This window comes from Saccopteryx bilineata, chromosome 11, assembly GCF_036850765.1.
Source record: "Saccopteryx bilineata isolate mSacBil1 chromosome 11, mSacBil1_pri_phased_curated, whole genome shotgun sequence".
NCBI lineage: Eukaryota > Metazoa > Chordata > Mammalia > Chiroptera > Emballonuridae > Saccopteryx > Saccopteryx bilineata.
Genome location: NC_089500.1, coordinates 70,041,594 through 70,113,371, shown reverse-complemented (window position 1 = coordinate 70,113,371; position 71,778 = coordinate 70,041,594). Strand labels below are relative to the sequence as shown.

The 71,778-nt window shown below is 43.8% G+C and overlaps 2 protein-coding genes across 2 annotated transcripts; both read left to right on the top strand.

Annotated features, from left to right (window-relative positions):
* Positions 1-33,793: 33,793 nt before the first annotated feature.
* Positions 33,794-34,744, top strand: LOC136315717 (olfactory receptor 11A1-like). Its single transcript, XM_066247572.1, has one exon. It carries the CDS (start codon positions 33,794-33,796, stop codon positions 34,742-34,744), a length of 951 nt encoding a protein of 316 aa, XP_066103669.1.
* Positions 34,745-42,725: 7,981 nt separating this feature from the next.
* Positions 42,726-68,113, top strand: CD53 (CD53 molecule). The gene is made up of 8 exons (XM_066246505.1): positions 42,726-42,852; positions 54,554-54,633; positions 55,510-55,698; positions 57,236-57,310; positions 57,867-57,962; positions 65,253-65,336; positions 66,401-66,484; positions 67,277-68,113. The coding sequence occupies exons 2-8, from the start codon at positions 54,571-54,573 to the stop codon at positions 67,346-67,348; spliced, it is 663 nt and encodes a 220-aa protein (XP_066102602.1). The 5' UTR covers positions 42,726-42,852; positions 54,554-54,570; the 3' UTR covers positions 67,349-68,113.
* Positions 68,114-71,778: the final 3,665 nt, after the last annotated feature.

Genomic DNA, 71,778 nt, shown 5'->3' with positions numbered 1-71,778 from the left:
AAGTGGTCGTTTCTTCTTTAAAAAAAAAAAAAAAAAAAAAAAAAAAAAGATGATGATGATACCAACCTGTCAACATCCTTTTGCTGCTGTTTTCATGAAATACAAAGCACAAGCTTGCTGGAGTAAGAAATCATTTTCAGCACCCGGTTTTTACATCTTGGTGATACCCTTCTCAAACTAATCTGAATATGTTATTGAAAGGGCTCTGTTATTGAAGATTACTTTTGTTTTCTAAGTTATATTAATTATTTCCAAGGCCCTTGGGAAGATGTTTTTCTTTTAAACTTGACGGGGGGGGGGGGGAGGGAGGTTAGCCTTCACTTCCTTGAAGCTGCAGCTGGGGTTTCTGAGGCTCTTGGAGAAGCTGGAAGTCCCTTGGCTCCGAGGAGCAGCTGCAGGAGACTGGCAGGCTCTTGCCAGACAGGTGAGGCAGCCCCTTCCTGCTGCACGGCTCTGGCTAAGAGATGGGCTTCCCTTCCCCGGGAGCAGGTACAGAACAGAAACGTTAAACGGTGCTGTCTCAACTCGGGCCAGGCCTGGCTTTCAGAGAATGCAAATTGGATCCTGAGCCTGGAGGCGTCTAGCATAGAGCATGAACCCACGAAGGAGTGAGGAATGCCTGGGAGGGGAGAAATCTAGTGTGGAGTGCTGTTCCCAGTTCACCAAAATCCCTACCGCCTTGTAGCTTCTGGAAGGAGGCCCCTTTCCAGTGATCAGACCTTTAAAACCACACAGAGGTGTTGGAGGGAGCCCCTGTCTGACTCCCTCATGGCATCTCTCAGCCCCAAGAGGATGCCTCTTGCTTCACTTGCTGTTTGGCTTCATGGACCTTGACAACAACTACAGCAACAATAATTTTATGGAGTGTACTATATGCTGGGTACTGTTTTCAGCACTTTACTTACATTAACTTTTATACAAATGAGGAAAATGAGGCACAAGAAGGTTAAGCACTTGCCTAATATTACAGACAGACCAAGTATTAGAGGTATGTTCTGAATGGTCACTCCATCTGTATCTAAAAATAACAGAACCTTGACTTTTGGATGGACACATTATTGACTATCTAAAAGACTCTTTGATCGGCCCTGGCCAGTTGGCTCAGCGGTAGAGCGTCGACCTGGCGCGCGGGGGACCCAGGTTCGATTCCTGGCCAGGGCACATAGGAGAAGCACCCATTTGCTTCTCCATCCCCCCCTCCTTCCTCTCTGTCTCTCTCTTCCCCTCCCGCAGCCAAGGCTCCATTGGAGCAAAGATGGCCCGGGCGCTGGGGATGGCTCCTTGGCCTCTGCCCCAGGCGCTAGAGTGGCTCTGGTCGCGGCAGAGTGACCCCCCGGAGGGGCAGAGCATCGCCCCCTGGTGGGCGTGCCGGGTGGATCCCGGTCGGGCGCATGTGGGAGTCTGTCTGACTGTCTCTCCCCGTTTCCAGCTTCAGAAAAATACAAAAAAAAAAAAAAAGACTCTTCGATCGTGTGACTAAATTTTAGCCAATGATAGACAGGTGAAAATATTGTGTGGGTTTTCCAGAAGTTTTCTTATATGGGAAATATCCTTTCTTCCTTCATCCTCCATGCCGCTCTTTAGTGTTTAGATATGATATCTGGAGCTCCCGCAGCCATCTTGCACCACAGAGATGAGGGCCACATACCAAGGATGATGGAGCAGAAAGCCCAAAAAATCCTGGGTCTCTTGTGACCATGCAATTGCCACATCAACCCTGAATTACCTGCCTTTGAACTTCTATCTCATTTAAGCTTCTATTTTTTCCGGTCATTGTCAATCTTACCCTTAGCTTGCAACACTGAGAATATCACTTACCATTTGGGGTCTGAGCAATAAAATGGAGATAATTATACCTCTCCCACTTGGGAATGGTGGGAAATAAATGAGTTAACATGAAAAGAATGCTATCTATATTCTCTGGCAAGCTACAGAGAGAGAGAGTTTTGGGAAGGGGCACATTTCAGGATTGAATAAATCATGTCACACCTGTGCCGACCCACTTTCCTGAGCCAAGCCTGCTGAGTCGCACTTCACTCAATCCCTGGGTGGCTTCATTTTTGAGTAAAGAATCAGTAAACTAGGTGACTTTGGGGCCCATCTGGAATTTAAATAAACAGAAGGTTCTCTTGCTCATGTCAGTGGACGATGCTGGTGGAGTAGGGCTCCCTTTCTTTAGATGCTATCTGAAGACCGTGGCTTTTTTCTCCAGGAAAATTCCAGCTCTCGTGGGTCTGCATACCCACAGCTTCTCTCTGTGTCTCTTTCTCTTTCTTTTTCTCTGTGTTTCTGTCGTTGTCTCTCTTTCTCTCTGTATGGGACTACGAGAGGAATGTAGGGGACAGTGAAGAAACGAAGAGTGAGTCTTTTAGAGATGGTGTGCTCAGGAACTTTGAAACAGACTCCATCTCAACCAGTTAAAGTGACCTCCCTCTAGGTTCAACCACAGTGGATTACTTACTCTTTTGAAAGCTTCCAAGCACTTTCAGAATTCATTGTCTTGTGTCCTTCCTTTGACTGAAGTGCCCCCCTTTTTCCTGATTTGTTTGGCAAACGTTCGCCCTTTCCTTCAAGGCTCAGTTTAAATGTCACCTTCTCTGAGAAGCCGTTTCTGGCCCCGTTAGACAACCAACCATGTAGAGGCTAGATAGGCATCCCGTTGTGAAAGTGAGTAGTTTTCCCGGGTGTGTGCCTGGAGGGAAGGCTGCTCTGTATTAGCTAGAAGATGAGCCAGGGGCACATCTGCGGGATGGCTGCAACCCCCACCCCACTCCTAACAAGAAGCCGTTGGGAGTCCACCTGAGCCACCGCCTGGATGATCAAGGACTTGATGCCATTGAGCATGGCCATAATGAAGTTAGCAGAGAAAAATATGAAGCAGGTGAAACCTCAGCCATAACAGTTCTCAGTGGGGTATTTATAGACCACTTAACCTTCAGTGAACCCTCTCGATGCATCCTTCGAGATAAGCTGATTATGACATACATGCTCCAGGAACTGAAGAACCAATGTGCTGCATGTAGCCATTAGTACATGCAGTTAAATGCTGGAGGATTCCTTGCCCAAACCAGTGACTTTCATGGTAGAAATGGTGATCTTTTATATTATAATTAGATACTAGAGACAATGATCAATTAAGGGTGTTTCTAATTTATGACACTAACGCTACTTACATTTATTAAATTGTGGCAAATATGCATAACATAAACGTACACCTTAACTGTTTATAAGTGTCCAGCTCAGTGGCATTAAGCACATTCACATTGTTGTGCCAACATCACCACTGTCCATCCCCAGAACTATTTTATCTTGCAAAACTGAAATTCTACCCAGTCAACAAAAATCCACTTCCCCTCTCCCCAGCCGCTGGCCGTCAGTCACCCTTCTACTCGCTGTCTCTAGGAATTCGATTACTCCCAATACCTCATATAAATGGAATTATCCAGTCTATGTCTCTATATAACTGGCTTATTTCATTTAGTATAATGTCTTCAAAGTTCATCCATGCCTCAGAATTCCCTTCATTTTTGTTTAACATGAAGGTTTATTTTAAAATAAAACTTTCATAAATTATGTAGTATGGAGTTATACTATGTATTATGAGCTCTGTGGGCTTGAACTATCTTTTAGAAGTTTATAGTTTAATAAGTAGGATGTAAATTACACATGCATGTTCTTTGTTGGATAGATTTATTGCAAACCTTTCCCATCGTATGAATTGTCTATTACTCTGTTGAGACTTGTTAGGAGGAATAGTACTTAATTTTAATGAAGTTCAATTTAAAAAAAATTTTTTTTTATGGTTGGTGCTTTTTGTGACCACAGTTCTTCATTTGTCTCAAAGATAACTTCTCATGTTTGGTTCTTTGAGTCCGGATCTGTATTATTTTCCTAAGGCTGCCATACAGAATATCACACACTGGGTGGCTTAAATAACAACTTTATTATCTCACAGTTTAGAAGCTAAAAGTCTGATATCAAGGTGTCAGCAGGATTGATTTCTTTTGAGGGCTTTGTGATAGAAGGATCTGTTCCATTCCTTTCTCTGGCTTGTAGAGGGTTGCCTTCTTTTTATGTCCGTCATATTATTATATATTTCTTCTATACTATTTCAGGATCAAAATCCCCCCCTTTTTTTATAAGGACACAAGTCATAATGGATCAGGGCCCCTAGCTTACTGATTTCATTTTAACTTGATTACTTTTGTAAGGACCGTGTCTTCAAATAAGGTTACATTTTGAGGTACTAGGGGTTAGAACTTCAGTAAATGAATTCTGAGGGAATACAGTTCAACCAAACTATCCATATAAGGTCTACACCAGGGGTCCCCAAACTTTTTACACAGGGGCCAGTTCACTGTCCCTCAGACCATTGGAGGACCAGACTATAAAAAAGAACTATGAACAAATCCCTATGCACACTGCACTTATCTTATTTTAAAGTTAAAAAACAAAACGGGAACAAACACAATATTTAAAATAAAGAACACGTAAATTTAAATCAACAAACTGACCAGTATTTCAACGGGAACTATGGGCCTACTTTTGGCTAATGAGATGGTCAATGCCCGGTTCCATATTTGTCACTGCTAGCTATAACAAGTGATATGACGCACTTCCGGAGCCGTGATGCGTGTGTCCCGCGCTTTGCAGCACCGCCACATACAGTACTCCAGTACAGTACTCACTGGAGTACTCCTCATACAGTACTCACTGACCACCGTGAAAGAGGTGCCCCTTTCGGAAGTGCTGTGGGGCCGGATAAATCGCCTCAGGGGGCCGCCTGCGGCCCGTGGGCAATAGTTTGGGGACCCCTGGTCTACACATTGCTTTAGGTTGTAGATCTCCTTTGTCCTCTTTTGTTCTATAAAAATTTTCCATTATTCCTGACTCTTCAGTTTTGGTAAATTCCCTTTATTTTTAAGGCTGGATAGTATTCCATTGTCACGCATGCACATGTGCCCGCACGCACACACATTTTGTTTATCCATTTATTAATTGACGGACCTTTGGGCTGCTTCCGTGTTTCAGCAGTTGTGAGCAAGGCTGCTATGAACATGGGTGTCAGTATCTCTTTGAGATCCTGCTCTCAGTTCTTCTGGGCACACACCCAGAAGTGCAATGTCTAGAAGATCATATGCTAGCTCTATTTTTAGTTTTTTGAGGAACCACCATACTGTTTTCTATAGCGCCTGCACCATTTTACATTCTCACCAACAGTGCACAAGGCTTCCAGTTTCTTCAAATCTCACCAACACTTGTTACTTTCTTTTTCTTTTCTTTTTTTATCACAGCCATCATAATGGGTGTGAGGTGGTATCTCATTGCGATTTTGACTTTCATTTCCCTAAAGATTAGTGATGTTCAGTATCCTTTTACCATTTTAATATAAAAGACTATTATGTTTGTATTCTCTTTGTTGTGATTGGAGTGTATGCGTATCACATAGCATTGTTGGTTATTTGTCAAGCTATTTTTTATTTTTTTATTTTTATTCATTTTAGAGAGGAGAGGGAGAGACAGAGAGAGAGAAGGGGGGAGGAGCTGGAAGCATCAACTCCCATATGTGCCTTGACCAGGCAAGCCCAGGGTTTCGAACCGGCGACCTCAGCATTTCCAGGTCGACGCTTTATCCACTGCGCCACCACAGGTCAGGCAAGCTATTTTTTTTTAAGTCCGTAATGCAACCTTGTTTATCTCCCTTCATTCGGATGGTGCTTAGAGCCATAAAAATCATACTGTAACTCCTTCAACACTTACAGCAGTGAAAGTCTTGTTCTTCACAAGCATCAATGCCCAGAGGTCAACACCCAGGTCGGGTAGCTTTTCTCACAACCAGCTCCTGTCTGCAGAAGCTATAGAAGGCACCCTTAGGTCTTCTCCTGTGGCTTTGGGTTTTTTTCTGACAGCGACAAGTCTGTGATGAATTCATCTGAAAAATTCCTGGATGGCCTCTTCTGATTCCTGCCTTACGTTTCTCCCTTGTCAAGTGCGGTACCGGGATGATAAGCTCCGTATCTGCTGGAACACAGAATGAATACAATTATTTTCAAGTAATAGCAATTTATTCAGAGGAGATAAGAGGAGAAACCTCTCCTTTGAAGCACCGGAGGTTTAAAAGATTCTTCAATAGTAACAGCTCAAATGGAGCTAGAAAAACCCTGGTGCGTTCCGGCTAGTACCCTGACCTCCCAGCAGCGTTGTAAGTGCATATGGGCTCCAGAAAAGCCAGGCAAAGATAAGTGAAGGGGAAAATGTATATGTTTTACTCAGACTGCAGCAAGAAAAAGGGGGGGGGGCGGGTGGAGGGCTAGTTACATTACATAATATGCAATATAGATAGAAATAGAAGAAATTCCCCTGAAGATTCTTCCATGTGCTACCTAGCATTCAGTACCATTGTGTTTCAAGGATAATAAGTTTGGCAAGGATTTTTTTTTTTTCATTTAGATTAATCTATCTCTGAAAAGAATTAGCAACAGGGAACACGCGTCCTGCGGTGGACACTCCTCCCCCTGTGAACTCAGGCACCCACCGTAATCCGATGAGATCCCACCTCACACACCAGGCTCCTCAGCCTGGAAATGGGAAGGGAGGAGTCAAAGCCAAGGTGGATACTTGCGACTCGCCCACTTACGTTAACCAGCACATTTGGGGACAGTGGTTATTTTGAGCGGCGCAGAAGTCGCTCCCATGGGTCGGAACGAAAGCTTTGGCAGCTATCCCAGTGGCTTCCTGACAATTGTTCCCTTTTCCTGACATTCTTCCCGGCCCCATAGTTCTAGCCCTTGGACTCCTTCTCACTGGGAAACTTGGCTTATGAAAATACTCTCAAGGAGGAAGCTGCTTTTCCGAGTATGGAGGAAGCGGGGAGGCAAACGTGATGGGGATGTACCCGGTTCTGTTCCCATGGGAACCACCGCCGAGGGTTCCCACCGGCTGCAGCCAGTGCAGGTGTTTCTTTTCACCCCACCCACCCCACCCCCACCCCCGCCAAACTCTCGAGTTTCCAGGAGACCGTCCTAAATTAATTCAATTTAGAATGTTCCCTTAAGATTCAGTAATTTATATGTTCATTTTTTTTACTGTAAAATCCTATTTATTATTTTTAAAATTTTATTGGGGGATACTGATTAACAATTATACAGACTTCCGGTGCCCAGTTCTACAACACATCTCTGTGCACCGTGTTGTGTGTTCACACCTGCCCCCAAGTCAGTTCTTCAGCCATCACAGTTTACCCCCCCTCCCCCCTTATCTACTCTCCCCCCACCCCCAGCAATCTCCACACTACTGTCCATATTCATGAGCGGTTCTTTTGTCCTTTTTCGCTCTATCCTTCATCGTCCTCACCCAGTCCCTCCTGCCTGACCACTGTCAGCCCACTCTCTGTGTATGAATCTGTTTCTGTTTTTGCTTGTTCGTTCCTTTTGTTCATTTCTTTATTCATTTGCTACTTTTAATTCTAAAAATACCTATTTAACAAGTATTTGTTGAGTGTCTCATAGGTGCGACCATGCTAAGAATTATGGCGGGGGCTTAGAAAGATTGATTCTAGCATGGACACTGTATTTTATTGGTGAAGGTGGAGGCCTAGAACTGCTTTATTTAATACAATAGCCACTTAGGGACACGTGGCTACTTAAAGTTACATTCATCGGAATGAAAACAGTGCAGATCTAAAACATTTCCAAAAGTTCTATTGGACCATGAAGGGCTAGAGAGCTAAGTGAATTGCCCTGGATCACGCAGCCATTCAATAGTTCAGATCAAACTCAGAACATTCATAATTTTCTAGTGTCTTATGTTTCTGCTAAAAAATAAAAATGAGACTAAGAATTAGTCCAGCTGTAAACACCAAAACATTTGGAAGAAAACAGAACAACAACTATATATATATATATATATATATATATATATATATATATATTAAAGTAGATAGTTAACTCCACCTAGAGTGAACTATCCTAGTGTCTGACTAAAGCATAGCTTGAATGATCACCCTGGGGGCCTGAGGACCACACCCCTGCTATGACAGTGGAACGCCCCTTTGGCTGGGACAGACTCAGACGCATCCCTGATGGAGCCAGGAGGACCCACAGCTGCTGGATCCTCGAGGATTTCTCCCGTGGAGGACAGCAGGTGGGAACAGAGGCAGGTTTGAGTCCTGCCTGCAGCGCTTGGACCAGTTTCTCTTTCTGAGCCTCAGAACCCTCATCTACGGACCCGGCATGGCCATCTGAGAGGTGAAATGAGATGATTTGTGGGAAAGTGCTCCAAAAGCTCTGAAGCATTCATTAGATGTTCTTGGTCCAATGCCGTTCCTGCCACCTTGGACCGGGCACACCTGCCTGCCTTCTCACTAAATGATAGTTAAAAACCCCAACATCCCGTTTCGAGCCTTGGCTCCCAAAGTAAAAGTAAAAAGTGCCCTAGTTTTTGTTATTATGGTGGCGGTTGTTATTTTTGAGTTTCAAAAGCAACACCACAGACATACAAAATAACGACTCAGCTGAAATTACTTCAAGAGGCCAGATCACGTCAGCCTCCCACCCTCTGTGCCTGACCAGCTGAGCCCACTCAGGAATGACCGAAATTACCTCTTTCCTTATTACAGCTCTGACTTCTTCCTACACGTGGAGGTCCAGCTGAGAGGGCATCAACCTAATTGTCTGGCTCGACAATTTTCTTGAGGAATGATTCTCTGAGTAGGGATGGGGCCATGCCATCACACAGATACAGAAGCTGGAGCTGGTAACAAGCATCCCCTAGCTCTGCGTGGTGGATTATTGTGTCACAGAGCAGAACGGTACTTCTCACACAAAACGCTGAACTATTTATTCCCTTTGGCATCTGTGTTACATCCAGAAAACTCACAATAACAATCACCACTACTGGCTCTGGCCAGTTGGCTCAGCGGTAGAGCATTGGCCTGGCGTGCGGGGGACCCGAGTTCGATTCCCGGCCAGGGCACATAGGAGAAGCGCCCATTTGCTTCTCCACCCCACCTTCCTCTCTGTCTCTCTCTTCCCCTCCCGCAGCCAAGGCTTCATTGGAGCAAAAATGGCCCGGGCGCTGGGGATGGCTCCTTGGCCTCTGCCCCAGGTGCTAGAGTGGCTCTGGTTGCAGCAGAGCGATGCCCCGGAGGGGCAGAGCATCGCCCCCTGGTGGGCAGAGCATCGCCCCTGGTGGGCGTGCCGGGTGGATCCCGGTCAGGCGCATGCGGGAGTCTGTCTGACTGTCTCTCCCCGTTTCCAGCTTCAGAAAAATACAAAAAACAAAAACAATCACCACTACTATGCATTCAGCACTCCCAGGATGCCCGTCACATACACGATCTCATCTAATCTTGCCGAATGACCTAATGAGGGAGGAACTGTTATTTTTATTTTTACAGAAGAATAACCTGTGTCCTTTAGAAAACTGTCTTCCTTAAAAAGTTCATTGATTAGGTTCTCCTACATTGACTCATTTAAAAAAAATATCTGAAGACGTGTTATTGTCAAACAAAGTTTCTGATGATCACATGATAGCAGTGTTACCGGTTAATGCCAATCTAGTCCAAGCAGAAAAATCTGAGGTTGTGATTTGCATATACATCTTTATGTAGGTAAATATATCATTTCAATCAAGCTTTTTCTTTTTTGTAGTTATTTAAAGTGTTTGTGAGATTATCTAGAGGTCTGTCTGTATTCACTGAGTTAGGGACCACTGGGATCCTGAAGGGGCGACTGATCTGACCAAAATTAATCATCAGAATCTCCTTGTACAATTATGAAAGGCTTCAGAACATTTAAAAATATTTTTCCAAGCTGCAAGTAAACTTGCTAAATCTTGAGACTGAACTACCCACTAGACAGCATTTATTTCCCCCTTTCTAATGTGAAAGCTCAGTGCAGGCAGGTATTGGTTTCACCAACAACAATCACAGGGCTCTGTCTTGGGTCCTGTTCTCTGTCTGTCTATCCCGTGTAGCTCCATGCCATCCCTGGGCTTTCAAATCCATCTATAGGCTAATGATTTCCAAATCCATATCTCTGTCCAGGCCTGACATCCTCCCTGAGATCTGGATGACTTAGACTTCCCACCTGGATGCCTAGCAGGCAGCTCCAGTTGACTTATCCAAACCTGGTTCTTGATTTCATCCTGCACTCCCACCCACCTTGCCATCTTCTCTATTTCAACAAATGGTATCACCCTTCAATAAGAAACAAGTAAAAACTTATAGATCAGCCTGGCCTGGGTGGCGCAGTGGATAGAGCATCGGACTGGGATGCGGAGGCTTGAGACCCCGAGGTCGCCAGCTTCAGCGTGGGCTCATATGATTTGAGCAAAAGCTCACCAGCTTGAGCCCAAAGTTGCTGGCTCGAGCAAGGGGTTACTCGGTCTGCTGAAGGCTCGTGGTCAAGGCACATATGAGAAAGCAATCAATGAACAATTAAGGTGTTGCAACGCACAACGAAAAACCAATGATTGATGCTTCTCATCTCTCTCCATTCCTGTCTGTCTGTCCCTGTCTATCCCTCTCTCTGACTCTCTCTCTGTCTCTGTAAAAAACAAACAAACAAACAAGACCTTTAGATCATGCCTGGTTCTAGCTTTTCCCTCACTGTCACATTCAATCCTGTCACCTTTACCTCCAAAACACGTCCCACAAGTCTCTCCTCCATGTTCCCTCTGACTACTCCAGACCCAGCCAGCACTGTCTCTGCCCAGACTTCCCTAAGAGTCACTTGTTTCCACTCTAGTAACCTCCAAATCCATGGGCAATATATTATTACTTGGCCTTTGCCTTTAAATTATAAAGAGAGAGAGAGAGAAAGAGAGAGACAATAAACTGAAATGACAGAAGGAAGGCTCTAAGTTAGACTTAAAGATAAAAACAATTTCGTGTAAAAATAGTGATTTCTTGTGTGCGGTGGCAGTGAAGGTGTTATTGACTAAGAAGCAGGAGAGAAGCTTCTGGCTGCTAGAAATGTTCTACACCTGATCTGAGTGGTGATTATGGGGGTGCATATATACGTGCATAGCAGTTAGACCTCAGATTTCAGAAGTTTAAAAAAAAGGAAAGAAGAAGAAAAGAACTTCCTGCCAAGATTCTGGGGATGGCTTGGCAGCACACAAAGGGTGCTGTGGAATCTACTTCCTGGCTCCCTTCCAGAATGGGACGGAGTCCTGGCTGCCAGGGGCGTGCGGTGCCTAGAATTAAAGAGATGTAATCAGACATCACATTTGTTCTGCTTAATTCTACCCTTAGCCCTGTGCTAGGTGCATTGTGATGAATATTTAATATGTCACTTAGCATTTTGTCACAGAAGAGTATTTAAGGACATGATGAATAATGCATACGCTGAGGGGAGAGATTTTGAGAGCCTCCAGCCCGGGGCCATCCTCACTGTGGCACCAAATGACAGGGGCCTCTGTGAGGTCAGAGACAGCCATCTGTCCGTCAAGCCTTTCCTGCATATGCCCAGATGCCACCGTCCTTCAGCGTCAGACATACACCAATCCAAAGCAAGGCAGGTGATCAAAGAATGTCTTGGAAATGCACGTTTATGGAGAAGCAAGGTCTGTGGCACCCCAAAGGAGCCCGGTTGACTGTTTTTCCTTTCCTTTCTTTTTTTTTTTTTTTTTTGTATTTTTCTGAAGCTAGAAACAGGGAGAGACAATCAGACAGACTCCCACATGCGCCCGACCGGGATCCACCCGGCACGCCCACCAGGGGCGATGCTCTGCCCCTCCGGGGCGTCGCTCTGCTGCCACCAGAGCCACTCTAGCGCCTGGGGCAGAGGCCAAGGAGCCATCCCCAGCACCCGGAAGGAGGGGGGGTGGAGAAGCAAATGGGCGCTTCTCCTATGTGCCCTGGCCGGGAATCGAACCTGGGTCCCCAGCACACCAGGCCAACGCTCTACTGCTGAGCCAACCGGCCAGGGCTTGTTTTTCCTTTTCTTAACAGCAGGACAAACAGACCGACTCGCTGGCTGAGTAGACATGACCTGGGTGTGCCGTCCCGGCAGGCGGGGGCTGTGTTTGCCGGATGGGGTGGGATGGGCACGCAGGAGTGGCGGTTACACTATGGCAACATGGTAGGTAAAGCATGTGCTCCGCAGATCAAGGCACGCGGGGGCCACTTCTCAGATGTGTAACTCTGGGCAAGCTTCTAAATCTGTGTGTGTCAAAGACCCAATCTCATGGGACTCTTTAACTGTTTTACATGTTAATACATGTAATTAAAACAGTCCCTGGCCCATGATGCGATTTTTACCTATATGGGAACTATAGGTAAGTTAAATTATCTTCTGGTAGGAACAGGTCACAACCCGATCCCATCCTGGGTACATGTGATCCCAAGCTTGCATTTGTAACCACTGCTCTACACTCCCTCTGTGATGGCATAGGATCCTGATACAGGGGCGCTGGGCATCAGGGTCAGTGGCAGGCTGACGAGTTGTCTGTGGGGAAGGAAAAAAGACCCCTTGCCATTGATCAGACGTGCGTAATGTGACCCAGGTTTGGGGGCATCGAAACGCCGTCCAGAGACCTGAATTCGTATCCTGGCTCTGTCACCTCCCAGCTGGGCAACCTTGAACAGGACACGTATGTTTTGGCCTTGGACTCCTCAAGCGTGCCATGGGGAGATGGACCAGGCCCTCTAAGACCCCCGACCCTGCATTTCACGGTCCTGAGTGCCCACATGAGGCTTTGCCTGTGGCAGGGCTCCTGCTGTGAGTAAATGGCTGTGATGGGGAAACAGAGGCTGTGTGAGCATGTCTGAAGGCACTTTGAATGACAAACGTGCCTGGGCAAATCCTCCTGTCCTTGCAAACATTGATTTTTCCCAAGTATGGGATCGATGCGCTGCTGAGATGCGCAGGCGCAGAGCACGCAGTGCTCTTCCCTGAGACTGGAGGGCAGGCCCTGGCAGCGCTGTCCGCTGCTGCAGCCGCCTGTGTGACACTCCTCCCGGGGCTTCTGAGGCTCCACCCCATCACCACTGTCTGCAGGTGGGTGGGGGTGGGGAGAGAATGAGGCGCACTATTTTCCCTGGCTTAGAGTTTCCGGACAGATGCCACATGACTTCTAGTCACAGCTTCACCACTTCTTGTCCCTGGAACCCTGAGTCAGTTCCTCTCAGGACCTCGGTTTCCTAATCTGTCAAAGAAGTTAATCATGTCTAAAGCTAGTTTGGAACATCAAAGGGTGTGATTTTCCTCTTAGGAAGTGTCCAGTGCCCAACAGAAATCACTTACAAATACCTCCAGGTTTGGGATGGAGACTAAAAGCTTTGGTTTCTCAAGAGCACAGTTCTGCCAGAGGAGCAGGAGAATGGCCATGACTTTCTGCTTGACATTCAAGGCAGGGTCCAGGTGGAGAGCATGTCAATCTACACTAACACCTGAACCCAGCGGGAAGGGCAGTGTGAGGACCAGAGTCTGAACTGGCTACTTCCTGCTGGCTAGGGGCGTGGTTGGGAAGGGGAGGTCAGAAGGTGGTGGTTCTGAGAGGAGTTCCGTATATGGGTGTAGGAGCATCTGGTTGGCCCTGACTCAAGAAACCTCACAGATGCGGCCCTGTAAGAATCTAAAAAAGAGGCCCTGGCCGGTTGGCTCAGCAGTAGAGTGTCGGCCTGGTGTGCGGGGGACCTGGGTTCGATTCCCGGCCAGGGCACATAGGAGAGGCGCCCATTTGCTTCTCCACTTCCCCCCCTTCCTCTCTGTCTCTCTCTTCCCCTCCCGCAGCCAAGGCTCCATTGGAGCAAAGATGGCCCGAGCGCTGGGGATGGCTCCTTGGCCTCTGCCCCAGGCGCTAGAGTGGCTCTGGTCTCAGCAGAGCGACGCCCCGGAGGGGCAGAGCATCGTCCCCTGGTGGGCAGAGCGTGGCCCCTGGTGGGCTTGCCGGGTGGATCCCTGTCGGGCGCATGCGGGAGTCTGTCTGACTGTCTCTCCCCGTTTCCAGTTTCAGAAAAAAAAAAAAAAGAATCTAAAAAAGAGAAAAGAGGAGCAAATATGAGTAATATGCTGATAATTAGAAGAGGACATAGGGTAGGGGCAGCTCAGGTGAGGATGGGTGGCTGCCACCAAGAGTTAAGCGGGTTGTAGGAGGAGAGATTCTTGCGCTATTTCTCTTGTAGACAGTTCAGGACATTGATGTTTTCTTCCACCAGGCCAGTCTCATTGAACAGCATTGCTTTCTGCTTTAACTCACCCTGGTGGCAGGTTCTCGACACTGGATGTGCTAAGATATGCGGATGGTCCAGAAGGGAAGACAAACTGTTCAGGCAGTGGCAGTCCGTGCTAGAGGGTGGGCAGGTGCCGTGGGCATGTAGAACAGGAACATCACACCCAGGGGGGCGTGGCAGGGAGCGAGCCGGGGGCTCTCCCTGGACAAAGAAGTCTTGAAGGATCGGTAGGAGTTTGTGGGGAAATGCACATTTTAAGAAAAGGCTTTCAAAGCAGGAATCAAGGGCAGGAAGGAATGGCTACACGTGTTAAGACAAGTAGTTGAGAATGGCTGGAATATTGGGAGGTTACAGGGGAAGGAGCAGGGAGAAGAGGGGAGGGGAAAGAAGCACTCAGAGAAGAAGCAGGGAGAACACAACTTCCTTCTGACCTCCAATTTAGAAATACTATAAACACCGATTGGGTAAGTAATTTGCCCAAGATGGTATTGGGGAAAAATGACCCAAACATGTGTTGGGGGTGAGGTGGGTGTAAGATATTTTCCTCGCGGAGGAAGAAAGAAGGATGTATTTACCAAGTGTGGAATAACAAAAGCTTTATTCAGAGTGCATCCCAGAAGAGATTCCCTGGTCTGCGAGATGGGCCAGAAAAGTCATACGGATTCTCCCATTAGGGGGTAATTTATAGGGTCAGCAGGGTGAAGGCGAGTTGATATGACGTAGCAAAATTTTATTGGCTGACAGACTGTAGGTTTGTTTTTTTTTTAAAGGGCTCCTGGGAAGTTTCTTTTGGCCGCATGGGTGTAGGTGGTTCCAGCCAAAGTTCCCGGGCCTGGTTCCTCACATGATCCTTCTCCATTGACAACCGACCTCACATTCTGACCTTTTATGTTAGATAGGGGCTCCACTATTCCTCTGGCTACTTCCTGCTGGCTAGGGGTGGTCGGAAGGTGGTGGCTCTGAGGGAAGTGGTGAATATGGGTGTGGGAGCATCTGGTTGGCCGTGACTCAAGAAACCTCGTGGATGCGGCCCTGTAAGAATCTGAAAAAGAGGAGCAAATAGGAGTAATATGCTGATAATTAGAAGAGGACCTAGGATGGGGCAGCCCAGGTGAGGATGGGTGACTGCCACCAAGAGTCAAGCGGGTTGTAGGAGGAGAGATCCTTACGCAGTTTCTCTTGCAGACGGTTGAGGACATTGATGTTTTCTTCCATCAGATTGAACAGCATTGCTTTCTGCTTTAACTCACCCTGGTGGCAGGTTCTTGGTGAGAGGGACAGGAGCAACAGGAGGGTCTGCAGGGCCCAAGCTTTTAGTGAGCTGGAGATGGGTAGGGCCCAGTGGTTCCGACTGCCAGCGGTCCTGCATGGGGGCAAGCTTGAGGCGAGAGACATGGTAGCAAGGTGTTTGCCCTAGAAGCTTGGCTGCAATAGGAGTAGTCAGCATTACCGTATGGGGTCCCATCCACCCCCATAACCAAGACTCGTGAGGGAACTAGAGGTCCAGAGTGTGATGACAAAACAGAAAAGGTAACCCCGTGTCCACAAGAAGTGAGATGGACTTACCCGTTACTTGCAACATTATCCCGGGCTTGGTGAGGGCGATGGGGGGTCTCTGAATTTGGGCCGTGTCAGTCATCCATGAGGCCCAGGAGTTCGAGCAGTAGGCCTGCCTGGCTGGCTTGGCCTCCGTGTAGAGGTGCTGAGGAAGAGCCTGTTGCCCAAAAGGGGCAATCGCTCCACCAGTGACCGGCCTGCTTGCAGTTAGGGCAGGGCTTAGTGGGTGGCCTCGGGCAGGGGCACTGTAGGGCCCAGTGACCCTCCTTGCCACATTTAAAGCAAGCTCCTGGTGGGATTCCTCTTTGCGGCCCAGACTTGGATTGGGCATCTCCTGTGCCTTGCCCCTGTTGTTCTGCCAGCCTCAGGGCTGCCACAAGAGCCTGGGTTTGGAGTGTCACTTTCTGAGGCATGGGGGCCTGGCAAACAGCCTCGGCCTTTTTCTCCCGACCATTAAAAATTTTAAATGCCATGCTCATCAGGACTTGGATAGGGGTTTGGGGCTGAGAATAAGAGGAGGGGGGCTCCTGGGGAGCCCAGCACCCATATACAGCCAGAAATGCCAGAGCCAGAGGCAGGACAGGGCCAGGCCTTCTTGCAAGAAGACCAGGGTTGGGTCATGGAGTCAGGAGCCCTACAAACCCGTATGAGGGCCAGTGGCTGGCGGAGGAGGGCCTGATGGGGAGGGGGCTTAAGAACACAGAGGAGAAGGGAGGGGTTTCTGGCTGGCAGGGGAAGGGGTTTCCTGGAGGGAAATACCCGAGCAGAAGAGGTCTGCAGAGTGACCAGAGAGGGGTCCCCCCGGGGGTCGGGCAGGAGGAGGAGAGAGATGGGAGTTGGTGAAGGAGGTAAGATCAGGAGTGGAGGGTTTAGCTGAGGTTTCTCTGGCCAAAAAGGGCCTGCACCTTAGAACAGGCGGCACAGAGATTAGGACGGGAGCACAAATACTAGAAGCCCTGAATGTAAGGGATCTCCAACCAGTTCCCAGTTCTTTGGCAATAGTTAAATTGGTGAGGATGTTAAAATCGAAAGTCCCTTCAGGAGGCCACCTGGTTCGATTATCCAGTGGGTATTGTAGCCCGGCCACAGTGGAGAAGAAAATCAGTTTCCTTTTCTTCAGGGAGGGAGAGATTTTGGATAAGGCACCCCAGGTTTAGATTCCTGTGCCCCCATGGCCACCCTCAGTTCTTGGAGTGATCACAGATGAGAATTGGTGTCCTGCAACTCAAGCTCTGGCCACCGGATGGTTAGGTAGAGTGGGTGTGTCCAGGACATCTCCATGGGCACACACGCACTCAGAACGGATAAGAGGTCCCTGACACAGCTGCAATTATGGACAGGGAGTCTCGGCAGAAAGAACTGAGGGGAGGCTGGAAGCAGGGGACTTACCACACCGTGTGCCAAAGTGGGTGGAAAGTCAGAGGTCCTGGTTCTTCCTCAGAAGGGAAGGGGAGAGAAGTGGTTTCTTGCGGGCTTCAAACTCCTCCTGGGTTTTGGCACCAACTGTAAGGTATTTTTCCCGCTGAGGAAGAAAGAAGGGTATAGCCACCAAGTGTGGAATAGCAAAAGCTTTATTTAGTAGAGCGCTTCCCTGACTTGGTTCTTTGGTTTGGGAGACAGGGGCCAGAGAAGTCGCACAGATTCTCCCATTCAGGGGGATAATTTATAGTGTTGGCAGGGTGAAGGCGAGTTGATATGATGTGGCAAAATTTTATTGGCTGACAGTCGTTCTTTTTCAAAGGGCTCTGGGGCATTTCTTTTGGTGGGCATGGGTGTGGGCAGTTCCAGGCAAAGTTCCTGGGCCTGGTTCCTCATGTGACCTTCCTCCATTGCCAACCAACCTCACAGTGGGCATAAATGTTGATAAGACCCTGTTCTCAAGAACACCTGCCAGAGATTTTTCCATGAGACGTTGCTAAAGGTAATGATCACAAGAGGAGTCGCATAACAGGTGAATAACACACTAAATGTGAGTTATTTGCAGTGAGCAGTCAACAATATTCCAGATGTACCACATTTCCTGTGCCAGGAGAAACTAATTAAACCCTGGGGACGGGAAGTGTGCATGTGTGCACGTGTGTGAGAACAGAGCAAAATCAGCTAATCTGCCATTTCACACTCTTTCCGTGACCTTGGCAGATAACCAGTGAGACTTGGTTCCTCATTCCTCATTCAGATTATCTTCCTAAGATTTGAGCAGGAATCATTTAGAAATGGAATAGTAGTCAAAATCCCCGTTTTAACACCCTCCACCCCCCCCCAAAAAAAAGGACTGCCCTACAAAAGCAATTGTCACTTTCAAATGCCAGAAACAAAAGCCCAGACCAGTTCAGTAATTTCCCCAGAAGAGAAAAACAAGGCCAGGGTGAAACTGAGAGTGGAACCCGGCTCCCTGTTTCCGAGCCCAAAGGTATGGTCATTACTGCCTGTGCATGGGGAATCTAGTAAGATATGTCACGTGGGTGAGACCACAGATAACCAAACCCACCTATTAATTCGCCATAAGGGAACTGGAGTTCAAAGGCTTCTGTCGCCTTCACCTCAAACTCCACTCTGCCCTCACGATCATCCTGCCTTAAAGACAGAGCCAGCGAGGAGGAGGGGGATGTAGGGAGGCTATTGTATAATAGGAACTATGCCGCTGTATACTAGCTAATCAAGGGCTGCGCACATACGCTACAACGCATCCGTTTTTGCTGAGAGCCCTCAGCCAGAGCCGAGGCATTCGGCGCATAGGATGTGAACACGTGGCAGCCACAGCGAGGGTCAGACTAGCCCTTCATCTTGATTTCCCTTTCTCGGTATCAAACAAACATGCTCACCATTCAGGAGGCCCAGAGTGACATTCCCTGGGCTGGGCTGATGCTGGGATGATAGCATTGTCCCTCTGCCCCCCCCCTCCTCCACACTCTCCTCCTTCACCCCGTTTTCTCTTTATCAGGCACGTGGTGGCTGGGACAGAAATGTCCGGACACCTGCGTGGGCACGACCTGCGTGGGTGAGGGGCCTGAGCAGGCATAATGTCTGTACTCATAAATTGATTCCAAGATCCTGGGGCAACCCTCCACCAAACTGAATGGAGTGGAGCTGCAACTAGGCGTTCTGGAAGATTCTCCCCAGCACTTGGCCATGGCTCAGCCATTGAGACTCGAGATTTTTTGTGGTGACGCCCTGCCCTCTGGTGGTGGGTCTGTAGATGATCGCGTTTCCTTAGGTGCCTGATTCTGAGAGCAACTGTGACTTGAGCGCCAAACCAGATCTGGGTTCTTTTGGAAACCCCTAGAGAAGGGCTCGGTTTCCACAGGCTTCCTGCAGACAGGCAGGAGAGAAGGAACATGCAGGGAAAAGAATGCTGAATGGCACCTGGGCAAGCAGCTATGCTGCTTTAACCGTGGCAGGCTTTCTCTAAGGAAACGGTCTCCCGGAACTCCTATAGTGCTGCAGAGGCGGACTGAATGTTTCTAGCTAACGGAGTTATTATGGCCATTTTCTACCTTTCTCACCTCCTCAGTCCTCTAGGTTTCTCTCCTTCTGTCTCTTAGGACCAGGACTTGTCAAGACGGTGTCAGAGGAAGCCATTAAGTGGATTGGAAGAACACGATTGCGAGCCACACTAAGTGGGAATGCTCAAAGGTGGCCAGGTAGATTTCATGCTATGTTGATCCTCTTTAAAGTTTGTAGTAATCAAAATAACAACTTTTTCTATAGTGCTTACTCAAAGCCAAGCAATATTCTAGATAATTGCTATATGTTTATTTGTTTAATGCTCACAACTGTCCTAAAATGTAGGTACTGCTTTATCCCCAGTTTACAGGTAAGGAAAGAGGTCAAAAAGCTTGTCAGGTAGAAGCAGCAGAGCTGGGTTTTGAATCTGGAACATGTCTTAACTACCTACTACCATGCTTCTTTCACTTCTACTGACTCCAAAGAGTAGGTCAGTGGAGGCAGACAGCCTGGATGCACAGAGGCGATTAGAGTCAGAGACCGGAACCACCTAGGGAAACAGTAGGATTCCTGAATCTGACAAAGGGAAGAAGCCAAAGGTGAGGTGGCCTCTCTGAGACACATTCTACAAGGGAAGTGTCAGCTGAGATGGACCCCTCCGAGAGCCTGTCTTCAAGTAAAATCATAACGACAGTGGCTCCCACAAGACGAATCAAGGGTTGACAAAGTTTAACTTGGAAACTCCTAAGCATGTTGAGAACAGGGATTGCATTAATAGTGACCAGTGTCTACCAATGCTTTCCACTTGGAAGGTGGATAATAAATTTTGGGGAACATAGAATGAATAGCAATAAGAACTAACATTTAATAAGCAATTACAACATGCCAAGCAATCTTCTAAGGTCTTTACATGATTATCTCATGTAACATTCACAACATCCCTATCATTGTTATCATTACCGTTATCATTTCATAGATAAGGAACCCAGGCACCGAAAGTTAAGTAAGTTTCCTACGGTTGGTCACACAGTGAGGGTTTTAATCCAGATAATGTGTCTCCAATGTCTGTCTGGTCCTCCAACCACCATGTTTGCTGTCTTTCTGTGTTAGAAGGAAGATTATAGGTATGAAAAAGTTCTCAGGATCCCATTCCAGACCAGCAGTCTTCCTTAGAGGACCATTGATGAGAATCAAGGATTCAAAGTATTGTATATATTTTATGAAAAGACATAATAATAGCAGGTAACCTTTATGTGCTTGCCAACTGTTGAACTGAGTGTTTTTAAACCTCCGAGCTCCCTTATGTAAAAGGGCCAGATGATTGGATTAAGCCTTGTTGGGCAGATGTCACAGTAAGACTGTAAGAAAGAGAGTTAAGGATGCTGAAATGAGAGAATTGATTGTGATACGGTGGGTGTCTCTGTTGGAGAGAAGTCAAAGCAAAAATTGGAGGGCACTATTCAACTCTGAGGGCAAGGTGGAGGCAAAGTGATAGATTGTCATTATCAGAGAAGAGAGCTAGAAGTTTATTAGGCTTCAGACATCATTCATCATTTCAGAGTTGGAGAAAGTATAACGTATAAGACATGGTCAGAAATGCAGGGGCCAGAAGAAAAAGGAGTAAAATAATTGGGATGCTAGGGTGTTTTGACACTGAAGTTTTCATAAAAGTTAAAATTACATTGGTGAGTCAAGTACGAAAGCTTTGAATAGGAAATAGACCCAATCCTGACTAAGACATCAAGAGTCATCTCCTGCAAGAATTCTGGGAAGATTTTCCTTCCTGATGAAGGATGTGGAGAAACTGTGGTCTTTCCGTTTCTGCTTTTGTGGATAGCTGCTCAAGGGATTGTTTCAATATTTGATGATACTGTAGCAGTCGTGTGACCACTGGAGAAAGATCCACAGAACTGCTGGGAAAGCATTTCAGAGACCTGACATGGTTGATCTTCTGGAGAAACCCCGCAACCACTGACCTGTTCCTCATCAGGGTCTAACTCAAGCTATCATCAAAAACCTTCCTCCCCACGCTTATAAATGAGAAAGGAAAGGTTGGTCAAAGGAGCACAGAGAGGGGGAACATCTCCAGACATCTCTGGATATGGCTCGGTCAAAGAAGAGAGCAGGGTTGATAGCTCTGAACAATTAATGATCTTAGAAAATGCTAATAAGGGCCCTGGCTGGTTAGCTCAGTGGTAGAGCGTCAGCCTGGCGTGCAGGAGTCCCAGGTTTGATTCCTGGCCAGGGCACACAGGAGAAGCACCCATCTGCTTCTCCACCCCTCCCCCTCTCCTTCCTCTCTGTCTCTTTCTTCCCCTCCCACAGCCGAGGCTCTATTGGAGCAAAGATGGCTCGGGCACTGGGGATGGCTCCTTGGCCTCTGCCCCAGGCGCTAGAGTGGCTCTGGTCGCAACAGAGCGACGACCCGGAGGGGCAGAACATTGCCCCTGGTGGGCGTGCTGGGTGGATCCCTGTCGGGCGCATCCGGGAGTCTGTCTGACTGTCTCTTCCCCGTTTCCAGCTTCGGAAAAATACAAAAAAGAAAAAGAAAGAAAGAAAGAAAGAAAGAAAGAAAATGCTAATAAGGGAGTGGGGGATTAGATAATTAATTATAATAAGTTCCATGAGTCATTGTTTAAAACGTTCATTCTTTTCTCTTTGTTTAAATTGACCTTAAAACCTGAGGGACTTCGTTAAAAGTTAAAAGTGTTAAACACCAAGGGAATGTAGATTTGTTTAGACTTATGGTGGTAATGAGAAAACGGTCCAATGATTATCTATTGTAATTAAGATTTAAGAATCAGCTCCTCCCCTCCGCATGACTAGAGTTATTAAGTGTAATCCTCTCTGGGCAGGTTCTTCATATTACAAGGATATGGGCCCTGGGGAACGTGAGTGATGGAACAGTTTCAGTTAAGGACCTTTCTTTAAATAAATGGCGTGTTACTCACATTTCAAGTGGACACCCTCAGGGGTCCCTCAGTATAGAACTTAAGACACGTGGTAGCAAGCCCTGTGATTGATTCCTCTGGTACCCGTGCCTGATGGTGATGACGTCCTTGCATCATGGCTCTCGGGGTTGGACTCTCGTTCTGCAAGACACACATCACTGGCATAGCCGAGAAGTTGGCTGACGGCTAGAATGGAATGTGGCTAAACAGATTTTTGTGTAGATCCCTAAACTAAGTGATTGACAGTCATTTCAGGAGAAACTGACTTCAAATTGGCCCCACATCAGAGTGGTGCTCCTGAAATACATCTGTTCCATGAAGTCTTTCCTGATCTACCCCAGCTGTTCCCCGACCTTTAAGAACAATCTATGATTCATCTCTTCTCCTAATGCATGTAGGCAGTCACTGTATTTTTATGTTTCTATTTACACAATAATATGATAATAATACCAGATTTGAGCACTGAGCTCATGCCAGGGACTCTTGAGTGCTCTGTGAACATTAGAACATTCATCCACACAATAGCTCTGTGAGGTTGCCACTACTTTATTTCCATTTTACAGATGAAGAAACTGAGGTTTAGAAGGTCAACTTACTGACTCAAAGTCTTAAGATTCATATGGGTAGAAGCAGAATTTGAGCATTCTATTCTGATTCTGGAATCCATACTCCTAACCATTGTTATGTCAAATTCTTTTCTTAGACCTAAGAATCCGAGGGTTCCTAAGGAGTATCCTCTCTTTAAAAAATTTTCCCCAAGCTCACAGTACTCTGCTGTTAACCCTAAAAATACTGACAAAACATAAGAGAGGAATACCTATTCCAAAAGTTAAAGAGGAAAGCAAGTAACTTGGAAAACTCAGAACAACCTTCTTTGTGTTTGTAAAGGTTTCACACAGGCCTAGCATGTAGAAAGTATATAATAAATAAATATTAAGTACTTCACAAGCCCAGTCCTAAAATAATGACTACAAGAACATATTTAGCTTTGACTTAGAGACACCCCCTAAAGTACCCTTAAAAATTCTAGGTTTAGGCCTGACCTGTGGTGGCGCAGTGGATAAAGCATCGACCTGGAAATACTGAGGTCACCAGTTCAAAACCCTGGGCTTGCCTGGTCAAGGCATATATGGGAGTTGATGCTTTCAGCTCTTCCCCCTTCTCTCTCTCTGTCTCTCTCTCTCCCTCTCTCTCTCCTCTCTAAAAAGAAACAAAAAACAAAACAAAAAAAAACCCTTAAAAAATTCTAGGTTTATTTTTCTAAAATACTGAGAAGTCTAAAAGTAAGCAACCAGAGATGATACCATGGGTCAGAGTCAGCACAAGGACCCAGGCTTGTTTGTATATTTTTATACAAACTTGGCATGAAGTTTCTTTCTTCATTACAACATGGCTGGGGATGAGGGAAGGCTGTGTTAGCTATCAGTTTTTTTAGTTTTCTGGGAGAATTAATATTTCTCCCTTGTTAACTATAGTTAGCCAACTTATTTTAAAAGAAGAAACTCTTCATACGGCCCTCTGACTTCTAAAAGATTTTAAATTTAAAACTCTAATAAATATGTAACTCCACTCTTGTTTACCTTGGCCTCTTTTAGTATGATTATAACATCATATCACCATTACATTAGTTTTAGTACAAATCCATGAAAAGTTCAGTTTCCTCGCCTTCATCAGTATTATTATTATTATTATTATTTACAGTGGCCTCAGAGAGGGAAAGTAACTATAAAAAGAAAAAGAAAAGAAAGGAAGGAAGGAAAGAAGAAAAAATAGCTTTTTTTTTTTATCACAGTTGCTTTTGAAGTCTGAATATCATTCTAAGACCGTATATATCCAGGCTAGCCAATGACATCTAGAACAGTCTCTGACTAAAACAACAAATCTAAACAGTGTGTTTGAGAGATGAATTCCTGCAACAATTACCTTACTTTCCAAGACACTGGTTACCAACATCTTCCTTTGGTTTAATCTCCTTGCTTGTGACCTTTAATCTACAAAATTAGATTAAAAAGAAAAGCTTCAAAACATAAAATTTATTCCATAGCTCCAAGAGGGGAAGGCTGGCAAAAATAAATAAGTAAATTAATAAATAAACAAATAAGGCGAGAATGCGCTAATAATAAAGTTGTTTTAGTCAGATCTAGCCAACCACGTAAATCTCACCTTCTCGGGATAAAAGCCAGATTCCACACAGCCGGGACTGGACTTCCAGTGAGCTGTCCGGGGTACTGAATTCCCTCTGTCTTGAATTCTCTTTGATCCAGAGGGGAGAAACTTTGGTCTTTGTGCCTGTCCTAGTTACGCTATGAATACAGTATTGAAATTCTATTTTCAGCAAAAAACTTTAAAGATAAAGTTTATCTTCTGATTATAAGAGTAAAAAAGAAAGAATCTACATCAATTCATTACCTCCGAGCAACTATAAATATCTGGTTTAATATCCCTTTAGTCTTTTTTCCTCCATATATTTTTACATATTTAAGACCACTCTGAATATGCAATTCAGTTTTGTGCATTGCTCTTTTCATAGCGGTACATGTACCTCTTGTTACTATCAACTTTTTCACTACATCTTTTTAAGCAGATGCATAACATTTTGTTATGTTCTGTTCCATAACTGACCAAATTGTGCTTCTGTAATTGGATATTATTTTTATTTAAAATATTATTTTCAATAAATAGCTTCAGATTGTCCTCTAATGAATCTCCAGAAAACTAGTGAAAAAAATCCCAAGAGGGAAGGCATTATGTGATGCCATTTTTTATAACATTCTTAGAATTGTAAGAGTGAAGATAAAATTATAGAATTATAGACCAGGTTAGTGGTTGTCAGTGGTTAAGGATGAGGTGGAGGTAAAGCGGTGTGGGTACAGCTACAAAAAGGCAGCATTAAGAGTCCTTCTGGTGATGTAAATATTATTTATCTTGAGTATCAATGGCAATATTACAGTTCTGACATTTTGCTATAGTTTTGAAAGATGTATTAATCAGAGGACACTGGGGAAGGGGTCCATGGGCTCTCTCTACATTATTTCTTACAAATGCATGTGAATCTACAATTATCTCAAAATACATAAACTTAAAAAAAAGAAAATACAATGCAATTTGATTTGCTTCTCTGGTGAAGTGTTTGCTATCAAGTGGGGACCCTGAGGTTGAACGGCCTTGCTGGATTTCATCCACAGAGATCCAGCTCACTGAGGCAGCCATGAGCACTGTGGCCTCTTGCTTCTACCAGGGAACAGCACCCATGAGGGGAGAGCGAGCAGCGGCAAGAGTGTGTGGGGCCTTGTTGGGGCTCTGTCAGCTTCTGCTCTGCATTCCATCTCCGATTACTGAATGGGGGGGAGAGCATTTTATAAGCTCCCTTTGGCGAAGGTTTCTACAACTTCTGAGAAAGAAAAGTGAGGACAAGAGGTTTGGAAAGTAGATGATCAATTATTTGGTTATAGTCATATATCTCTTAACGATGAGTATACATTGTTAGGTGATTTCATCATTGTGCAGACATCATAGGTTTCACTTACACAAACCTAGATGGTACAGTCTACTATCTACTACACACCTAGGCTATGGTTCTAGCCTATTGCTCCTAAGCTACAAACTTGTACAGCATGTTACTGTACTGTACACTGTAGACAATTGTTACACAACAGCAACTATTTGTGTGTCCAAACATAGAAAAGGTACCAGAAAATATAGTATAGAAGATAAAGTGTCTGTGTGTGCAGACAGTGGAAGGAGGCACCCTCAGAGGGACAGATAGTAAAGGTCAAAAAGAGGAAGGAGGATAAAGGAGAAAGCAGAGAATAAAAGAGACCCAGAGAGATTAACTTGAGATAAAATATAATAAAAAGGATAGAGGGAATAGAGGGAGGAAGGAAGGGAAATAGAAAGAGATCAGAGAGAGAAGAATGGGAGGTAAGAGAGATAAACAGAGATGGTGGGAAGTGAGTTTGTGCTTATCAGGGGTGGGCAGGGGCAGGTGGAGAGTGAGATTGGAGCTCCTCTCTTCCTCACCCCTCCCTCGCTACCCTCCTCACTTCTTCACCAACCCCCATCCCGAGCCTCTGGCTGGCATGTATGATGAGTGGACAGCATGCTGCTGTGACTTCTCTTCGTGCTGATTTGCTGAGAGAGACAGAGACCACATGAACATAACTTCTATTACAGTTCATTCTTAGTCATTCTATTATTAGTTACTGTTGTTATTCTCTTACTGTGCCTAATTTATAAGTTAAGCTTTATGATAGGCACATAGGTATAGGAGCTATATCCGTACCACCCATGGTTTCAGGTGTCCACTGGGGGTCTTGAAAGGTATTCCCCGTGGATAAAGAGGGACGACTATATCCACAAAGTCCCGTTCCCAATCACATTGCATAACTGGTTAACATATTAGGCTTAGCAATGCTTTTATTTTTACCCTGTTTATTTCCTTTTTACAATTTTCCACCTTTTTTTAAGATGTGCACTTTATAGACATTGTAAATTAAATCTTTTCTGAAGTCAAAGAATCAGAGTTATAAATGTTTCTTGTGCTGTGTGTCATAGGTTAAGAGTTGAGGTATTTAGCTGAATCTCTACCAGCTGCAGAACATAGTTGAAGCTTGTATTCTTGAGTAAATTTGTATCAGTGGCTTGGTTTCCAAAAAATAGTAAATATGTTTTCTTTTTAAGAGTAGAAAATGGTCTCACAGTCGCAGGAATCGCATGGTAGCCTTGGGGCAAAATAACTTAATTGACTCAAATCCTGAAGCAAGCTTCTCTCAAATGGAGTGGCTTTCAATAAAATAATCTTTGCTGTTTTATCAGTGGTCTTTTACTTTTTTCTGTCTAATCTGCCATTTTAAAAAATTGACATCAGTAGCCACTTCAGCATATATTCAGCTTTCCTTTAACTCAACAGGTTCCCAGTCCCAGTTTGAGGATGGGAAGAAAGGGTTGGCTAAGATGGAGAGCACATTGATTTGAAGTCAGACATTGGATCACATACTTATGTATTCCTTGTTTATAAATATTTATTTAGAATATTACTATGGGCCTTGGCCAGGTGGCTCAGTGGTAGAATGTCAGCCTGGCCTGTGGAAGTCCCGGGTTCAATTCCATCTGCTTCTCTATCCCTCCCCCTCTCGCTTTTCTCTCTCCCTCTCTTTCTCTCTCTCCCTCCCTCCCTCTCCTACAGCCATGGCTCGATTGGAGTGAGTTGGCCCCGGGTGTTGAGGATGGCTCCATAGCCTCCACCTCAGACACTAAGAAGAGCTCAGTTGCTGAGCAACAGAGTAATAATGCCCCAGGTGGGCAGAGCATCGCCTCCTAGTGGGCTTGCTGGGTGGATCCCTGTCAGGGCACATACAGGAATCTGTCTCTGACTCCCTTCCTCTCACTGAATTTTTTAAAAAAAAAGATCTTACCATGTGCCGGGCTCTGAGGTAGATCGTGACTAAAGCAAACATGCTCTGTTCACATGGCACTTTCTGACCCCAGCTCCTTCTCGCTCTCCCGCATGGTGATTTTAAACAAGTCTTTTGCTCTCTCAAAGCCTGGATTTCCTCATTCGTCAGATGGGCAATGTGCAGAGGAGCTGTGAGGATTACAGATAACACAGGCTCTGCACAGTGCCCGGCACAGGGGCTACTTGGTAGATTTCAACTTTCATAGATCAGGGTATCCTATATTGAGGCCCCATGTATTCAAATAATTGTTTGTAAATTCAACAGTGGCAAGGACCAAGATCTCAGAAGTCTGGGTACCAAATCATAGAAAAAATAGTTCTGTTCTAAAGAACAAATAAAGTCGTTTGGATTCACTGGCATTTTATCATTGTTTCACTTTGTTACTCTTCACTTATTGGATAGCTATGTTAATTTGTTATTTTAAGCCACTATCTCTCCAGTTCTTTAATACCGGTCTGTGAGTAACTTTAATTCTATAACGTTGCCACTCACAAACTTACACTTCCAAGAGCAGAACTAGCCTCAGTTACTATTTTTAATCAATGACAGCAATCCAGGAGTTCCCAAGTCCTTTAGAATCCTAATAAATGGCTCTAACAATCAATGTTTACAGTCCAGCTTTTTACCAAAACTACCCAGCAAGGAAATACACAGTAATTCTACTTTCTGAGGATAGCAAAAGATTGACTACTTCCTTCAAAACATTATTCAATCCACCCTGAAACATAACATGATCAATCATTAAACATAACATTTTCAATCATTAAATTAAAGTTCTCTACAAATGTCATAGAAATACAGAGTCATCATTCAAGTGGAAGCTTAACACAAAGCGAGGAAAAAAGAGATTTCCTCTAAGGTGAAGGCAACTTGGGTCCATATAATTTGACAGTAAACAGCAATTCCCCACCAGGGTCACTTGGGAAATGCCCACAGGCACCAGTGCCACTGGAGATTATGGCTCTGCCCACAGAGGGACTCAAGTTCACACAGAGGAAGGAGGTTGAAAATTGGGGCCAAAACATAACTGGGCTCCTCGGTCCACGGATTAAGACAGACTGAACTTAGTCCTTGTCGAATGTGCGGGGAGACGTATTTCAGGGTGGAAGCAGGATTCCGGATGTCTAGCTCAACTTTCTGAATCCAGAAGAGAGGGGCATGCCATGTGCCTGAGGCCTGGCTCCCCACAGTGGCCGTGGACCCCGGGAAGGCCCTGCCAGGTAAAGCTCATTTGGTCTGCTGTGTACACTTCAGCTTTTCCCGTTTGAGGTCTTTCCTTTGTTAGGTGAAGCCAGGAAGAGACCGTTTCCTAGTTTAATACAAAAACCAAACTATTTGTCTATCTGGTCAACCAACTGTTCACCTGAATTAACCAGCAGCTGGCAGAGTCAACAGTCCTTACCCATAAGCCAAATGTTGGTTCACTGGATCAGTTCATTCACTTAGCACTTAATTCAGCTAAGAGAATGGATCCGGTTCTGATAGCACCTAAGTCCCGCCATGTCCTCCCTTGCTTTTTTTTTTTTGTTATGGAAGTCACAAAACCTGTGATTATTCACTGAGTATATGTGTTTTTACTTTGCTTTGTGATACATGTCTTCTGTTTCCTTTATTCTGATTCTGTGTTTGTGTCTTGGGGAAATAAAATGCTTCCCAATTATAAAAAAAAAAAGTTTTTTTCAAGTTTAAAAGGTTGTTAGGAACCCTCAAGCCCAATGCTTCGGTCTCCTTTAGTTGTCTTTATAAGTTGTTCTTCCTGGACATCTGCAGTGAATGGAGCAGATGCTTTCTTAAAAGCCCATCTCCCTATACTTGGGAGGAAAGGAGGGAGTTGTAGAGAGAGAGCAGGAAGGGGAGGGCGGGGAAAGCTCTACCACTCACTGAGTGAGCACTTACCCTGTGCGGACAAGAGTTACAGACACACGGTGTGGCTGCGGTCAAACAGCACAGGGCAGCAAAGTTAACGGGACAGCCCACTCGCAAAGCCCACACCTCTATCTTTTTCAATAACGTATTTTTTTTCAATTCCTCGCTTGTGCTGAGCAAACAGAGGAAGAAACAGTGGCTGCATGCCAGGGCAGGGAGGTGAGTGTCATACCTCTCTGCTGCCCTCGGAAGCCTCATTTGGACCAATCTGGAGGCAGCAGAGTCTCGCTTCCCTTCGGGTTATAAAACCCGCTGGCTTCTGTACCTCTGTAGGGGAGCAGGGGTTTGAACCCCTGGCCGGCTGCTGACTTGTAGAGCCTGTGCTCTTCACAGGTGTCACTGCCCGTCTAGTCAGTCCCCACCTCCTTCCCACCTGCTTTCAATCCAGTGTTTCCGCTCAGCCCTGGGAAGAAATGTAAGGGCCGGGGGAGGGAAAGTGGCCACTCCCTGGGTGTGTTCTCATCAAGGATTCTTAGGGTTATTTTTTTTTTAAGGGAATAGGCTGACCTGATTTTTTTAAAGATGACAAGGACACAGAAGCAGCAGCAGGAAGGCCCATGCAGGTAGGAGACAGGTAGAGAAGGCTGCCGGGCATGGCAGGCATTATGGGATGGCTCTCCCATCACCCCAGCAGGCTGGCCTCGCCTGCCCTGAAGGTAAAACCTGGGTGAGAGACTGCCCCACGGAACCGTCCTTTCCCCTTTCCACGTCTGTGGGATCCTGCGAACTAGACCGTGGACTGCCCTGGGAGGCAGTGTCCGTGGGGAGGCACCACAGGCCTACCTCTGCCACTTCCCAGCTGATGGGCACGGGAAAGTCAGTCAACCTCCTCATGACTCCCTGTGGAAAGTAAGGACAGTCAGTGTACCCACCACCGCACAGGACTGTGGTGTTAGTTAAGGGAGTTACACATTCTGAATGCCTGGGATCAAGTCATATCATCACTAGCAGTGTTGGGGTGCAGGGCAGGCAGCCCCCAATTATTCCGCAATGGCATGTTGGTTATTTTGAGTTAAAAGTACTTGATTATCAGCCAGCACAGAAAGGCACATTGACCCTCCATTGTCTCCTTGAATACAGGAAGTCGATCTCCCCCCCCCCTCCCCCCAAGGTCCTTCCCTTTGCTAGACTTGAGGAATCCGGAACCTGAAACTTGCAAACCTTATTGCTCCTTTACTAAGTAACTGTGCAAGCCCAGACTTCGTGTAGCTTTTCAGTAATGAGCACCTGGACCCAATTATTTTTGTCCTGTGATTTCTTCACAAAGTTCTCGTTTCCTGGTCTAATAAATTGCATAAAAAGCTGGTGGCTTCATCATTTTCGAATGGCATCATCCCTTACAATCTCCCGTGAGCAGTATTACATTGCTTTTTCTCCGGTTAATCTATTTGGTCTTGGGCACATTTTATTATTTATTCCAGCTTTAGGAACTCAAGGAGGTTTGGGTGGGGGAGGGGCAGGGGACCCAGCCCTCCCCCTCCCCAACAGCGACAGGAGCAGAAGCCGCCGGGGGTCAGTCTGTGTTCTGTGAGAACAGAAGCCCTCTCTCTCAGAGCACTCAGATCCTCAGTGTGCTTTGCAGGGGCCGAAGAGACTTCTCTTAGTGCCTTCCCCGCGCTCCTCCCGGTGAGCTCAGAGTCTGGGCATCCTCTGGGCGCCAAGACTGTCAGTCAGCACCGATTCCAGGTCAGTTCTGGGAGCCCCTTGGAAAGCTGAAACTGGGGCTCCATGGAATAGTACCTAGGGCACAGGATCGATTTTAAAAGGGGATCAGTGCATTGCCAACGGCTGTTAGTGTGATAAGAGAAAGCAGGAAGAGATCAATCACTCTCATAATTACACGCACACACACAGTGCAGGATGTGGCAGAAGACATTGGGATTCGTCGCCAATGCCCCCTTCAGAGTAAGGGCAATCAATCCTTGGCCAGCCGGAATAGCAGTGATTTCCCAATCCTGGTGTCCAGATGCTCTTTGCACAGTGCTAGGCACGCGTTAAATTCTTCACCCACCCTGTATCCCACTTTACGAATAAGAAACTCTGTCTCAGAGAACTTGAACAACTTGTTCAGAGTCTGACTCATAAAGCAGAAGCCCTGGCTGTGTTTGGGGTTATTAGCTACTCATGACAACGGCCCGTTATTACAGCCACAGGTGCTCTCTGTGGGCATGCGGGTGTCCCCGTCTCCGTAGTGAGGGAGGGGCGGGTCCAGCGCACAAGGGCTGCGAATAGCCAAGTGGTTTCTGCCTCAAACCTGAACAGCAGTGTGCTGGGGGCAGTTTCTCCCTCTGCCCTGAGCTTAGTGGTGACATATCTGGCCCGAACCAAGATGGAACTGAAGAGGAGACTTGGGCTTCCTTGTCTCACTTAAAAGAGGTTCTTAAGCTCAATTGGCAGGTTGCACACAATTCCTTGGGCCATCAGGTTCTAAATCTTCTTTTCCCATTTACTGAAGCTCTAGATAAAAACTTTCTAATGGACTGATTTTTTTTCCTATTAAAAATTGTGAGGTAAAGCACTCCTGCCCTTGGGTGACACCAGCTTGGGTCATGACATATGTAGTAAGAGCCCAGAGAATCTCAAATCTCAAACTTACATGCTTTTCTCTCTCTAGAATCATGGAAACCGAGACAGAAGTAATAAGTTTACCTCTCCACTCACTAAGGAGCTGAACAGAGAGGAGTGCACAATAGCTATGACAGGGACCATTTCTCTGAAGGTAAACAGCACTAAGGAGGGGGGTCCTCCTGTCTGAGAGTCCACAAACCCTCTGGAGTGTGCCCACCCTTCCTTTTAGATTTTCTTCCTTTTCTTCCATACCTCCCCAGGCTCCAGGGCAGGAGGGATTTTTTCTTCCTCTTTCCTCCCTTTTGTTTTATTTATTTATTTTTATTTACTGTTTTTATGTAGATGATTAAATTTAACAGGGTGACATTGATCAACTAGAGTACATAGATTTTGGGAAAACATCTCCGTATCATTTGGACAGTCGATGACTGTATGTTGTATACCCATCGCCCAAAGTCAGATCATCCTCTGTCACCTCATATTTGTCCCTCCTCCTCCCTAATCCTCGTTCCTCTCCCCCCTTCCTTCTCCCCTGGTAACTGCTGCACTCTTGTCCATGTCCGTGAGTCTTGGTTTTGTGTCCCACCTATGTATGGACTCATACAGTTTTTAGCTTTTTCTGATTGGCTTATTTCACTCAGTATAATGTTATCAAGGTCCATCCATATTGTCAGAAATGATACTATATCACCATTTCTTATGGCTGAGTAGTATTCCATAGTATATGTACCACATCTTCTTTATCTAATCCTCTATTGAAGGGCATTTCAGTTGTTTCCATGTCTTGGACACCGTGAACAATGCTGAGATGAACATAGGGGTGCATGTGTCTTTACATACCAATGTTTTCGAGTTTTGGGGGTATATACCCAGTAGAGAGATTGCTGGGTCATATGGTAGTTCTGTTCTTAATTTTTTGAGGAACCACCTTTCTTCCATAATGGTTGTACTAATTTATATTCCCACCAACAGTGAGTGAGGGTTCCTTTTTCTCCTCAGCCTCTCCAACATTTATTACCTGTCTTGTTGATAATAGCTAACCTAACAGGCATGAGGTGGTATCTCATTGTAGTTTTGATTTGCATTTCTCTAATAGCTAGTGAAGAAGAGCATCTTTTCATATATCTATTGGCCATTTTTTTCTTGGGAGAAGTGTCTGTTTATGTCCTCTCCTCATTTTTTTATTGTATTGTTTGCTTGTTTGTTGCTGAGTTTTGTGAGTTCTTTATCTATTTTGGATATTAACCCCTTATCTGAGCTGTTGTTTGCAAATATCATTTCTCATTTAGTTGGCTGTCTGTTTCTCTTGCTGTGCAGAAGCTTCTTAGTCTGATGTAGTACCATTCATTTAACTTGCCTTTACTTCCCTTGCCTTTGGGGTCTTTCCTCCCCTTTGTATTCCTCTTCCTACTTCTTCCATTTCCTGCTGACATTGTTCCTGATTGAAAACACACACACACACACACACACAAACAGGTGGGAGAAAAAAGTGGGGAAGTTAAAGTGGTCACAAGCTCTTAGTCCAAATTCTTTTATTTCCCATTTCAGGACTTGAAAAAAGGTGCTACTTTTCCACCCAAATAAAAAGAACTTCCAAACACCTGAGTGGGTCGTCGATATCACCAGCTGTCGGCCCATGCTGTGTGTAAGCTGGAATTCTCTGCATTTTGTGTGTTTTATCACTGGGTGTTATGTTCCTATGGAAGCAAGTCATGATGAACCTATCCTGGGAAAACCAAACAGCAATAGTGGAATTTGTGCTTGGAGGATTTTCTTCAATCCGACAGCTAAATATTTTCCTCTTCCTGATGTTTTTCATTTTCTACATCTTAACTGCTTGTGGAAACATCCTCATTGTCCTGATAGTTTTGTTCAACCATCACCTCCACATACCCATGTACTTCTTCCTGGTGAACTTGTCCTTTCTGGAGGTCTGGTATACCTCCAACATTGTTCCCAAGATGTTGCTGATTATCATAGCTGAACAGAAGACCATCTCTGTGGCTGGATGCCTGGCACAATTTTACTTCTTCGGGTCCCTGGCTGCAACAGAGTGTCTCTTGCTTGCTGTGATGTCTTATGATTGCTACCTGGCCATCTGTCAACCTCTCCGCTATCCCATCCTCATGACTGGCCCCCTCTGCATTCGGCTGGCTGCTGGCTCTTGGCTTTGCTGCTTCCTCCTGACAGCAATCACTATGGTCCTACTGTCTAGACTAACCTTCTGTGGACCCAGTGAAATTGATCACTTCTTTTGTGACTTCAGTCCTCTGGTTCATCTCTCCTGCACGGACACCTCACTGACTGAGACCATTGCTTATGCCACCTCTTCTGCAGTGACCCTGGTCCCATTTTTTCTCATCACAGCTTCTTACTCCTGCATTCTTGCTGCTATCCTAAGAATTCCATCTGGTATGGGCCGGAAAAAGGCCTTCTCCACCTGCTCCTCCCACCTCACCATGGTCACGGTGTTTTACGGGACGCTGATTGCCACGTACCTTGTGCCCTCAGCCAATTCATCCCAACTCTTGCGCAAAGGGTCCTCTCTGCTCTACACCATCCTGACTCCCATGGTCAATCCCATCATCTACAGCCTGAGAAACAGAGACATTCACACAGCCCTGAAAAACTGCGTAAGTAAAAAGCCATGTCTCCTCAGATGAAGCGAAGGGGAAGAGCCATATTTGCCCAAGGGTTGACGAGCTGGATTGAGTAATTTAGATTCTATAAAAAAAGGCAGCCACCTAAACCAGGAACTACCGAAACCAGATGACCAGTTGCCTCTGAGTATGTTGAGTATGGCTGAGGACACTGTTGAGTTTTGACTGCTCTGAGTGAACTGATATCCTGGAAATGGTCTAAGTAGGTCAGATTCTGTCCTGTCATCCTTGGTAGACCTGGATCCTTGAGTAAAAGTTTATATCCAAAATTAGCTGGTAAAGCTGGTTGCTCACTTATTCAAATATTCAGTGGAGGTGGACTGTGTCCAGGGCATTGTAGTACATCTAATATACAAAATAAACAAAACAGAGGCAGTCTTTGGTCTCACTGAACTCACAGTCTATAAGGGGAAGACCAACATAAATCAAATAACTTATTAGTGATACATAAATTTACACTTGTGACTCAAGTTTTAAAATAATAAGATGACCACTACACAAGTACTAGAATGACCAAAATCCAGAACACTGACAATACCCAATGCTGACACGGATGTGGAGCAACAGGAGCTCTCCTTCCTTGCTGGTGGGAACAAGAAATGAGGCAGCCGCTTGGAAGACAGTTTGTCATTTTCTTACAAAAATAAACACATTTTGACCATATGATTTAGCAACTGCATTCTTTTGTATTTACCCAAATGAGCTAAAAACATATGTCTACACAAAGACTACACATGGATGTTTATAATGGTTTTATTCATAATGGCCAAAAAACTTGGAAGCAATCAAGATGTCCTTCAGTAAACGAATGGAAAACAAACTGGTACATCTGGACAATGAAATATTATCTAGCACTACAAAAACAATGAACAATTAGGCCATGAAAAGGCATAGAGAAAGCTGAGGTGCATATTACTAAGTGAAAGAAGCCAATCTTAAAAGGCTTTTATACTCTATGATCCCAACTGTATGACATTCTGGAAAAGGCAAAGCTATAGAGACTGTAAAAAGGATCATTGGTCGCCAGAAGTTAGAGTGCAGGGAAGGATGAACAGGCAGATCGCAGGGGATGTTTAGGGCCGTGAAACTACTCTGTAGGATACGACAACAGTGGATACATGTCATTATGCATTTGTCAAATCCCACAGAATGTACAACACTGCCAGTGAATCCTAACGTAAGCTACGGACTTTGAGTGATGACGGTGTCTCAGCGTAAATTCGTGGATTGTAACAAATGTACCACTCCGGTGGGGGGTGTTGATAGTGGAGGAGGCCGTTTAATTGTCGGGGACAAAAAGTGTATGGAAAATCTCTCTACTCACCACTCAATTCTGCTGAGAACCTAAAAACTACTCTAAAAAAAAAAACTCATTTAAGCATAAGAACAGTAATAATAATTATAAAATATTGCTTATACAAGAAGACTATGGAGTCGATTGGGCATTTTCCAATGTTTTACACTCTAGGCTTGGCAGTGGGAAATGATTTGGAAAAAGGAGCGAGGCAAAGGGCCCACAGCGATGTCTGCAATGCTCTGTCGCCCCTGCTGCTGTGGGGACAGACTCAGCTGGCAGCTGGGACTTTGTTGTTATTGAACACCAGCTCCTTCTGCCAGGCTCTCTGCCAGGCTCTCTGCCAGGGTCTTCCTGGACTCGCTCCCCACCCTGCTGGCACGTGCTCTCGGCGGTGGGAACACAGGGCGTGGTAGGCATGTGTTTGTTCTTTGTGTAACTCCGAAGAGCTGAGCGGACTTCAGTGAGAAGCTGAGCTCAGCACTGCACACTCAGAGGCTGCCTGCCGCCTGGCCTGACTCCTAAATCTGATGTTCTCCCCAATGCCGGGGATAGGCTTATCCTTTGCAAACACTTTTCTATTGAAGCTTTCTTCTTTCTCTGAGTTAAGCAAAGAGATTATGTCCCCCATAAAACCCCTGCCTGGGGAACTGCACACACTGTCCTGAGGGCCTGCAGACATCCTCAGGCTCGGCCTTACGAGGAGAGCCCTGCCCCGGCCTTGCTTCTCTTTCTTGTATGGTAGGAAAATATTGTGAGATCACCTTATGGTACCCCAGTGGAAGGAAGCACTGGCTCTCAATTATCCGCCGGTGCCGCATCTGTGCCAAGTGTTCACGTCCAATTAGCTCTGAGGGAAGCTGGGTCACTGGAGGGGGCAGCAGGCTTTTGGGACATGGGCAAGTTTAAAATTCAGGCGCTGCCACTTCCTAGCAGTGTGCCCTGGGCGAGCTGCCCTCACTCACCGAGCTCAGCCTTTCTCGTCTGGAAAGGAGGCAGCGCCACGCTGTCTCTCGGCCACAGAGGGAGAACGCGGACGGCGCCGTCAGCCCAGAGAGGGCTCAGTAAAGAGTGGCTCTTGTAACTCCTCGTGAGTCCCACCTCCGCACTGAAGTCTAGCCAAACTATATGTTAGCAGGAATTCATTTTTATATTATACAATAATAAATAATCAGAATGTTAAAGACCCAGAAAGAATGTATGAATTTGTTAGTCTATCTTCTTTCACGGAGAGGGAAGTGATCCCCTGGTGGGTTTAGCAGACTTTCTCTCATTAATTGTATACAAAACTAGGATCTGACACCTCCGTTTCTCAGTCCAGGCCTCTCTCCCCTGTACCACACCACCTACCAACTCTGTGGCTTCTCTCCTTGCCCACAGACCCGTAAGAAACTCCCTTTGTATGTGCCAGGGTTATCTTTAGGATCACTGTTTTTGTTATACTTGGCCAAGAGGGAGTGTAGTGCGTCATGGCGCATGCCAGAGCCGTTGACATTTCCCACCAACCCCAAGGGCCACGCTGTGCCTCCTACGAGCTCAACAGCCTCCAGTCGGGTGGCAAAGCGTCAGGATGTTTGTGGCCAGCACAACTGCTGCTGGGAGAAACTCTTCCCCACTGTTCCTTCAGTTGTAAGCCACAACGGCAGCCTCCCGAGTGAAAAGAGGAGCTGTTGGGTTCACAGCTGGCTTCTTACTTCCACTTTTGACATGTCAAGGAAACACAAAGCCTGGGGGAGGTCTCTTTCCAAGTTAGTGAGTCTGCTGGACTGAAGAAGCCACAGCGCCCGTCCCACAGCTGAAAACAAACCCCAACACTGGCAATGAACCCAAGGGTTTAGCTGCCTGGACCAGTGATCTTCTATCTTTAGAGTTGGACGGAGGCGCCTAAGTAGCCACCAAAGAGGGAAGAGGGTGAACAGCCTCTGAGCCCCACCCTGCACTCCCTGAGCAGTTCTGCTTTTATCTGTCTTTTATATTTCTTGCTATTCTATTTAAAACTTTATTTGACTAAAGGCTTTTGCTGCTGTATATGTAGGCAGAAACATACCCACATATATTTTAACCAGACCTTTCATTATAGCAGGGGTCCCCAAACTACGGCCCGCGGGCAGCATGCGGCCCCTGAGGCCATTTATCCGGTCCCCACCGCACTTCCGGAAGGGGCACCTCTTTCATTGGTGGTCAGTGAGAGGAGCATAGTTCCCATTGAAATACTGGTCAGTTTGTTGATTTAAATTTACTTGTTCTTTATTTTAAATATTGTATTTGTTCCCGTTTTGTTTTGTGTTGTTTTTTTTTTACTTTAAAATAAGATATGTGCAGTGTGCATAGGGATTTGTTCATAGTTTTTTTTATAGTCCGGCCCTCCAATGGTCTGAGGGACAGTGAACTGGCCCCCTGTGTAAAAAGTTTGGGGACCCCTGCATTATAGCTTCCCTTATTTTCCTTACTGGAAAAACGTACAAAAGCAAAGAGGTCGTGTTTGGGAAAATACATGTCCTGTCAGGTCAAGGACAGTTGGTGTGGCCTATGAGGGGAAAAAGGAGAGAATATTTAGAGAGGGACACAGCTTCTGGGAGGGCCAGCTTCTGCAGGTGAGTTTGTGTCACAGTTCTTGCGCTGCCTTTTCTAAGCCTCTGAATGTCTGTAACTGACTTCTCTTCTACAGGTTCAGTCTCAAAGCAACACTTGCCAATGACTTCCCTGGGTTTATGAAGGATGCCTGTCCTTGTTGGGCACTGGGTACTCCCAGTTAGCATGGCCACACTCTGACGTATTTGTTCTTTGAGGCTCACGAGTAGGTGGCCAACAAAAGGGGCCTCATGTCATCCAGACTTAGTCAGAGATCTTCTGAGAAGAAGCCAAGGGAAGGCTGCACAGGGATCTGTGAGTTCCTGATTCTTGCCCCAGGGCTGTGTAGTCCCCTGCTGATGGACAGGAGGGGATAGGGATGTGCAGCCAAGGCTGGTTGGAGGGGTTGGGAGAGGAGACCACGGCCACTTCTGTCATCACAGAGAGGAGCTGTGTTTGCAGAGAGACCTGTCGCCCTGCCCTCTCTGAGCTGAGGCAGACTAACCCATCTAGTCTGGGCTAGCGTCATACAATCATGGTGGTTTCTCGTGGATCCATACACACTTGAGCTCAGTAAATATGGGATCTTAATAAAGTCACTTTTCAGGCGTAAACTGAGTCTTCACACAATAAGTCTGCTCCTTGTGCATCCTCCTGGGGTCTGACTGTCTCCTTAACCACTGAGTGAGCTAAGTGTCGTGTCCTGTCTGACAGGCCTGAGGCAAGGCCCTTAACTGCTTCATGATACAGGATCCAAATCTGGAAGATAAGCTAGGTGCTTTCTAAGGACTGCACTGGGGTAACAACCAATGTTCGTATCATGCTTTAAGCCTTATAAAGCTTTCCCCATAGTTTCTCATTTGGTCCGCATTGTGCCATACAGTAGAAATGATCCCCACAGCACTGATGAAGAAACCAAGATGCAAAGATGTTCTATGATTTCCTTGAAGTACCTCTGTGAGTGCCTTCTGGTTTCCAACCCTCTGTTATTTCCGTTACATAATACTCCTAGCTCTAAGATTCTGTAATGCTATTTTTTTCTGGGTATGTGCTATAGACAATGTTTGGATCCCCCATATTTGTGTGTTGACACTTAACCTCCAATGGGATGGTATTTGGGAAATAATGAGGTCATGAGGGTGGAGCCCTCATGAGTGAGATTAGTGCCCTTCTCAAAAAGACCCCATTTTGCAGCCTCCAAATGGAGACTATTCACTTCATGAAGGGTTAAATAAAGTTTGTATCACCTAGGTTGTCTTATTTAGTCATTTTAGAAGAGTAATATGCAGTGGGAAGGGAGATTAGCTTCAGAGAACACGTGGTTTCTGACGTAGGCAGCTGGGAGGTTGGTTAGGTCTTTCCCTAAGGTGGTAGTGGGGGGTGGGGGCCGGGAAAAGCAGGATGCTGTTTGCTAAGCTGGATTTTGGACACTGGGCTTCAGGTGCCTGTGTAGAGCTCAAATGAGAAATCAGTGGCACATACAGATTTGTGAATTTTGGCACAGAGTTATGGTAACCAAAACCATGGGGGTGAACAAGATAACTGAAAACGGAAGTCAAACAAGAAGTCTTTCCTCATCTCCTCCACTTCAGGGGCCTGTCAGTGTGATGTCAGAGGAGGAAAGGAGAGTCCATAACAGCATTTCCTAAGGTGTAGTTACACTGAAAAATTGTTCTGTGGGAGAAAACCACATACGCACAAGCACACACTGCACACACACACGTGCGTGCACGCTCATTGTCCCATGATCAAATACATTTAGGAAAATCTGCATATTTAGAAAATATCAACGACTGACAAGTTCTGCAATAAAGAACCTTTCCATTTTTGATGAACTCAGCTTTCCCCCCAAGCCAGCCTTGCTCAGAGGTTACTCCAGCGTCTACATGTCCCCTTAATGAAGGAAAAGAGGAAGGGCCAGCTCTCTCAGATACATGGCTCTAGGTCAAGCACCAGGAAGAGTGTCCACTCTTCATTCATCAGGTGAAACCATTGTGGCTCAGTGGTTGATTCAGAGATCACAACTAGTATCAGACATTAGGGTTATTACCTGGTCCCCTGTATCTTTCAGTTGAAGAGAGTTCCAGTTGACACAGCAGAATGAAAACTGGAAACATGGTTTTCAATATCTAGTGATCATAATGTTTCTAGAAGAGCATTCTCTGTGACCTTGAATTTGAGTTCCAGCTCTGCCATTTCTTTCTCTTTCTCTTTTTCTTCTTTCTTTTTTTTTTGCAAGAGAGAGAGAGCTTGAGAAGGACAGACAGACAGGAAGGGAGAGAGATGAGAAGCATCAACTCATATTTGTGGTACCTTAGTTGTTCATTAGTTGTTTTCTCATATGTGCCTGGATCTGGGGGCTCCAGCTGAGCCAGTGACCTTGCTCAAGCCAGCGACCATGAACTTCCAGCCAGTGACTTTTGGGCTCAAGCTAGTGACCCTTGGGCTTAAGCCAGCAACCATGGGGTCATGTTTATGATCCCACACTCAAGCCAGCGACCCCGCGCTCAAGCTGGTGAGCCTGCGCTCAAGCCAGTGACCTCAGGGTTTCAAGCCTGGGTCCTCAGCATCCCAGGCCTACACTCTGTTTACTGCACCACCGTCTGCATAGGCTGCCATAGCTCACTTCTTTGAGCCTCTGTTTTTTCTTCTGTAAAATGGGGATATAATAGTAACTATTTAGTAGGATTATAATTAGATGTTACTGTTAACCTAAAAATAAAAGATCAAAGTAAAAGGTAGCAAGCGTTTGAGATTTAAAAAAAAATTAGCTTTTTCAGAAGCACTGATTCAGGCAGAAACCCAAATAGTGTTGCAATTAGGGGGTGAAAGCAAAGAGTATTCATGAGAAAGGGAAGGGAACATTTGCACGAGTAGGAGGAAGGAATTGCTACAGGTGCAGAGAAGCCAGTAGAACAGTGGTGCTATTTCTACAGAAGGCTTTTCATTCAGTCGGGTGGTCACGTTCTCTCTCCTGTTATCACCGCAAACAGTTGTTTTGGAATGCAATGCTGCTTAGGCCCAGTCCAAAGATAATATGGAACAGTTTTCTTTTTTTTTGCCTTTCTTTATTGATATTTAAATGTTTTATTGAATTTATTGGGGTGACGTTGGTTAATAAAATTATACAGGTTTCAGATGCACAATTCCACGATGCATCACTAGTGCACTACTCCCGCTATTGCACCGTGTGTTCACCACCGCAAGTCCAGTCTCCCTCCATCACCATCTACCCCTCCCCCCCCGCAAGTCAAGTCTCCCTCCATCACCATCTACCCCTCCCCGCCCATATCGTCCAGTCCTAACATTGCAAAGGCTTGAGGAGTCGGGTGGGCAAGGCAGTTAGTTCCTCTGGGCTGGCAGCTCCCGCTCTTTCTATGGTATTTTTTACATTGCCGTTAATGAACTGAACTTGAGCGGTTCGGGTTTGCTTGGTGTCACACAGCTAACAGAGATAAAACTGAGCCGGAAAGCCAGATCTTCCGGGTCTCAATCTGGGGCTCCCTCTGTTACCCCAATCATTTCTACCCGTGCCCCTTGGATTGTGCCTTAGTGTTTACCTCCAACTATGCCCTTGCATGAGGACAGTCCACCTTCTACGACACAGAAGTCCGGGGATGGTGGCCCCGTTAAACCGGAAACTCGAGGTCTCCTGGAAGACAGCCGGAAGGAGGGTGGGGAGAAGGCGCAGTGATTCAATAGACATTCCTGAGTCTCAGTCCTAGAAAACTCTCAATACTATGGATTCTTCGATTGCACGCCGGTTGCAGTCTACCTGAATGGGAAACTGTGGGGGGTGGGGCCAGAAAAACTCCTTCTCGAACAGATCCACAGGTCATTCTCAGGTGCTGCCTTGATTGAGAAGCTCTAGACCAAACATAATGCCAACAACATCCAGGAACCTGTGCGCTCATGGACTAGTGCCTGAGCCCACATGGTCCTCGAGTTTTCCTGTGTTTCATAGAAACCGGCCTAGGTGTTTGGGCGGGTGGTGGAAACAAGCCTCTCAAAAGCCAAGGGGCAGGACAGTGCCTCTGCGCTGGAAGACAGAGGGCCCAGCCCCACTTCCTCCCTCTCCTAATTTGGACTTCCTGTCATCACAATGTAATGTGACATCTATCCCTCTTCACTTCTCCTTTCACACAAACAGTTCTCCCAGCTCTCCTTGTCACCAGCCTCATTAGCCACCACCTCAGTGATCATCATCAATTCTGCCTAAAGGACTGAGGGACAGCCCCCACGAAAGGTAAGATCGATGACATTTTCATCATCAGGGTGGAGGGCAGCGACCTGACCCATATAACGTGGGACAGGGTATCTTCTTAGGAGTCTTTTATACTACTCTCCAGCCACTCTTAAAATCTGCCCTGTTTCATACATATTGTGCAGGAAGTAAAAAGATCAGTAAGACCCTAGCAACCCTTGAAAGGCAAATTAACCAGGTTCCCAAGATCTGATACGTCTGTGGGTCAGGGCCTTGCTGTGCTTAAACCACTTCTGAACTTGAATTTTTCTGTGTGGTTATGTCTGATGGCCAGAGCCTTCTGCGCGACATGAAACCGGGGAGAGTGCCTACAAGCTCTGGTCTTTAGGAGATGGGTTTTGTGATGGTCAAGCGAGGAGGGAACCAACAGCCAGAACCGTTGCAAAAGGCAGCTGGGAGAGTAGGCCTCCTGCGCATGAGAAAATTTCAAAAGTAAAGTTAGTGGCGCCCACTACTGATTCCTCAGAGCCGCTAAATAAAAGGACTGATGATAAGATCAGAACAGCCAGCCCGCCAGGAACACGGGATGTGCTCAAACCTGCACTTCACAGGGTGACAGGCAGATGTCTCTAAGGGAGACATAGATCGTTTGTTTTCAAATGTCAGGAAGGGCATTTTGATCCTCAGAGTTCTTCCCAATAATCTCATCCTTGGTGTACAAAATATATATAAACATGAGTAAATATGACGGGCACCAACCAATGAAATGATATATTAATGATTCCTAATTCATGCCCTGTAACTAATGATTGGGGTCTGAGGGCTCAGAGAGTCATAGCCAAGGTTTGGCCCTGGCTTTCTGTGACCACCATGCTGGCTGGGGGGCAGGTCACCACAGCGAACTCTAGATCACAGCTTCCTCCTTCCAGGACCTGCAAGAATTTCTCTTGGAGGGGAGAGGAGTTCCTAGGGCCACAAGCCATCCACCCAGCAGTGTAGGGTGGGAATTCGGCAGAGGGCTCAAGGTTCCCAAAGGACCTCAGAAATTTTTGAGCCTTGAATTTAAAAATAAGTACTAGGCCTTTTAACAAAGTTATTTAATAATCAGGAGTGAAGAACCGTGTGAGGCCAGACGCTGTGCTTTGGAAGATGCTGGTGGGGAGGGGAGGGGGTGGCAAGGCAGGAGGATATTTGTCCAGCGAGTCGTCCTGCTCTTAAGGAACTTGGGTGGGAGGTAAGAGATGTTAGACACGCATGCAAGTGCTTTGGAAGAAAGTTGTGCAAAAGCAGAATCTTAGCTGCTGGCTAAACAAAGAAGTTTCGCTTTTTTAATTTCCACCAGAATCTGCACTGTTTTGAAATTGCGGTTGAATTAGAGCAGAGGTTGAGCTAAAACTTGATTTCCTGTGATGTTTCCTGTGTGGGTTGGTTAAGAGTGCTCAGTCTTTAAATGGAAGGATTGGGCACCTTTATACCGACAGAGAGCGATTCAAAGCTCATCTCTTCACAACTACCATCACCTAAGGGACTCCACTTTCGGGAACAGAGGAGAGGCACCACTTGGGAAGATCGAACTCTGTCATCCTTAGTTTCTTACACCATCTGTTTGATCTCTGACAGCTCAGAGGGCTTCAGACTTAAGACCCAAGGCCTGTTCTCCACCTCATTCCCAGTGGCTGGACATTATGCTCAGTACTGGAGACCAAGGTTAATGGATGTGGTTACCAAGTTTTAAGGTGTTCGTAGAGTCTAGCATGGAAATAGACACAAATACAACACACAAACATAACACAATGTGATCTTTTCTACAATAAATTGGAGGGTGTGAGCAAAATGTTGAAGTTTAGGAATGTGTCAAAGACTCCCTGGGAGAGGGGGTAACTGCTTGAGTTCATTTCCAAAGAAGTGTGAGCTTGCTATGGAGACTGGGATAACGGTAGTGCAGATAGAACACAGTATACGCAAACTCGAAGACATGTGAGCCCCAGGTATGCTAGAAAGGAGAGCAAGCAAGACTAGAATATGACAAGCCATGGTTGCAGGCCCACAGGAAGTGCCGATCCATTTCTCTGATTTGGTTCTAGAATGCCAGCCCTTGACAGTAAAAGGCAAGATCACTAACTGGACGGGCCCTTGGCCTAAGACAACCACATGGCAGAACTGATGGGATGGGGACTGAAATGAGGGTGAAGAGGCAGACATTTTCCTCCTCGACCTAGATTCTATACTCTATTAGAGTGAAGGGTGGAGCTTTGTACTTTATAGCCATTCTCTCTCTCAACTTCTGTTCCAGGAAATACTGTGTTGACTCAGTTACAGTGGGTGGGTTTATGTTCCTACATTAGTCAGTCCACAGCACTTCCTGTACAGCATGAACATCCGAAGTATGTGAATCACCCTGGGCCAGAGACTGAGCCCTGGTTCTCAGGAAGCTCCAGGTCCCAGTGGCCACTGCAGGTGCAGCGTGCTGACGCAAAGTCACAAAGAGAAACTAGACAGCTGTGCAGTGGGCCTCCAGGTGGCTGCTGGGACACGGGAACAGAGAAGTGCAGCTGGAGCTTGGGTGGTCAGTTTAGCAGGTGGTAAGAGAGAGGAAGATGAGGCATCTTCAAAGCCATTGGGTGAGCACCCAGGGTGGAGGCCATGCATCTCGTTGTTGGGAAACAGAGTCAAGGCCTCTGTTTATTCCCCATTTTACCAGCACACCGTAGACTTCCTCCTCCGAGCACTAGCACCAACACATTATATGTATTGGCCAAGAACTGTAAAGAAAAGATGCCATAAGGATACATTTCTAGAATCCTTTAAAATAAAAGTTTATAGTCCAAGTGTTAGAATGTTGTTGCTTAAAGAGAACTTGGAGATTGTTTACATTCAAATAAAGCATCCAACTCATAGTGAGAGCCCAGTACATATGCTATGAAAACATTTCATTCGCCTGACTTTTCAGGTAAGGTGACTTGTCCAAAGTCACGAACTTACTTAACTATTTAAAATATTTCCTCCCTAGCAGGATAGTTCAGTTGGTTAGAGCATTGTCCTGAAGCACAGAGGTTGCTGATTTGATCCCAGACAGGGCACATACAGGAACAAATAAATAAATAAAATATTTCCTGATTGTCTGTGGAATGCTCTTTCCTCCACACTATACTATACTCCCTTTCTTCATAGACTTCTTACTAAAGAGCCATCCTTAGACTGTGTTCCTTGTTCATGTAAAGAAATTTCCAGAGAATTAGAGGGGAGAAGTGATTCTGACACCTCACCTCTTTTGAAATTTGTTCAAGTAATTTGGATTCATGGCTTTATGACTTAACATTCATTCTACATTAGGAACGAACAGAGTCATTAAAGAATTATCCCATGGTTTGTTCTTCGAAAAGAAGATTCTATGGTAGAATCTCAGCCTCTTTATACCCTCGGGAACTTAAGTTGTCATGATTTTGAGATCAGAATCTCTTAGATCATTTATTCATGTTCAACTCTTTTTTTTTTCACCTTTTATTTTGACAAAAATTCAGACTTACAGAAAAGTTGTAAAATATACCATGAGTTTCTGAACCCCCTTCACCTAGATTTCCCAAATATTAACATTTTACCACATTTTCCTTATTTTTATTTGAGATTAATTGCTGACATATTCTTCCCCCCTAAGTGATTTGGTGTGTGTTTTCTACAAACAAAAATATTCTCTTTTATAACCACTTTACAATGATCAAAACCAACAGGTTAACACCGACCCGGTACTATTAACAAGCTACAGATTTTATTCAGATTCTACCAATTGCCCCATTAAACTTCTTTAAGGCAAAAGAAATTGCTGATCCTACATTGCTTTAGACTGTCATGACTCTTTAGTTTCCCACTATCTGGAATAGTTCCTGAGTCTTTCTTGGTATTTCACGACATTGATATTCTTGCAGAGTACGAGCAAGTTATCTTCTAGAATGTTCCTCTGTTTGGGTTTGTCTGATGTTTCCTCATGTCTAGATTCAGGTTAGTGAGTGTTTTATATCAGTGGTCCCCAACCTTTTTTGGGCCACGGACCAGTTTAATGTCAGAAAAATATTTTCACGGACCGGCCTTTAGGGTGGGATAGATAAATGTATCACGTGACCCAGACAAATGTCAAGAGTGAGTCTTAGACGGATATTGCAGAGGGAATCTGGTCATTTTTAAAAAATAAAACATCGTTCAGACTTAAATATAAATAAAACAGAAATAATGTAAGTTATTTATTCTTTTTCTGCGGACCGGTACCAAATGGCCCACAGATAGGTACCGGTCCACGACCCGGGGGTTGGGGACCACTGTTTTATATAAATAGCACAAGCGTGGTTTCCATTATTCCACAGAGAGCCTGGCCCACACTGGACACAGCCTGTGTGCATGCATGACTGGCCTCTCAGACAGGAACTTTCCACCACAAGGCTCTACATATTTTTAGGGTGAGGAAAGAGAACCTCTAGTCTGCAGCCTCGGTAACAGTGGTAACTGTTCCTGATTTAGAGTGGCCTTACTATAAAAGTCCTCGTCTCAGCTCAGTGGCTAGTAGCATCTATGATTTTCTGTTGGGCTGGTCTCTTCGCTTCTTCCTTCTTTCTCTCTTCTACAAACCACCAACTCCTCTCCCCTGAGAGCAGCCTTGAAGGGAAGAAATTTCAGCAGACCACAGTATCAATGAGGAATGAGTCACATTCCTTTGACGAGGTGATGGAGAGATGAGAGAAAACAAATGCACACAAGTTGATGGTTTTGTTTCATTTTAGTATCCCTCTCCCTCTACAATTGCCTATTACTCCCTCAAAGAGACCTACATGTATAACCCCCGTCCCCTCACAGGCACTGCTCCTGGAGGCTCATCGGTGAGAGATGCAAGGAGTCCCCCGGAGGCTCATCACTTTTGTAGCGAGTGGATTGAGTTGGAAAGTGGGAGACACAGAACCGGAAACACCTTGGCCTGTGTCTTGACTTATTCGCTGGGTGATTCTGGGCCATTTACATAGCCTTGGGCTTCCTGTCTGCAAAGTGCAACTGTTGACATGTGAGTGGCGCAGTGGATGTGCAGATGATAAATAAGACATATTTATGAAGAACTCGGCATTTTTCAGGGTTCAGAGAACTCTATCATCTCTTTAAATTTATTTTGACAAGAAGGGCTTAATTTGGGGGCCCTTGTGGAGAACAGATTTTTTTTTCCTATTTAAAAAGCACTTCTCTTTTTTTGTTTGTTTGTTTGTTTTGCTTTTTTTGTGAGAGAGAGAGAAATGGAGAGACATACAGGAACAAACAGAAAGGGAGAGAGATGAGAAGCATCAATTCTTCATTGCGGCACCTTAGTTATTCATTGATTGCTTTCTCATACATGCCTTGACTGGGGAGACTCCAGCAGAGCCATTGACCCCTTGCTCAAGCCAGTGATCTTGGGTTCAAGCCAGCAACCTTGGACTTCAAACCAGCAATCTTTGGGCACAAACCAGTGACAGTGGGGTCATGTCTATAATCCCACGCTCAAGCCAGCGACCCTGCGCTCAAGCTGGATGAGCTTGCTCGCAAGCCGGCGACCTCAGGGTTTTGAACCTGGGTTCTATGCATCCCAGACCAAAGCTGTATCCACTGTGCCACCTCCTGGTCAGGTAAAAAGTATTTTTCTTAATCAAGACCCCAACAGCCTTCACTGATGAACCAAGGACCTCTCCAGGCTCTGCATAGGAGGGGGCAGAAAGCCAATGATTACCTTGCTGATCCCCAATGCTCTTCTATATAAGCTGGCAAGTAGCTCTATATAGAGAGAGAAATGTATGTAGAGAATTGTCTGAAAAGATACGCAACAAAAATATTGGTGGTTATCTCTGAGAGTTGGGATTTCCAATTTTACACTTTCTTCTTTGTACTTTATTGTTTGAATTTGTATGCAGAGGATGCACAAAACTTTAAAAGGTGTTTACAAAAAAAAGGGGGAACAAGCAAAGGATTATGAAAGACCTTCTGGTCCCTGATGTATTTTATTCCTGAAAATCTAGCAGGAAGCTGTGTCACCCTTAGTTGTAGATTGGTAAGAGAGCTCTGACCTCCACCTTTTAGTCGATAGTCATTGAACTAGGCACTCTGGTGCTGAACCATTCAAGAAATATTAGCCATTTAACCCTCAGAACAACCTGTGAGGACACATGGATGTCACCATTTTAAAGGTGAGGAAATTGTGAGACAGAGAGGTGGAGACAGTAACCCGAGGCCGTGCTCCTGGATGTAGCGCTGCCAGAATCCACACCTAGATCTGTTTGATGCATCACTTGTGCTTATCAAACAGTGTTCCGTGGAACACTATGTTCTCTGAGCTTTTAAGTAAACTTCAGTACAAAAATAGGTTTGTTTAACTATCTAAGTAGACGTGTCTCTTAGAGACTCACAATGTAGATATTAGCATATAACAAGTTTCTCAGAAGTCATTCATTTTAAAAACTGTTGTTTCATGGTTTATTTTTATTTAACCCCATTTACTCTCAAAATTATTTGAGTATGAATTCCTCTCACTCCTTATTGTTTGTTTGTTTGTGATTGAGGGACACCTAATAACATCTCATAAATATAAGAGCCATGTAACACCAAAGCTGTCTCGCTGTGACTCCAGACTGGGCTCTAAGATTAGATCAGATAAGGCTGGAGATTAAGGATTGATAGTTTCTCAAAGCTTCTGCCCAACCCTAGGCACTGCTAAACTGGATTAAATCCAAGACTAGATTAGATGGGGCTGCAAGTAGGGGTCAAAGAAAAGACAGGATTGAACTGGAAATCCACAAGGCACTTTACCTGCCCAAGCTCTTTGCTTAAAGGAAACTAAGAAAACCTCAAGCCCTGGCTGGTGTCTCAGTAGATAGAGCATCAGCCTGGCGTATGGATGTCCTGGGTTCAATTCCCGGTCAGGGCACCCAGGAGAAGCGACCATCTGCTTCACCCTGCTCCACCTCCCCCTTCTTGCCCTCTTCCTCTTCTGCAGCCAGTGGCTCAATTGGTTTGAGCGTGGCCCAGGGCACTGAGGATAGCTCCACTGGAGCGCATCAGCTTCTGGTGCTAAAATAGCTTGGTACTCGGGCATTGGCCCTAGATTGGTTTTCCAGGTGGATCCTGGTCAGGGCACATGTGGAGTCTGCCTCACTATTTCCCTTCCTCTTACCTAAGAAAAAAATAAAAATAAACCAGAAAAACACTTCATCTGTGGCCTCCACGTTGGGCTATGGGGAGGTGGCCACAGATAACTGCAGTTCAATCATGGCAGTTTCCTGGAAGCTGACATCAGGGAATTTCTTTACAGAGCTGTGAGGCTTGGGGTTGGGTATGGTGACTTTGACTATGGAGGAAGTCAGGGTTTTCAGGCGGTGGGTTTGGCTGGGGTGAAAGGGTGGCAGCTCAGTAACTGGCCAGTCACAGTGAAGGAAGGGAAGGGGGAATAGGGTGGCGTTCTCTCTGGGTTTACATGAAAACTCAGGCCATCACTGCATGGGGTAGAAGTGGTGACCATTTTCACCGAATGGACAGCTTTCCTCCTTCAACTGGGTTGAGTCTGAGTAAGTAGAAAGTCAGGGAAGAAGAAGGAAGAGGTTCTTCTTCCTGTCTGTGAAGGAAAGAATCAATGGGGGTATTCCCAGCTTGCAGGCACCTCCTTAGTCGGTACTCTGTGGACCAGTAGATTATAAGAATCTGACGCAGTTGTCACAGGAACCCAAGTCACTGAGGAGAAAGTAACTGCCGGAGGCATCTGGCCCATCTTCTTCTGTGTGAGTTATTTGGTCATGTTCAAAAGATTAGTTTATTGGCAGAATAAATCTCAAGTCCAAGACTCCTGACTCCTGATTATTTAGAGTTAGCAAAATTCCAGTCATCTGTTCATTCAACAATCTCACCTTGTTTTAGGTTAGCCAGGTACTTGAGGGCTCAGAGATAAATAAGCCAGCTACTACCCCCAAGGAGCTCACATTCTAGTAACAGAAGAGACAACTACCAAAACAAATGCTTAGTGCAATGATGGCGATGCACAGGTGTCATGGGTACTCCTTGTGGAGAGCAGGGGTTGGGCACAAAAAAATTAGACAAAATCAGAGAAGGCTTCCTGGAACAGTGGCAGTACTTGACCCGAATCTCAGATGATTAAAAGCTAGCCAAATTAAGGGGTCAGAGGGAGAGGAAGGGGCAATTCCAGGAAACCACATGAGCAAAGGTAAGGAAGGAGGCATTGTGACAATGTTACTAAAGCAACATTGACAGGAACTGTGGCCATGGGTTTGGGGAGATGGACAGGTGCAAATTAGGAAGGGCCTTTTACCACATGTATACATGCCTAAACCACCCCTACAGTCAGGATACAAACATTCATCCCTCCCACTGAGTATTTATGGTCCTTGTAATCCCATTCTCCTTCCCTTCCTTCCTCCCCCTCTATTTACCCCTTCGCACTCTTCTTTACCCCCATCCTCAAACAATTGTTCATCTGCTTTCTGTTGCTATAGGTTAGTTTTTGTTTTCTAAACTTTTATGTAATTGGAATTATAGAGCATGTACTTTTTGTCTAGCTTCCTCATTCACCATAATTATTTTTGAGAGTCATCTATGCTGTAGCACACATCAACAGCGCATTCTTTCTTATTCCCAAGTAGTGTACCATTGTATAGTTATACAAGAGTTTATTTATCCATTCACCTATTGATAAACCTTTGGGGTGTTTCCAGGTATTGCTTTAACATTTCATTTTATTTATTGATTTTTACAAAGAGAATAGGAAGGAGGGAGCGAGAATTATCAACTCATAGTTCCTTCACCTTAGTTGTTCATTGCTTGCTTGTTGAACGTGCCTGGACCTGGCAAGCCTAGGGTTTCGAACCAGCGACCTCAGTGTTCCAGATCGATACTCCATCCACTGTGCCACCACAAGCCAGGCTGTCTTCAGGTTTTGGCTATTACACAGTGCCGCTGTAAACATTCCTGTACAAGTCTTTATATGGACATATGTCTTCATTTCTCTTGGGCAAATACCTCAGAGTAAGATGGTTAGATTATACGATAAGTGTTATGTTTCACTATTTGCAAAACTAGCAAACCATTTTTCAAAGTGGATACACCCTTCTCCATTCTCACCAACAGCATATGAGAGTCCCAATTCCAACCACATTCTCATCAACACATGATATGGTTAGTTGTTTTTCTTTTCTTTTATTTTAGTCATTCTAGGAGGTGGGCAACGGTATCTCATTGTGGTTTTTATTTACATTTCCTTAATGGCTGCTGAAGTAGAGAACTTTTTCATTGACTTATTTGCCATCCACGTGTCTTCTTTGGTGAAGTATCTGTTCAGATCCTTGCCCATTTCTAAAGGGACAGTTTGCTTTCTTACCATTGAGTGTTGAGAGTTGTCTGATGTTCAGTGTCTAACAAGCCATTAAAAAAATCTTTTGTACATTTTTTTGGTTTTTTTAGATGAGTTTCACTTTCTGTGGTTTTAGTTACCCATGGTCAACCAAGGTCCAGAAATATAAAAAGGAAAGTTCTAGAAATAAACAATTCATGAGTTTAAAAATGCACTTCATTCTGGTAGTGTGATGAAGTCTTGCACCATCCCACTCTGTCCTGCCTAGGACATGAATTATCCCTTTGTCCAGGGTCTTCACACTGTTTGTTATCTGTCCTTTATTTTTTTTTATTTTTTTTTTCTGAAGCTGGAAACAGGGAGAGACAGTCAGACAGATTCCCGCATGCGCCCGACCGGGATCCACCCGGCACGCCCACCAGGGGCGACGCTCTGCCCACCAGGGGGCGATGCTCTGCCCATCCTGGGCGTCGCCATGTCGCGACCAGAGCCACTCTAGCGCCTGAGGCAGAGGCCACAGAGCCATCCCCAGCGCCCGGGCCATCTTTGCTCCAATGGAGCCTTGGCTGCGGGAGGGGAAAAGAGAGACAGAGAGGAAAGCGCGGCGGAGGGGTGGAGAAGCAAATGGGCGCTTCTCCTGTGTGCCCTGGCCGGGAATCGAACCCGGGTCGTCCGCACGCTAGGCCGACGCTCTACCGCTGAGCCAACCGGCCAGGGCTCAATTATCTGTCCTTTAGTTTCTTAGTACACATCTCAATTATTGGATCAACTGCCATAGTATCACAGTGCTTATGTTTAAGTAACCCTAACGTTACATTGCAAGATCTACGTCATTCACCTCACTTCATCTCATCGTGTAGGCATTGTATCATTTCTTATCATCACAAGGAGAAGGGTCAGTGCAGTAGTACAATTAAAAAAGATATTTTCTTATATAAAAGTTAACTTTAACATAACTTTTATCACAGTATATTGTTATAATTGTTCTATTTTATTATTGAATAGATTATTGTTATTAATCTCTTACTGCCTCTAATTTTTAAATAGACTTTATCATAGATACATATGTATAGGAAACAACATAGTATAAATAAAGTTTGGTTTCAAGCATCTACTGGGATTTTTGGAACATAATCCCTGAGAATAAGGTGGAACTACTATAGGTCCAAATACACTCATAATCTAATTAACTTTATTTTAACTTGGTTAAGGTAATGATGAGAAATTAAGGAAAATTTTGAGGGTCAATACAAGAAAGAAAGAAAAGAGAAGAACAAAGTAAAAAATAAGGAAAGCAGTATGAAATAACTCTAAGTATCAGGACTTTTCCATGGAGAAGTTTATTCTGTTGTGGAACAGAGGTAGCTCGAACCTCAAAACCACCTAATTTCTGGGCACCTTAAAGAGGATACAATGGATTGTACACTGTAAAGAGGATACAATGTATTGTACAAGCAATCTGTGCCCCAGAAAAGTCATAGTTCTAATGGGGGAAACACACACACACACCCAGGAATTGACATTCTGTTTCAGATAACAATCTCAGGTGTAGTTTTAAAATATGAGTTCCTTTATGAACCCCATTACCTCTAAGAGAAATGAAAACTTGTGTATCTGGATCTCTCGAGTTGAAGACCAGACTTTGGATACTGATGTCTTCATCGAGAAAAACATATCTATTTTTTAAAAACTCAAGTTATCATTGCTATCTGCTTTCATGTCTCCACTGGATGTTTGTCGGTTGGTTTTGGCTCTGCTGTGAGATTGACATCTTTGGAGGATAGCTACTGCTCAGTCATGCTTGCCTCCTCCCACGGCATCGTAGAACAGAAAACACTGTAAATGTTTTTCGGTACAGGACTACATGAAGCTTAAGAATGTTCCCCCAGTTCCCTGTGGAGAGGTTTGTAGACCACCCATAGTATGTAGATACCTTCCAGGGCACATAAGGGACTGGCTGGTCAAGGCACCAGCCATGTCCGTAGCTGATTGGCCAGACTACCTCCGACCCCGGGGCTGCCTTCTTGAATAAGTGCCCAGGTACTACTCCCTGAGCACTGGCTCGGTGTGTGTCACAGTGACTCACACTCCTCTAAGAAGGGCTCTATTGCTCACCTCTAGAGTGCTTAAATCAGTGGTAAGCGTCCTTGGCTGGCTGAATTGAAGCAAAAGTGAGAGTCCAAGATGGACCAATTGGTACCTCAGTTCAGGGACTGGGAGAGCGGGGAGTTCCGGGAAACTTTCCAGAGAAGAGTCACGGCTCAAACCCAACCAGGGTAATGCGAGAGATCTTTGAACCCTGAACACTTTTGCCCTCTGATCTTTGGAACCACCTTGCAGAACCAGGTCATTTACATCTTTTTATTTTTTCCTTCCACTTTTTAGTGCAAGAATATCCCAGAATGGGCATGAGTAGCTTGCAATTGCTGAAGTATGTCCTGTTTTTCTTCAACTTGATCTTTTGGGTAAGTGAGTCTCTTCTGAGCAGGGCTGAGCTCTCCTCCCCCTGGGTCCGCTTAGTTTCTCTCTCCTCTCCTGTGGAGTGAATTCATGCCTGCCTGGGTCATGTGCGGTCTACCTAGCCTAAGAAAAAGGGAAGAATACTCTCCCACCTACTCTCTTCGTAGCCTGTCACAGTATAACCTTGCAAAATTGAAAGGTATCAGAGCAGTCATATATTACGGGGATGTAGTCTCCCTCTCTCTGGGGACTTTAGGCTACTACGGCTCACTACTGACATCTAGGGATGAGAAACCTGAAGCTCTACACTCTATGTATTGAGTGCCTCTTTTTTTCTAGCTTTTATGTGTCCCCTGGATGTCTTGGGAGAAAAGCTGGTTGAAAGGGAAGCCACCTTTTCTGAGGAGGTTTCCCTGTACCAAATTGCGCAGTCAAATTTCACATGTCAGATGATTTGGTACTCATGTTGCTATGAGAAGATTCTTAGAAGTTGGCTTCTCCAGTTTTCTGTCTGGCAAGATGAGCTTCTGAAACAAAGCCTCCTCTCTACATGGTTGTGGTTTCCAAAGGGAAGACCGTGTGGATGCAGCTGGGGCAAAGAGTAGGGGTCTGAAGCCTGAAGCTATGGTGTGAGTCACCAGAGAGAGCTTCCCCTGGTGTCTGCCCTGGGCAGGAGGAGGCGTGAATGGGACCCCACAGGAAGAAGCTGGGATCACCGCTGCTCTGAGAGCCTGGGGAGAACTGGGGGAAGAGGTTGTTCACCAACCTGCTGAGTATCCCGAGGAACACCAGTCTGGAGAGAGCCAATGGGAAAAGGGGACTGAGAATATGAGGAGATAGATGTTCAAGTACCATGTTTTACCTCAGAATGTTCCTTTCAGTTCTGTGGCTGCTGCATTCTGGGCTTTGGGATATACTTCCTGGTCTACAACAAGTTCGGGGTGCTCTTCCACAATGTTCCCTCCCTCACGCTGGGCAACGTGCTTGTCATCGTGGGCTCCATCATCATGGTGGTCGCTTTCCTGGGCTGCATGGGCTCCATCAAGGAGAACAAGTGCCTGCTTATGTCGGTGAGTCCCTCGCAGATGCGGCACCCAAAGTGGGAGGACATGACGACCTAAGGCCCAGGCAAGATGTGTTTTGGAAGCTCACCCACGGACACAGGGAGATCAGAGAGCGTGGGTTGGCATCTCAGATACGTAAGATATTGGCCTCTGCCTAAATTCTCCTCACATTAGTCTATAGGTTCAGGATCTAACTCAGAGTCACTAACTAATGGAAAATCTAGCCTCTAGAGCAGGGGTCTCAGACTCAACTCAGCATGTGGGCCGCAGAGCAAGATCACAGCCATTCGGCGGGCCGCACTAAGTCTACAAAAGGCAACTGTTACGCAACACTTTTCAGTGTCACAAAACGACCAGAAACTGTAGTTCACATCACAACTGCTGTTCACTAAGCTAATATCTAGCTAGGATGCTAAAGAAATGAAAAAATACAAGTAGGCCCCTAGGCTTACTTAATTTTATCCAAAATATTTTGAACTTTGTGGATTAGTCTGCGGGCCGCACAAAATTGTTCGGCGGGCCGTGAGTTTGAGACCCCTGCTCTAGAGAGTCTTCTGAGTGCTATGACTTTCCTAAAATGGTAGAGGATGCTTCTCTGTCTCAAACCTGCACAAGATATGCCACAGTGTGTGGTGTGGTTTAGGCGAGGGCCTAGGCTGCATCCCCTGAGGTTGAATGTAAGGGATGTGACATCTTCTCAGTTGTCCCCAATCTGTTGAGTATCCCGAGGAACACTTTTAAGCTTAGGTTTGCCTCTGAGCTCTCTGAAAGAAGAACTCTGCACTTCTCTAGCGTGCCCAGAACAGAGCTTGGTATGGGTTCCCAATCACCTTGGGTCTTCCTCAAGTCATTTGGTTAACCTTTCCCTTGTGGGTCTAGCCTTAAACTGGAGTCCAGAGATAGAATAAGTAAGTCCCTGTTCTCAGATCATTTCCAGACTAATGGCAAATGGTGGAGGGTCACAGGCATGTGAAAATGATTTTAAGTAGTCAAAATTCTTGTTGGGGTAAAAATGTAAAGGAGAGAGAATAAGTAAAAATGCTATTTCTGTTGTGTGTGAGTAACATACAGGGACTAAGCATCTAACATCGGAGATAAATATGAATTAGAACCACGATTAGAGATTCTAATTCATATTCTCCCCATCTGTATAAAATAGCCCTGTTCTTGCAGAAAGAACAGGCCCAAACCCAAAAGACCCTAGTCTCATGCTCGACTGTTTTGATAGGCTAATGCCAAAATTGTTTCATTGATTCAACAAATGGTATGCATATGCACCATGCACATGGAGCTCAATAGACAAACAAGAAGAAAAGAACAAAGTTAGAAGACGGTTGATCTTCCCTCTAGAGTCTTGGAGTCTTAGTTGTAGGAAAAGAATTCATATTCTTGACAAAACCAGAGAAGGAGTGTGAAGGGCCAAGCAGGCAGGAATGAGAGGCTCCTGTCCATGCGCAGAGGTGTGACCGGGTGCTCCAGGGTGCTGCGGGAGTGGGGGAAGCACTGGGTCCCATGCTGTGAGCACATCTCTGCTTTGCCCCAGTTCTTTGTCCTGCTGCTGATCATCCTCCTTGCTGAGGTGACCTTGGCCATCCTGCTCTTCGTGTACGAACAGAAGGTAAGTTATGCAGAACACAACTCACTGTCTTCTTGCTGAGAATGGGGAGCAGGCCGTGGAGAACTTTGGCACAAAATAAGTCCTACAGCTGGAGGTAGAAGCGAAGTGGGAGGATGGAGGAAAGAGATTCATTGCAATTAGGGAGATTTTAAAAATTTCACGAAAGATATTGCATTTGTGTGGTTCTTTGAAGGATAAGTGGGAAGAATAGTAAAAGTAAGTTTATCTTCCCCCTACTCACTTTTCTCCACTTGTTTGGCAATATGGAATATCTGTCTTGGAGCCTAAGAGAGCCTGGCTTTGACTCTCCCCTTTCCTCCTTTGTGAAACCAGAGTTCTAGAAGCATAGGAGACCTCTGTGTGCTTCTTCCTTTAATTCCATCATATCCCCAGCGCTTCTTCCTATAGAAAAATTATCCAGAATGCCCCCCCCCCATAGCTCTCAGGAGACCATTTGGAAGGGAGGAGCAAATGGGACCACTCACTAGAAATGCCTTGTTCCTTGAACACATCTACTTTTTACAATGTTTCCTCCGCTGGCATGTGCCCTGCCCAGCTGCATACGTCTGTGAGTCAAGGCCTGACTGACAGCATCCAGCGATACCACGTGGACAACAGTACCAAGGAAGCATGGGATTTCATCCAGAAATCTGTGAGTACACAGTCCTCAGCATCCCAGCTTGACGCTCTATCTACTGCACCACCACCTGATCAGGCACTTTACTATTTTTTACTATAAGTGCAATGGTTTACCCAAGATCTCTGGAGGTTATTCATTTTTAAATGTTGAACCAGCCTTATATATCTGGTATATATCTTATTTGGTCATGGTGTATAATTTTTTTCATACTTTAAAAATTCAATTTGTTAATATTTTGTCAAGGGTTTTTGCATCTATGGTCATGAGAGACATTGGTCTCTAGTTTTCTTTTAATGTCTTTGTCTGATTTTAGTATTAGGGTAATGTTGGCCTCATAGAAGGAGTTAGAAGTATCTGCTCTGCTTCTATCCTCTGAAAGAGATTATAGAGAATTGGTATAATTTCTTCATGAAATGTGTGGTTGAATTTGCCAGCGAACCCATCAGGGCCTGCCTTTTCTGTTGTGGTACGTTATATATTACTGATTCTATTTCTTCAATAGCCTTAGTTAAATCATCTATTTCTTTTTGTATGGGTTTGGCACATTGTATTTTTCAAGGAGTTTTTCCATTACATCTAGGTATCAAACTGTGGATGCAGAGTTGTCCGTAGTACTTCTTCCTTGGCTTTTAAATCTGCATGGAATCTGTTGTTGTGTCCCCTCTTTCTTCCTGATGTAGTAGTTTGTGTCTTTCCTTTCTTTCTTACTTAGCCTGGCTAGAAACGTATTAATTTTATTGATCTTTTCAAGAACCATCTTTGGTTTTGTTGAGTTACTCTATTGATTTTTTGTTTTTAAGTTGCATAGATTTCTGCTGTAATTCTTTTTTTTTAATTAATTTTAATGGAGTGACATTGATAAATCAGGATACACATGTTCAGAGAAGACATCCCCAGATTATTTTGACATTTGATTATGTTGCATACCCCTCACCCAAAGTCAAATTGTCTTCCGTCACCTTCTATCTGGTTTTCTTTGTGCCCCTCCCCTCCCCCCACTCTCCCCCTCTCCTACCTCTCCCCCCCTGCTCCCGTTGCCATCACATTCTTGTCCATGTCTCTGAGTCTCATTTTTATGTCCCATCTATGTATGGATTCATATAGTTCTTAGTCTTTTCTGATTTACTTATTTCACTCAGTATAATGTTATCAAGGTCCATCCATGTTATTGTAAATGATCCGATGTCATCATTTCTTATGGCTGAGTAGTATTCTATAGTATATATGTACCAAAGCTTTTTTATCCACTCATCCTCTGACGGACACTTGGGCTGTTTCCAGATCTTTGCTATTGTGAACAATGCTGCCACAAACATGGGGGTGCATTTCTTCTTTGGAACAGTGCTATGGTGTTCTTAGGGTATATTCCTAAAAGTGGGATAGCTGGGTCAAAACGCAGTTCGATTTTTAATTTTTTGAGGAATCTCCATACTGTTTTCCACAATGGCTGCATCAGTTTGCATTCCCACCAGCAGTGCAGGAGGGTTCCCTTTTCTCCACATCCTCGCCAGCACTTATTTTGTGTTGTTTGTTGATGAGCACCATTCTGACTGGTGTGAGGTGATATCTCATTGTGGTTTTAATTTGCATTTCTCTAATGTTTAGTGATGTTGAGCATTTTTTTCATATGCCTATTGGCCCTCTGTATGTCCTCTTTGGAGAAGTGTCTGTTCATTTCTTTTGCCCACTTTTTGATTGGATTGTTTGTCTTCCTGGTGCTGAGTTTTACAAGTTCTTATAAATTTTAGTTATTAACCCTTTATCAGATGTATGTCAAATATGTTCTCCCATTGTGTAGTTTGTATTTTTATTGTTCTTATTGTCTTTAGCTGTGCAAAAGCTTTTTAGTTTGTTCTAGTTCCATTTGTTTATCCTGTCTTATTTCACTTGCCCATGGAGATAAATAGGTAAATATACTGCTGCGAGAGATGTCAGAGAGCTTACTGACTATGTTTTCTTCTAAGATGCTTATGGTTTCACAGCTTACATTTAAGTCCTTTATCCATTTTGAGTTTACTTTTGTGAATGGTGTAAGTTGGTGGTCTAGTTTCATTTTCCCAACACCATTTATTAAAAAGGCTGTCTTTACTCCATTGTATGCTCTTACCTACTTTGTCAAATATCAGTTGTCCATAGAGCTGTGGATTTATTTCTGGGTTCTCTGTTCTGTTCCATTTATCTATATGCCTGTTCTTATGCCAGTACCAGGCTGTTTTGAGTACAATGGCCTTGTAGTATAACTTGATATCCAGAAGTGTGATAACACCCACTTTATTCTTCCTTTTCAAGATTGCTGAGGCTATTCGTGTTCTTTTTTGGTTCCATATAAATTTTTGGAATATGTGTTCTATATCTTTGAAGTATGTCATTGGTATTTTAATTGGTATTGCATTGAATTTATAAATTGCTTTTGGTAATATAGACATTTTAATGGTGTTTATTCTTCGTAAACATGAGCATGGTATATGCTTCCACTTGTTTGTATCTTCCTTGATTTCTTTTATTAATGTTTTATAATTTTACAAGTACAAGTCTTTAATCTCCTTGGTTAAATTTACTCCCAGGTACTTTATTTTTTTGGTTGCAATAGTGAAGGGGATTGTTTCCTTAATTTCTCTTTCTGACTGTTCATTGTTGGTGTATAAAAATGCCTCTGATTTCTGAATTCCTGCCACCTTGCTGAATTCATTTATCAGGTCCAGTAGTTTTTTGACTGAGACTTTAGGTTTTCTGTATACAATATCATATCATCTGCAAAAAAAAAAAATCATAGTTTTAGTTCTTTTCCAATTTGGATGCCTTTTATTTCTTCTTCTTGTCTGATTGCTGTGGCTAGGACTTCCAGGACTATGTTGAATAAGAGTGGTGAAAGGGGGCACCCCTGCCTTGTTCCTGATCTTAAGGGGATTGCTTTTAATTTTTGCCCATTGAGTATGATGCTGGCTGTGGGTTTGTCATAGATGGCCTTTATCATGTTGAGGTATGTTCCCTATATTCCCACTTTGCTGAGAGTTTTGATCATGAATGGGTGCTGGATTTTATCAAATGCTTTTTCTGCATCTATTGAAATTATCATGTGGTTTTTCTCCTTCCTTTTGTTTATGTGATGAATCACATTGATTGATTTGTGAATATTGTACCAGCCTTGCCTCCCCAGAATAAATCCCACTTGATCATGGTGTATGATTTTTTTCATATATTGCTGGATCTGGTTTGCTAATATTTTGTTGAGGGTTTTAGCATCTATATTCATCAGGGATATTGGCCTATAATTTTCTTTCTTTGTGTTGTCTTTGCTTGGTTTTGGAATCAGAATTATGCTCGCCTCATAAAAGGAGCTTGGAAGTCTACCTTCCTCTTGAATTTTTTGAAATAGCTTGAGAAGAATAGGAGTTAGCTCTTCTTTGAATATTTGGTAGAATTCACTTGTGAAGCCATCAGGCCCAGGATTTTTCTTTGTTGGGAGTTTTTTAATAACTGTTTCGATCTCATTTGTTGTAATCGGTCTGCTTAGGTTTTCTGATTCTGCCAGATTGATTTTTGGAAGATTGTATGTTTCAAGGAATTTGTCCATTTCATCTAGGTTGTCTAGTTTTTTGGCATACAGTTCTTCATAGTATTTTCTTACAATATTTTGTATTTCTGTTGTGTCAGTTGTTATTTCTGCACTCTCATTTCTAATTTTATTTGAGTCCTCTCTCTTTTTTTCTTAGTGAGTCTAGTTAAAGGTTCATCGATCTTGTTTACCTTTTCAAAGAACCAGCTTCTGGTTTCATTGGTCCTCTGTATTGTTTCTTTGGCCTCTATGTCATTTATTTCTGCTCTGACCTTTATTATTTCCTTCCTTCTACTACATTTGGGCTTTACTTGCTGTTCTTTTTCTAGTTCCTTTAGATGCAGGGTTAAGTTGTTTATTTGAGCTTTTTCTAGCTTCTTAAAGTATGACTGTAGTGCTATGAACTTCCCTTTCAGTACTGCTTTTGCTGTGTCCCATAAATTTTGAGTTGTTGCATGCTCGTTATCATTCATTTCTAGGAATTTTTTAATTTCTTCTTTGATCTCATTATTAATCCATTCGTTATTTAACAACCTGCTATTTAGTTTCCATGTGTTTGAGAATTTTTTAGCTTTTCTGTTGTGGTTCATTTCTAGTTTCATGCCGTTGTGATCGGAGAAAGTGCTTGATATGATTTCAATCTTCTTAAATTTGTTGAGACCACTTTAGTGCCCTAACATGTGGTCTATCCTAGAGAATGTACCATGCGCACTTGAAGAGAATGTATATTCTGCTGTTTTAGGGTGAAAGGTTCTGAAGATATCTATTAAATCGAGTTGATCTAGTGTGTCCAATAAGTCTGCTGTTTCTTTGTTTATTTTTTTTCCTTGAGGGTCTATCTAGTGATGTTAGTGGGGTATTGAAATCCCCTACTATTATAGTATTGCTGTTGATCTCACCCTTTATATCCATCAAAGTCTGCTTTATATATTAGGTGCTCCTATGTTAGGTGTGTAGATATTTATAATGGTTATATCTTCCTGTTGGATTGCTCCCTTTATCATTATGTAGTGGCCTTATTTATCTCTTACTATAGCCTTTGTCTTAAGGTCCATTTTGTCTGATATAAATATTGCTACCCTGGCTTTTTTTTTTCCATTTGCATGAAATATTTTTTTCATCCTTTTACCTTCAGTCTATGTGCATGTTTCGTTCTAAGGTGTGTCTCTTGTAGACAGCATATGTATGGGTCCTGTTTTCTTATCCATGCACCTACACTATGTCTTTTGATTTGATCATTTAATCCATTTATATTTAAGGTTATTATTGATATGTAGTTGTTTATTGCCAGTTTATTCTTTAAAGCTGTATTCCTCTTTTACTAATATTCTTTTCCCACTTTGATCTGTTTACAACAGGCCCCTTAACATTTCCTGCAGCATTGGTTTGGTTGTAATGAATTCCTTGAGTTTTGTTTTTTTGGGGTTTTTTTGTTTTTTGTTTTTTGTTTTTTTTTTGTCTGGGGAGCTTTTTATTTCTCTTTCAATTTTAAATGATAGCCTTGCTGGATAAAGTGGTCTTGGTTGTAGGTTCTTGTTCTGCATTATTTGAATATTTCTTACCATTCCCTTCTGGCCTCAAGTGTTTCTGTTGAGAAGTCGGATGTCATCCTTGTGGGGGCTCCTTTGTAGGTGATAACCTTTTTTTCTCTTGCAGCTTTTAATATTTTCTCTTTATCACTTAGCTTTGGTATTTTAATTATGATGTGTCTTGGTGTAGATTTCTTTGAGCTTCTCTTTAATGGAGTTCTCTGTGCTTCTTGAACTTGTGAGACTTTTTCTTGCATTAATTTAGGGAAGTTTTCAGCTATGATATGATTGAACAAAGTCTCTATCCCTTGTTCTTTCTCTTCTTCTTCAGAAACCCCTATGATGCGAATGTTATTTCTCTTCATGTTGTCACAGATCTCTCTAAGAGTTTCCTCAAACTTTTTAAGTCTCTTTTTTTTTCTCCTCTGCTTCCATGCCTTCATTCAACTTGTCCTCCAACTTGCTGATTCGATCCTCAGCTTCATCCATCCTGTTTTTAATTCCTTCCATTGTGGTCTTCATTTCTGATATTGTATTTGTCATCTCCAACTGATTCTTTTTTAATATTTCAATTTCCTTTTTTATACTTGCTATTTCTTTATTTAGGTGTTAGTAATGACCATCCATTGTTGTTCTAAGATTGTTAAGCATTCTCACAATCATTATTTTAAACTCTGCATCTGGAAGTTTGGTTATTTCCATATCACTCAGTTCATTTCTGGAGGTTTCTCTTGTGGTTTCATTTGGATTGAACTTCTCTGTCTTCTTATTATGTCTGTGTGTTTGAGTGTATTGTTTGTAGAGCTGGTTGAGTCTAGGCTTGGTGTTGTCTGCCTCCAGTTTTCAGTTGTCTGCTGTAATTATTAGTATTTTTTTCTTCTTACTTTGGATTTAATTTGTTCTTTTCCTAGTTTATTTTTCTTTTTCTTTTTTTTTTTGTGGCAGAGACCAAGAGAGTCAGAGAGAGGGACTGATAGGGACAGACAGCCAGGAAGGGAGAGAAATATGAGAAACATCAATTCTTTGTTGTGGTTCCTTAGTTGTCCCTTGATTGATTTCTCATATGTGCCTTGACTGGGGGGCTACAGCAGATCGAGTGACCCCTTGCTCAAGCCAGTGACCTTGGGCTCAAACTGGTGAGCCTTGCTCAAACCTGATGAGCCTGTGCTCAAGCTCGCGACCTCGGGGTCTTGAACCTGGGTCCTCCACGTCCCAGTATAATGCTCTATCCACTGTGCCACTGCCTGGTCAGGCTTTTTCTAGTTTCTTAAAGTGGATTTAGGTTATTGATTTTAGATATTTCTTCATTTATAATATTTGCATTTGATGTGATAGATTTCTCTCTAAGCACTGCTTTTGCTGCACCCCACAAATTTTAAGTTTTATTTTCATTTTCATTTACTTCAACATATTTTTAAACTTTCTCTGGTATCTTCTTTGACCATGTGTTATTTAGAAGTGTGTTGTTTAAACTTCATGTAAAATAACTTCTTTTTAATACACCTAAAAATTTTAAATAATTTTTAATATCACTAATAAATGGCCTATAATTAAATTTTCCTAAAAAATACCAAAAAAATAGTTTTAATTGGTTTCTTTAAATCAAGATCCAAACAAGGTCTACTTGTTATGTTTGGATGATATGTCTCCTTAAATGCCTTTTAATTTATAATAGCATCCCTTTGTTCATGCTATTTAGCAGGGGGGAAAATAGGTTGGTTGTTCTATAGAATTTCCCATTTTCTGGATTTGGTTAGTTGCTTCCTCAAAATATTTTGGTGTCAGAGAGTCTTTATCTCCCATACTTGTGAATCTGGAAGCTTGATGCATGTTCCATTTGTAATGAGACACAATAAAAAATAGCTGATATTTCCTATTGCATGATGTAAAGAAGCATATAATGGCTGGTTGTGCTACGTTGTGTGATCTTAAAACTAGTTGGTGGATCTAGGGATGTCAGCCTGATCCCTCCATTATAAGGTCTCTTTTGTGCCTAATTTTTGATTTGCAAAATGTGAGTAAATTAAATATGCCTTCTCTACTTCAAGGGATTTATGGGAATAAAATGGCATAATGGATTTGAAATCACTTTGCTCTCAAGAGCTATAGTAGTCAGACCAATTCTGGATGTTCTGCTATATAGTCAGATGTGAAGGACCACAGTCTTCATTCCATTGACTTTCTAACCATCACATTTGTGGGGGGGTTGGCTTTCAGCTGCACTGTTGTGGTATAAATGGCACAACTGATTGGACCAGCGGCCCACCAGATTCTTGCCCTTCTCCAGACCTAGAAGTTAAGGTAAGTTTTTCCTGTTATTGGCCTCTTTAATTGAATGTTCCATTACCTCAGAAACTTCAGTCATATAGAACTCAGTCCTCCCTGCCAAAAACAGGGAACTTTGAACAAAGTAGAGTCCAGGGAGACAACTCAGGTAACTAAAAAAGCATAAAACAAACAACCCCCCAAAATAACAAGCTCATTTTGACTAGAGACGCCATTAAGATTCTTGAAGCCATAAACTATTACATTAGGGTGGAAAGTTTATGTGATAGTGGCAGGGATTATTTCTAGACTTCTCTTGAGCAAGACATGTGTCCCCTTATGATTGAAAGGGAAATGTGTGAGGGTGGTATAGAAAGGCTTCTCCCCCTCCCTGTTTCTCTGCTCTCCTTCTTTGGAGATGCCAGCATCCAGCCCCTGGTTCAATGAGTCATGAGTGAAGGAGTGAGGAGTTGGGAGAGAAAGAGTTGGTATCCAACTGCTGAAACAAATGGCCCACTTAATTTGGACCTCCCAATTAGGTCCAGAGAAGTCAAAATATTCTCCCAACTCAACCAACTCCTTAAGGTCCTGTTAGCCCATGTTACTCACTTTTGGGGTTGTTTGGAAATCTATGGAATTGTTTAGGCATCTAAAGAAAGACTAGAATGCCCTCCAACCAGCAACTGCCCTGGAGCTTGGTAGGGCCATGATAGGTTTACTGGCTTTTGAAGCAAAAGCTGAAATGCAACCAGTCCTACCATTACATTGCTTATATTCCCATTTGTTAGTATCAAGTTAGCAGTAAATGTTCAAAGAACAGAAGGACATCTGTTGCTGACCTTCTAGGAGTTAGTTTAACCCAGTGTGCAAGCATATAAGACTTCTATTTTATGTACCTCTCTAATGATAACAACACCAAAGAAGTCTCTAATTTACTATTATCTACTTTATGCTTGTTTCTCTTTTATATAAAAAATAAAAATATAGCACATAGCTTAAGTCTCTTGGCATAAGGCAAAATACAGAGTATCTTCCCAAATAAACCTCTTGATAAAGTTGCATAATATAATGCTATCATTTGTACTTATAATTTTTTCTAGGGTTGCTATGTAAAAGCAAAACAGTGGTTTCAGTCCAACTTCCTATATATCGGCATCATCACTATCTGTATATGTGTGATCCAGGTAAGTGCTTACCCTTAGGACTATTTTAAAGATTAAATGACTTAAGTTATATGAGGTTTCAGAACAGTACCAGTTATGTGTTCAATGAATGTGAGCTCCCCCAGCCAAGTAGGAAATAATGTTATTATCAGTTTAAGGCATATAGAAAATATGGTGTAAGATCTGTCTGGTCAACTCATCCTTAAGAGAAAAGCTTGTGATGGACAAAATATTCCACCTGGAATATTGGCTTTGTGTGCTAAGCAGGAGTTGGTGATAAAAATTATAATCAGTTTCCTTGTTGTTTCTCCACTTAGTTTGACCAATCAGGAGGTAGTTTTGTGGGGTTTTAAAAATTAATTATATGATATTTCTACCATTTTTATACTCAAGTGTTTTGGGTAAATCAAAAATTAGCTAAGATTTAGTCAAGGAGCTCAAAGAAAAACAAATTTTCTCTGCTCGGAAACCAAGGAGGCCTAGAGCAAGGGTAGAGATGACTCATTGCATGAAGTGTTGACTTGTGCATAATGTAGCTGTAACAGCAGGCTTCTGAAACCTTCCTAAGGACCTTTTAAGGAGACAAGAGATGCCTCAATACTTCATACTCCACTGCCTTGCCATCATCACTCCCACTTGTCCCCCGCTGCCATTCTAAACCTAGACACAACACCTGGACGACATTGGAAGTGATGTCAGAAGGGTGGTCTCAGTGTAATGGGTATTTTCTCTTATTTTGGAGCTCAGACAAGAGGTTGTGGGAGAGATGGCTGCCCCTAGAAAGACCTCATATTTTCCCTACTCTCTCCTCAGGTGTTGGGGATGTCCTTTGCGCTGACTCTGAACTGCCAGATTGATAAAACCAGCCAGGCTCTAGGACTGTGATGTGTTACTGCCTTTGCTGAAAAGACTTGCTTCTCTGGAAATCCAAAACCAATTAGAGCATGAAGGTCTAAATGATCATCTCCTGAACTGACATCTTTGTCCCCCTCTCCTCTCTTCCCTGTTTTGGTCCCTGTCTCACACAGCCAGAGAAGAGGGTATTGGCCAAGCACTTCCCATCTCAGGGAGCACGATATCATTCACTATATTCATGGTGGAAGCCAGGTCATTCAAAGTGGTGTCACGGTTACCTGAGCATTTTCAGACATAAGAGGCCAGGAGAACCTGTGGCGCTAATGGCTCAAATCAAAGGATGGGTCTGAGACTTAGACTTCTTTATTCTTCCCACTGTCAAACAAGTCTCTAGTCTCTAAATCATGACCAGTTCACTCTCCAAAGTCAAGCAACAGACAAGCTGAAGGGACCTCTGGGGCCATATTTACTTGGTCATTGTTACAACCATGTTTCTTTTAGACTGTGGGCCCTGGCTACAGAAAAGATGGAATACTCTTTCTCCAAAGAGTGAGGTTTCATTTTAATTTTTTATTCATTCATTCTGTCTTTCCAGAAGAAACTATACAGTTATTCATATCCTGACTTCAGTCAGTCTCTTAGCCTTTGACTTATGTAACTGGAGGAACCCAGAAGGATCAGAATCCTTGGTGGTTCAGATAATAATCACACTCGAAGGAGTTCTGATGTTATTTCTTTGGTTTTGTTAATGTGCTGTTTTAACTCTTTAATAAATAAAATAGCATATGATCTCAATCACTACGTTCCCATTCCTGTATCTCGAATACACGTTCCATGACTTAGACTGATTGCCCTGCCAGCAAGTCAGGAATATCAGTTATCTGTTGTTGCATAACAAATTGCCCCCAAATTCAGTGTTTGAGAACAACAAACATTTATCATCTCATATCATCTCACAGTCTCTACGGGTCATGAATGTGGGAGTAGCTTAGCAGGGTGATTCTGGTCTGTGATTTCTCATGATTATGATCAACATATCAGCCATAGCTTCAGTTATCTCAAAGCTCAACTGGAAGAGGATTCACTTTCAAGGTCTGCCATGGTTCTTGGAACACAACAGTTCTTTGCCACACACACCTTTGCAGGGGCTGCCTTATGACATGAGAGCAAGTTTTCTCCATGGCAAGACATTCAAGAGAGAGGATGAAATACAGCACCCAAAACAAGCCATGGACCTTTCATAACCTAACTCAGATGTGCCACCACATCAGTTCTGCTATATCTGGTTTCTTAGAAGCAAGTTGAAAAGTTAAGGGGAGGAAATTACACAAGGACATGGATATTTTGGAATGGAAATCATTGGGGACTATCTTAGCGGTGTACAGCCATACCATGTTTGTTGGATCAGGAAAAGGTAAGTTGAATTGTCTATAAACTGAATTAAATTATCTATATGATAATCACATTTTGTAAAGGAGAAAATCAGAAAAGATCTATCCAGAGCCAAATGCAAAAAAGTTAAAGAAAGAAAGGAAAGAATTGGTTTATATTCTACAAGTGTTATTAGGATCCTCCACTTCCCTTTAAGGAAAAGTGATCATTTTAGTAGTAGTTTATAAGGAAATCTACATCATTTGTACTTTCCTGAGACAAAGTAGCTTGCAGAAGAGACATTCTCATGAGCATCACAAGTATCAGAAGTATCACACATGTAATATGTAGAAAATGAAACTTATTATTGTATCCCCACATCTGCTCCTCTTCTATGTTCCCCGTATTTGTGAGTGATAATGCCTCCTTCCCAGTTGCCTTCTCCAGAACCCTGCGCGTTGTCCATAACCATAGCTTACTTCTCACTCCCAACATCCAATGAGTCATGAAGGTCTATAGATTTACCCACAAAATATCAAATCCACCCATTATCCTCATTTTATTCCTGATATGTATTTCTTCAGTAGTCCACTATCTTTTTCCCAGTAACCACTCTTGGCCCCATCTAAACAATTTTTTGTACAGCAGCCAAAACTATTTCTAAACAATGTATAATCAAGATTCTTTTCTGCTTAAAAGCCTTCAATAACTATGTTTCTCTTAGGATAGAGTCCAGGTTTCTTTTTTGTGTCTACCAGGCCCTACATGGTATGTCCTGCTCTTAGCTCTCCAGCCTCATCTCTTGTCATTCTCCTCTTAGACAATGTTTTAATCATATTAAAGTTTATTTCGTTATTCTTGGCCTTATCAATACTAATTGGTTTGTCCCATTCATCCACTTATTCTCTTTCTCTGGACAGTTCTTACCTTCTCCTTTCTCTAAGGAAGGTCTCCCTAGTACTATCAAGTTGAATATCTATTGAGGTCTTTCCAAGTATGAGACAGCATGCTGACAGCCTTACATACATCTTCCCATTTAAATATTGACAAAATGTCTCTTGTGTGTACCTCCATAACTAACACAGTCATAGAAACTTCACAGATCTTATCACACTTTATATTAATCATTTATATATTTTCCTTTATTAATCTTTGACCCAATCAAGTTAGAAAAAGGGAGAAAAAAGGTACAAATGAACTATAAATAAATATTTGGGCCTTGGCTGGTTGGCTCAGTGGTAGAGCACTGGCCTGGGGTGTAGAAGTCCAAGTTCAATTCCTGGTCAGGGCACACAGGAGAAGCAACTATCTGCTTCTCCACCCCACCCCGCCCCGCCTATCTCTCTCTCTCTCTTCTCTTTCCACAGCCATGGCTCAAATGATTGAGCAAAGTTGGCCCAGGGCACTGAGGATGGCTCCATGGCCTTTCCTCAGGTGCTAAAATAGCTTGGTTGCCGAGCAATGGAGTAGCGGCCCAGAAAGGCCCAGCATCACCTGGTAGGGGGCTTACTGGGTGGATCCCAATCAGGGTGCATGTGAGAGTCTGTCTCTCTGCCTTCTCACTTCTCACTTAATTAAAAAAAAAATTTGGCCATAACCACAGATACAGTAGAGATTTTGGAGCCTATAATAGAAAATTATTTTAAAAATTTAGACCATTTTTTTAAATGTGACAGTATTCTAAAATAATAGAAATCATACAACTAGATTTTAAAAAGAAAAGGATTTCTGTTACTGGTAAGATATCAGACAATATTACTAGACTAAACTTCCCAGTATAAACAACTAAAACATTAGATTAAAGCCTTAAAACATTTCATCAAGACCACTGTTATGCAAAAAGAAAATAAGGAACATTCAAGCCAGAGACATTTAACCAGAGAGGTAAAATAAATTTGAGGGCATTTGCCAAACTAGGTAAACTTGGATATCAGTTTTCATGGCTCACGGCACATAAAATACAGGAGGCAAATTTCAGTGTCTGCTTAAGGTGGAGAATTTAAGTAGAGATCTTTTCTCTTTTAAGTCAGAGAACCCAACGGACTTTTCTTTAGTGTAAGAATGAACTAGAAATACCAATCTTTTTCACCAAAGATTACATGAAAATCTGTCTAAAATTTGGCAACTTAGTAGAAAGGCAACATCCTTAAGAAGTTGAATCCATAATTCGGCTTTCATGTTGACTTAAAGTATAAATTTATAGTGTTTGCATTATTCTCCAACTCTCAAACTAAAATTTTAGTTTAAGGTATCCCAAGCAAGAAGTTATCCCAGGCATTGGAAAAAAATTAAATTTACACATTTTCTGAAAGAACCAACCTAATACCAGGTCTCATGAATCTCAAAGAGCAAATTTTCAATAAAATTAAACCACTCAAAGTCAAAATTCACCAAACACATGATAAAACAAGGCACCATGAGCAATGTATGAGGGTTCCTTTTTTTCTGTCTCCAACATTTGTCACTTCTTGTCTTACTGAAAAAAGCCATTCTAACAGGTATGAGGTGGCATCTCATTGTGGTTTTGGTTCACATGTCCTTTATAGCTAATGAAATTGAGAATCTTTTCACATATGTGTTGGTCATCTATATGTCTTCTTGGGAAAAGTGGCTGTTCAGGTCCTCTGCCCCTTTTTAAAATTAGATTATTTGTCTTTTTGTTGTGAAGTTGTATGAGATATTTATATATTTTGGATATTAGTCCCTTATTGAAGGACTCATTTGCAAAGGGAATCCTTGTACACTGTTGGTGGGAATGTAAGTTGGTGCAGCCTCTATAGAAAACAGTATGGGAGTTCTTTAAAAAAAAAAATAGAACTACCATATGTCTCAGCAATCCCTCTTTTAGGTATCTACCTAAGAATTTTGAAAACATTCATAATAATGTATGTACTCTTATGTTTATTGCAAATCACAATAGTCAAGATGTGGAAGCAGCCTAAGTGTCCTTTGACTAATGACTAAATAAATAATATGTGGCACATAAATACAATAGAATACTACTCAGCCATTAAAAGATAAAATATTGTCATTTATAATGACAAGAATGTATTTTGAGTATATTATGCATATGCAAAGTGAAATAAGTC

Coding starts and splice junctions, on each gene's coding strand:
- LOC136315717 (XM_066247572.1), top strand. CDS start 33,794: ATGATGAACCTATCCTGGGAAAACCAAACAGCAATAGTGGAATTTGTG.
- CD53 (XM_066246505.1), top strand. CDS start 54,571: ATGGGCATGAGTAGCTTGCAATTGCTGAAGTATGTCCTGTTTTTCTTC. Junction 55,699..57,235: donor ACAAGTGCCTGCTTATGTCG/GTGAGTCCCTCG, acceptor GCTTTGCCCCAG/TTCTTTGTCCTGCTGCTGAT. Junction 66,485..67,276: donor TCTGTATATGTGTGATCCAG/GTAAGTGCTTAC, acceptor CTCTCTCCTCAG/GTGTTGGGGATGTCCTTTGC.